Source organism: Haliotis cracherodii, unplaced genomic scaffold, assembly GCF_022045235.1.
Source record: "Haliotis cracherodii isolate W230 unplaced genomic scaffold, xgHalCrac1.p SCAF_13, whole genome shotgun sequence".
Taxonomy (NCBI): Eukaryota; Metazoa; Mollusca; class Gastropoda; order Lepetellida; family Haliotidae; genus Haliotis; species Haliotis cracherodii.
The window spans coordinates 34535816-34607904 of record NW_027266268.1 but is presented as its reverse complement, the minus strand read 5'-3'; the positions used below and the strand labels follow the sequence as shown (position 1 = coordinate 34607904).

Sequence of the window (72089 nt, the reverse complement as noted above, 5' to 3'; positions counted from 1 at the left end):
CAGAAACTGTTACCCTTGACACTGCTATTGAGCAGTTGGACTTAGTGTTTGGCAATGTGATGCCTGGCGAGATGCTTATGGAGCGTTTTTACACTGCCTGCCAGGAAAAGAATGAGTCTGTCGCTGCGTGAAGTTGCCGCCTCCGGGATTTGATCTCCAAGATAGAGGCTTCTGGCACTTTACCACACAATGCTGCGCCTAGCTTGCTTCGAAGCCGGTTCTGGATGGGTCTCACTCGTGAAGCAAGCGACTCGCCATCACTTTGATTCTGGTACAGACTATAACAAGCTGCTGCTTGCTGTCCGTAGGGTTGAGGAGGAGTTAGCCACCCCTGGGGATGCACAATTATGTCAACTGACTACCACTACAACTAGCAATAGACAACTGGATGATGTGCTATCCCGCCTAAAGGTGATTGATAAGAACCTTAGGTCTGTTGGGGATAGGGTTAACACCCTCGAGTATAAATCTCGTAGGCCCTCAAATACAGCCTAGAATCAAGCCAATAAGGCCCAATCTCAGGCTCAGAATCTACCCCCTAGGTCTACCACTACAAATGTAGTTACACAAGGTAGCACATCACGTACACCATATGCTTCTCAATCACAGTTAGCCTCGAAAACTGAGGTACACTGTTATGATTGCGGGAAGATAGGGGTTAGGCGGCGTCACCCACAGTGCCCTGCTTTAAACTCCTAGGAGTCAATGTTATGGGGCGAACATTGGACTCTGACATTAGCTCCAATTCTGGGTTGCCATCAAATTTGATTGGTCCCGCAAATGTCACATCTGTTAGTGTAGAAGGCCACTTATGTAATGTTCTTGTAGACACAGGGTCCCAGGTTACCACTATGTCCGAGACATTTTACACAAATAACCTCCCTCAACATACACTCCATAGTCTAGGTTCACTCTTGAAGTTAAAAGGAGCCGGGGAAGCTAAGCTACCCTACTTGGGGTATGTTGAAGCTATAATCCTTATCCCTAGTGACTTCTTAGGTCAGGAAGTTGAGGTAACTATACCGATACTTGTAGTGCCCAATACTGACTACCACTTCAAGGTGCCTTTACTATTAGGGACAAATGTCATGACTGCTGCTGAAAGCCTGCATGGTGCACCAATAGCGGCCACTGCATCACCTTGGAGTCAGGCTCAGCAATGGCTCATTAGGCGTCGGGAAGACCTTAACCGGACTGAGTGTGTGCGAACAACCAAGCCAATTGTTATCCCTGCTTCATGTAATCATATTATTGCAGGTATAAGCAGGGGTAAACCACCTTGGATTGGCATGCAGTTTTGTACTACAGCTGCCCCCACCCTACCTGGTTCACTTAACCTTGTTAATGGGGTTGTGAATTTTATACCAGGACAGTCTACAAATAGGATTAAGGTTGAGGTTGCCAATCCATCTACCAAGGCTGTTACTATTCCAGCCAAGACAGTACTTTGTTGTTTAGAGCAAGTAGATGTCTTAGATGGTCTCTCCTCTACGGATGAGCCGGCTTTCACATCTGGCCCCAAGCCTAAAAACATTTTCAATTTAGAAACCCTGGGTCAGACACATACTCCAGAGGAAATAGCAAAGCTTCGCGCTCTTCTTAGTGAGTTTGATGACATCTTCAGCAAGTCTGATATGGATATGGGCCACACAGACTTAGTCACTCACAGGATTGAGCTAACTGATGAACGTCCTTTTAGGGAAAGACATAGGCGCATTCCACCTTCATTGTATCAAGAGGTTAAGGACCATCTGAAGAACATGTTGGATGCTAAGGTTATTCGTCCTTCTTCTAGTCCTTATGCCTCTCCCGTGGTTCTTGTTCGCAAAAGGGACTCGTCTTTACGTTTCTGTATAGACTATCGCCAACTTAATAGTCGTACAGTTAGAGACTGTTATGCTTTACCACGGATTGAGGAGACCCTTGATGCACTTCATGGCGCCAAGTATTTCACTTGTCTTGACCTGAAGTCTGGCTATTGGCAGGTCGAAGTTGCTGGGGAACATAAAGCCCATACTGCTTTTACGGTTGGTCCATTAGGATTTTACGAGTGTAACTCGATGCCTTTTGGTCTCACAAATGCTCCCGCAACTTTTCAACGTCTTATGGAGAGATGTATGGGCGACATCCATCTCCTACAGTGTCTCATTTACCTAGATGACATCATTGTGTTTTCAAAGACCTTTGATGAGCATCTGGAGAGATTACGTGCAATCTTTCTTCGATTGCGCAAGAATGGCCTCAAACTTAAGCCTTCTAAGTGCCAGTTCTTGCAGACCTCTGTGAAATATCTGGGTCTCGTAATCTCTGAGGAGGGTATCACGACAGACCCTGAGAAGATTGAGGTACTGGAGACCTGGCCAGTTCCACAGAATGTGGATGACGTTCGTCATTTTCTTGGCTTCTCTGGATATTATCGTCGCTTTGTGCCAAATTATGCCAAAGTCGCAAAGCCTTTGACAAATTTACTTGTTGGACATTCCGGCAAGAAAAGGAAAAATAGCAAACCCGACCAGAACTGGATATGGGGGGAGGAGCAGCAGTCGGCTTTCAGTGAGCTTGTTGGTAAACTTATCAGCGCTCCCATTTTGGCTTTCGCAGACTTCACTCAACCATTCGAACTGCACATTGATGCAAGTGGCGATGGCTTAGGCGCGGTACTTTACCAAACCCAAAATACCCAGAAACGAGTGATAGCCTATGCGAGCCGAGGGCTTTCCAAATCAGAGCGCAACTACCCAGCTCACAAATTAGAGTTTCTAGCTCTGAAATGGGCTGTCACCAGGAAGTTCCATGACTACCTGTATGGCAACCCATTCACCGTTAAGACCGACAACGACCCCCTCACTTACGTTTTAACATCAGCGAAATTGGATGCAACTGGACATCGTTGGCTCGCTGACCTTGCTGCTTACGACTTTTCTGTAGAGTATGTACCAGGGGCAAGGAACAAGGATGCTGATGCGTTGTCCAGGTTGCCACGTGAGGTCATGGATATCCAATCTGTGTCTGCGGTTTGCAACAGTCAGCAGTCGTCTAGTGTTGTAGAGACGCTCTCACTTTGTCATGAGGTATTGAACTGTGTTTTAGCAGTTGATGATTTCGAGTCTACCAATGTTGGGACTGATCAGCAGATGCTTTCTTGTCAGCAGGCGGACCCCTCAATCTGCACGATTGTGGACCTTCTCCGTAAAGATCAGCGCCCTTCAAAGGAGTCTCTTAGGTCATTTGATCGTGACACAGCTTCAATCCTCAGGCAGTGGGATGCTCTCTCCATCACTAACAATCTCCTTTATAGGAAACAGAAGACTACAGAAGGTGATTATCCCTACTTTCAACTCATTGTCCCAGAGCTTCAACGAGAATCCGTCATTACTCATCTACATGACGGGATGGGGCATCTGGGTAGGGACAGGACTGTGGCTCTCCTACGGACGAGGTTTTATTGGCCAGGAATGATGGGAGATGTCGAGAACCACATTCGTAGCTGCCAGAGGTGCATTCTTCGGAAAGCTCCTTATCAGACTGAGCGCGGACCATTGGTCAACATTCAGACCACTCAACCCATGGAAATGGTGTGTGTTGACTATCTCAGTCTGGAACCTTCATCTGGTGGTTATGAAAATGTTCTGGTCATTACTGACCACTTCACCAAGTATGCTGTTGCGATTCCAACTCATAATCAAACAGCGCGAACAACAGCGAAGGCCTTGTTTGAGCACTTTATCGTACACTATGGTCTCCCTGAAAGGTTACATTCAGATCAGGGACGGAATTTCGAAAGTGATGTTATCAAACAAATGTGCAGCATACTTGGGATACAGAAAACAAGGACAACTCCCTATCACCCCATGGGGAACGGGTTATGTGAATGGTTTAACCGGACACTTCTTGAGATGCTCGGGACTCTGCAGGATCAGGAAAAGGCACGTTGGAAGGACCATATTGCTCATGTGGTCCATGCCTATAACTGTACCTTGCACGAGTCTTCTGGGTTCACACCCTACTTTCTCATGTTCGGCAGACATCCTAGACTGCCTGTTGATGTTGCCTTTGGCACGTCTCTCGCCAACACTTCATCACCATCTTATACGCAGTTTGCTGCTGATTTGAAGCACAAGTTGACAACTGCGTATGAGCTCGCTACTCAAAACATGGACAAGGCCCGGGCCAAACAGAGGAAGACTTATAATCTGAAGGCCCGTGGTGCTACTGTTAAGGTAGGTGATGTCGTGTTGGTCCGCAATGTCAACATTCGTGGGAAACAGCAGCTTGCCGACCGATGGGAGAAAGATTTCTATGTGGTGGAATCACAGCCGAATTCTAATGTTCCTGTGTTTAAAGTCCGCAAGGAAGGCACTAGGGAGCATCGTGTACTTCACCGCAATTTACTCCTTCCCATTGGTTCGGATGGCCGTCCCATTCCTAAACCTCGGAGCCCTCCGCCTTCTCTAGGAGCTTCCGCTGTACCTGGTGATACCTCCAACACCGCTTTGGAGATTTCTACAACCGACCTGGATGTGGAAATTCCTTTATCTCCAGTGCCTGGGGGTTCTCCATTTGGTCAGCCGGTTGAAACTCCTTCGTTTCCAAGGTCACCACCAGCTCAATTATCTGGTGTTCCCTCTTCAACGACGCCATCTATGGTGTTGCCGTCACTCGAGTTGCCTGGAGGAATTTCGACTTCCCCAGTGCCTTCCAGCCCTTCCACTTCTGTTGTTCCAGAATTATTTTCTGTCACCCCATCAGTGGTTACAAGACCTGGCAGGTCACGCCAGAAACCTAAATGATATTATATATATTATTCAATTTAATTCAGCACCCTAATATAGATATTAATTTCTGACAGAAGCAGATGAAAACAGATTGAAATATGGCCATTCCATACCTGAAGAAAAGAAAATTAAATTAAGTAAATGGAATATTGATATTATAAAACTTGCTTGTAAAATAATTAACCACATGGTCCATTTTGGCCCATGTGCTTTTCAAGTATCTTATCATGAACATACAACAGTAATTTAACATTAAAGTTAATTTTAGTATAGTTTATCAATGGCTTTTGTACTTTTATATTTAAGATAAATAATACCTGTAAACTTGCAAATATATGACTTCATGTGCTGCTGTTGAGGAGGAAGGACATTTTCTTTTCTTCAGGTAGTTCTTCAACAGCAGCCACCCCCTTGCAATAAATCCATTATCACCATCTGCCTGTGTCTGTGTTTCCCAACGGCCCGAGCCGGATAAATATCACTACCCCGGCTACATACTGATATATTATAAAGTGGTATATAGGTAGATATAACACTGATCTATAGAGGTAAACACATTTGATTATACTTCTATGTGTTTAAAGTTGATTTTGACAGCCCGGGCCAAGTCGGACCCAACACAAGCCAAACACTTTTGATAGAGACTATGTTGAGAATGTAGAGGGAAAAGGGCTTCACTTTGAGCACCTTGTTTTCTTTAAATACAGCGAACTGAGACACTATAAAGTTGTATATAGGTAGATATAATGCTAGTCTATAGATTTAAAGACATTTGATGATACATTTGTGTGTTTAAAGTGCATTTTGACAGCCCGGGCCAAGTCGGACCCAACACAAGCCAAACACTTCTGATAGAGACTATGTTGAGAATGTAGAGTGAAAAAGGCTTCACTTTGAGCTCTGTGTTTTCTTTAACTACTGAAATATGAGACAATAAAGTGGTATATAATTAGATATAATACTTATCTTTAGATATAAAGAATCTTAGGAACTTGAGAAGTGCTTGGACAGTTATTAACACGTGTCGTGTCAGTCCTTTGACATTCGCGAATATCCACTTCCAGAAAACATCCTGTGTTGGTTTAACACGAATTAGTAAAGGTTATTTAGGGATGCCCAACACGTTAATTAATGAAAGAAGAGTAGTCAAAACACTGTCGTTTCCTGCCCAGGACATCACACCCTACACGCCAAGGTCGGTGAGAAGCATTCTAATCAAAGAATACACACAGTCAATACACAGTCATCTCGGCTTGGACACTCGCCCCGCGCAGACGTGTCCTTCCAAGCTCGCTACCCACGCTCAACCTTGAGAGGCATCGCTCTGTCGCTACCAAGGGAACTAGTTGCCATCCTGGAGCCCTTGCTGGCTTTCAGGGTTGGGGACTACTCCCTCAGGACTTCCTACAAGTTCAACTCCTCCACCCTCTAGGAAATGTGTGCTCCAGCCCAGCGCAGAGCTCGCGACACACTGTATACTGATGTATACAGTATATTGCAGTTGATATACTGTATACTGCATGCGATACATATTTGCGGAAACTTTCAAGATTCAAGATTCAATTTGCATATATTTCATATACAACAGACCGCCGTCATATATCACTGGAATACTGCTGAGGACGGCGTTAAAACAAATTGTTTTCATAATGGAGCGCTGCAGTTATTTAAAATAGAACCGTATACATATGTACATGTAGTACCAACTCACTCTATTTGTTTCGAATATTCAGCAGAAAATATATTATTAACCAGGTCTTTGGGAAAAGATATCAGATTTTTATAAGCAGCCACATAGGGATGATAAAGGACCCCTCGCTGATTAGGTTCTTGTTTACTTAAGAGCAGAGTTGGCCATGTTAGATGATATAACCAAATTCCAGGCGCCCCGGCGGGGGGCAAGCTGGTCTTGTTAGTGTATGGTATGAGCTGTGACGTTGACCCAAGAGAATAATGTCAAACATGAGACCAACTCAAGTCTATAATGATTGGGAAAGTCTAGATTTCCACAGCTCTAGCCTGAAATTAAGAATTTTTCTATGCTCCATTTTAATTGTATTATTTTCATTTTGTAGACATGGATGGACCAACCAGGAAAGAAATTGATGGAATATTAATATCACATGTTACCACTGATCCAGTTAAATTCATCACACAATAATAAATTAGTATTTGACATTACGGCATTTGATTATTAGGGCATGATCATGTACATGTTCACTGTAGTAATGTACACACCAGTCAACTTGATTATAATTTTTATCAAAGTGTAGCGCAGCATCAACGATTACTTTATGATATCCTCACTTGTCATCGATGTATTGACATCGAACAATGGACGGCAATTCGAAATTCTTATGGATAGCTTCAATAGGGACAGCGCCGGTGTCAGTACAATTTTCCTAGTTAAAATAAGTATCTACAAAATATAATTTCTGAAGCAGACAAGAACAATATTTTTTTATTAATGCTTACTTTCATGGATAGAATTAAGGCAATCTAGGCTTGCCAAATCGTTCTAGACTTGAGCTGGATTCCTTTTAAATTTATTCTGTATGGTCTGGGAGACGAACGGGCGTCAGTATCGCATGGAGAACTGGGACAGCCTTAATCAGTGTAATCGGATATGTTGTGGAGTTTCGGTTTTGGGCTGTTTGCTGAATATATAGAATTGCGAGTTATGTATACTCTGTATTCTTTCGTCATGGTAGCATATATATTTTCTATGTTGCTTTTTGAATTATCCACAAATAATGAGAACTACAATGTAAACCTCTCTCTGGAGATATGCAATAATACTACTAAAGTGCATATCTGAAAAATGGGACTTCTCGACAAATATTTCTTTCTTAAATACTACCCGTTACAGGCATTCTGATCATTATATCATACTTTGTACAGTTTAAAAGTCAAATAATGGCAAATTGTGTATCTTTCTACATTTTGAATTAATTATATTTTCTGAAATAAAACCTTAGCATCAGATAGTGATATACACGAATATGATCTATACTATTATAAATGAGTTATCAATTTCGTATTATGAATTAGATAAACAGAAATATGATAGTAAAACAAATTATTTTAATCTATTCTTGTGAGTAGGTAACGAGAGATCTAGGCAACGCACTAACATAGCCATTTATGAAAAATGAAATATTAAAAGTTTAGGGGTTTGAACATGCACATTGAATGACAGGGAAGAAAGCAACGCAATAATTAAATTATGAATCAAATTATGTCATAAATATAACAGAATATTTAGAAAATATAAGTTTAATTTCTCATCGTTGGAAGGTGTTTAATAATTATATAGATTTTGTTTGATTGTTTGTTGTTTAACGCCGCACTCAGCAATATACCAGCTATATGACGGTGGTTCGTAAATAATCCAGTCTGGACAAAACAATTTAGTCATTATCATCAAGAGCACCGATCTACGCATTTGGGATACGATGACATGCATCAACCAGGTCAGCGAGCCAAGTCGCCTTCGTAGAAGCATGGTTTGTTGAATGCCTATTCTAACCCGGATCTTCACGGGTATTTTTTTAAATAATAAGGTACAATGAAATTCTGTATATGTCCATAATAAGTGTGTATAAGTAGATGGATAATATGTCCATACACGCCAAGTAAATGGTATATGCATTAATTTAAATGCAAATGATTCAATGATGAGTTCTTTCACAAGTCCATATTTCAAGGCATGTATTTGATATTCATAATAACTCCACAAAAGCTACACAATGGCAACAAAACGGTACCAGCATCACAGATACCAATAATACATGAGATACATATAATTACTTTAAAGTTAAAACATGTATCTAAATAGAAAATTAGAAGGATACACTTCCGACATTTTTCGTATTTTGTTTTCGTTTGGAGAGAGAAGTTGTGATTGGTATCTGATGGGTGCAAACAGGTATTCCCTTCCGCCCAGGCCTTGCGGCAATGCTATAGCCCAAAATGAAACAAGCCTTGTTCAACAGGTTCAGACTCAAATTTCTATCCCACTTGGGCTCCTTTTAAATTTAAATATAATTTCTCGTGTCGATATGTGTCAGAAGAAATGAAATATTACAGCACTGGTGAATAGGTTATATGCGCATGTCAGCGTCGATCCTATAATATCCTTTTATGCAAAATATATATACTGATGAATTAAGGTAGTAATACTACGCAAATATATGTCAAGATGCATACATCAGTATCATCTCGTGATCTTAATTCGTGCTTTGAGCCCTTTTTCTACCGGAGATTCTGGGGTGTTACATCACACCAGAAAGCCAAGTCCAAATTCCAGTCATAATTTCATGGTCCGTCTTGTATGTTGGAAACCAATATCGCAATATGGCTAAATATTGCTGAACGTGGTATTAACCCGATTACTCACATAATTATTCCATTTTCTACAGTCATCTACGAACACTATCTTTAAGGAGGTATATCTGTATCATCCAAATGTCCATACATATATGTCCACATTTATATGTATAAAGCAAGTCGTCCTGCACTCTTCCTTAAAAGATAAATGTTAAGCATTTCCTCTGTATGGATTTATATAATGTAATATCGTTTTAATGTAATGCTGATGCAGTAAACGTACCACAGACCTAATGCTAGAATAACATCTAATTTCTGAAATGAACATATTTTACAGAAAAAAAAAGTTGTTTAAACAATACTTATAAAATATAAGAACAAGGAGCCAAGAGCCAAATATTGGGCTGTGTTGGACATATTTGTTTCGGGGTCTTATGACAGACAAATCTGATGCCTTTAAGTATAAAGATAAGTAAGTATAGATGTTGTACATATTCAAATATGTTCGTGATTAACCCAACCTTGAAAAATATTGAAAGATGAGTGGTAACTATTTATGCAAATATTTCAAATTAGAATGAGAGCACATCAGGAAAGCATGGTACTTTAATATACGTATCTTGTTAACCCAATATTCTTTTTTAAGTAAGAGCAGCATGTATATCGAGAGTATAGGTTTGGTGCGTGACTTATCACACAGTACTTTCAGAAAGTGTGTATATTCTGTTTATCGGTAATAAATAACATAAGACGATTCATACGGCTAAATACGATTTACTTCAGAACTAGAATAGATTATTTAAGGTTAGGGGGAAATGTATGTAATTAACAGAACTTTGGCCGGGTTTGAAGGATTTGGGTCCTGGCTTGGGCTTTGTGTTGGACGTGTAGACGGCATTTCCAGGTTTGACGTATCAATGACAAAAATGATGTCAGATGCAATTTTCTGCCTTTTCGGGTGAACAATTGGCTTGCCTTTGGATGTGTTTGTGGCGGGTGCCACTAGTGGATCGGAATGAGCTCGCGTTTTTGCGAGCATCCAATGTCATCATTTATTATGATGAATCCTGAAACATGCTCCTGATGTTGTCGCAATGGTGCAGTTGGCGCTACTTTTGGCAAGGGTTTCTCATGATAATGGAAATGCTTATGTCGCTTTTGTTGACCGATAAACATGAAAAGATATAATGTTAGTGTATATGGTCATGTAATTAAGAAACAAACGACGAGTGGGAGTTGTTTATTGTACGATAAACAACGACCGAGACTCGTTTATTTCTATATGAGATATCAACATTACGTACAGCCTCTTTTAGGGTGTTAAATTAGGAAAAAATACACGCTTTACAATATTTACCCGTACTTAAATAATGATGATTCCTTGAATAGAATCCGACAGCGGCCATGCTAGATAAATCCATTTTAGGATTTGAGTTTGGTCCCGCATATTCTCACAATTTTCTCGTCAATCATCTGTACCTTTTCTCCCAATACCGATTGTCATATCACTCTAATTTTCGGATTCTCCAGCAACATTTATTGGGAACAACTCACTAGACACATATCTCTCAAAAATAAGGTCAAATTTACAAATTTTACTTTTCAAGTTGCGAGTGCATGTTCGAATCTCAATAAATGACGTCATGATAGAACAATGTTTTATCGTGAAATAAATATCGCTTCCTTCTTTGTTCTTTGTGATTTATCGCGTAGCTATCTTATATCATCAAATGCCAATTTCTAATTGCTTTATCATGACGTATCCGTGTCATGTAGCAATAACATACACAAATATCGTTGACTTCGACATGGAATAGTGTCATGAAATCTGATTATCCTCTTGTGTGCAATATTTCTGGTTGATAAATCTAACACATTCTTACTTTAAGAATAGCGACTATACATTATTATATATCCCTTATCAGGTCTCTGTAACATTTGCAAAATGATACAAATATAAAAATACAACTGAACCTAAATGTAATGTTTTAATATCCTTACGTTGCTGAGTGCAGCATTTAACAACAAACACACAAAACATAATATATTTAAGAATTATGTTAACAATTCCGATGCTAAAAATAACCTCACAATCTCCATACCTCTTCTCTCTCTCTTTTTCTCTTTTTTTTAATAATCTGAAGGAATAATAATGGCAATACTATCATAATTATCATCATTATTTATGTTACTTATCCTCAAGTGAAGTAGTCCTTCACACTATACATTCAGTGAAGAAGCCCATGAACATATGAACTATGTAACATACATTCATGGAAATTAGATGAACAGTTGAAGTAAGCAAATGATATTATTCGGTCGAACGTCTATCAGCCATCTATTCTATTCATGAAGAACATTTCACGTGGGACCAACAGAGGGAATTATGACTATCGACTTGCTAATTATTTTTTTATATTCATGCAAGCTCAAACGATCCATTGGCTTGATTTATTGTTATGGTATCCACAAAATAAGTAGGATCCGACTTTTTCCGTTTTTGTTGAAATAAAACTGAATAATATTTGCTGTTTACATATCAAAGTTTGCCAAATTGTTACAAAATGTTTGCCCACAGCGAGGCTACGTATCCCCAACATATTGTGCTAGGCACAGTATCACTGGACTGAGGGAGGGCGGTATTCCTCCTTGTGGGTCACCTGCTTGGCAATATGGGACGGGAAAACTGCAGGGGGTGAGGGCAGTTAAGTTGATGGTACAGACAGATATGAGAGATCATTTTACAAATGTGAAACCTCAGTCCACAAAGGAAGAGACGAAAGCTGAAACTTGCGAGGTTTACCGAACAAAGGCAGTTATTTCTAGTTTCTTACTGACTCTCGAAGATACATTTAATAAAACAATTAATGCGTGTGTGTCAACGGAGGAACACTGCGTTTCGGAATATATACTTTCTCCTTCATCAGGTGCATATTATTAAAGGCTATGAGGCAGAGAACATATATTTGTACCTGTAAGAACAACAAAAGTAAAAAGATAGCAAAGAAGGGAACGCAACAAGGGAAGCCAACAGATAACTGGCATGGCGCTGATTACCCCGCCTCCCGTTTGCCCATTGTCCATTTCCCATTACCAATCATTCATAAGTTAAGTTTTGGCTTTAATTTGTCCATTGATAATCAACCATCAACGTCTATTATCTCCACCCTAAAAATATGTAGTTTACTGAGAAAGTGGTATCCAAATATAATGTGTGTTACTGTTGACCACTTTCTTAAAGGCATTGTTGGTTCAAAGCTTTCGGTCATAGAAGCCGTGCACTTTTTCTCTTGTCAGAGGAGTAGACAAAGTATACGTCATCTGGACTAACATTTTTGGTTCGGTGGCTGGGTTAGATCGCCAACTTTGTGTTCTGGCGATTGGATGCCTCACTCACAGTGTGGGTTCAAATCCCGGACGGGACTCAACCCAAGAAAGTAAGAGAATCTGTACTTTACTCAGAAAGTGTTATCCCAATTATAACATTTGTTGTCAAGAAAACACAATAAATGTATATTCGGCTTTGGATGGGTAATGATATCACAGACATATACGGATATTGATGATGACTTGGAGGAGCTTCGTAACGCACGTCTTCTCAATTCAGGGATTGGTAAATCCAAAAAGTGCGCGGGCGTGAGTGCGTGCGTGCGTGCGTGCGTGCGTAAATGTGGGCCTGTTGGATGTTACATAAAACATTCATCTTGAGCGGGATGGTAGTTCGAGTTGGATTAGCATGTTAACTATATGATCTTCTTTAGGCAGAGAATGCCGCGCATGAATGTATTGATGAAATTCCTAGGCACATGGGGCCTTTTCGTCCCCAGGAATACCCACAGTGGAGACTTCAATGGGGATAGGGTGTACACAATGTGCTACCTGGTAGATTGTGTGTCATCAGACCGGACAACGTTGGTCTTTGACTGATTGTGGCGTAAAACACACTTATTCATTTACTTATATCGGAAATTGAATGTTCATCTTAATTGTTATTGTTGAACATGTAATATATTTTTAAAGAAATAAAACAGTGACATAAAAACTACAACTTTATGTGAGCGCGAGTAGCTTTTTTGGAATGAGATGAATAAGTCTTATAAAGTTGTAAGCTTCTTCACAACCGTGTAACTATGAATTGACTTTATTGGGTAATCAAAAAAGAGATAGGACCTAAAATAGCCAAATTTCATACGATTTCACTTGTCCGCCATCTTGGATGCAAAGGCGAAAACATTTCAGCGCGTTTGAAGCCACTGAGAATGCCCCCTGCAGAGTTGGACGAACATTCTGCGGTGGCGCGGCTGAGTTGACCAGAGGCTATCAGCAGTATTTCCTGTCGAGGTTATTTAGGTCAGTTGTTTGTGTGTGTGTGTGTGTGTGTGTGTGTGTGTGTGTGTGTGTGTGTGTGTGTGCGTGTTTGCGTGTGTGGGGGGTGGGGGCGGGGGGGGGGGGGGGGGGGTGAGATTGGGGGGATAGATGATAGATTTAGCAACATGTAAGGTCATCTTGAGTGGGAGGGTATTCGCAGATGTATTAGCATATGAACTATGATTCTCTTTAGGCAGAAAATGAGGATCCACGATGTTCGACCTGGTAGAAGTGTGTTATCAAACCTCACATCATTGGTTTTTTTACTTACTGTAGGGTCAAAACAAACTCATTCATTTACTTGAACTGAATGTTCATCTTAACTGTAATGGATAGTCACGGAGCCATGATCCAGAGAACAGGGTGTCATTAGATAGAAATAAACTGAGTAATAATAGGATTACCAGAAAAACGGGGTTTTACACACAAGCCAATCAACTTCGCTCATTAACACCAGAGTAAGTCAGTACAAGATTGAAAACTGCCCCATAATTATGTATGACATTCTTGTCGGGTATTGCTACATATATATGTGAAAACAAAGTTATTAAAATGAAGAGCAAAACTGATGAAAGTTAACAATAAACGTGTATACGTGTTATATCGTCACTGCAAAAATAATGATTGTTTGTCTTTAGTATTAACATTCAAATACGTTATATCTGTATTAGCGATATTGTCTTTGTTCCACCGTTGAGTCAGCGTTAGCCGTACTATCTCGTAGTATAATTGAATTTCTGAAGACATCACGATACAGTTTTTACGATGCATCACGTCTGCACTAGCGCTTGATAACAGCCTTGTGTTTGGGTGTGTCAGTGGTTTAAATCGCTGCTCTTGATATTGTTGATTAAACTTTGATACTATGAACAATATAATGTTATGTGAGAGGTTGACTTTAGAACGGTAACATACTAATAGTATATAGGATGACATAAACAGAACAATGAGAAGTTCGTCCAGATTAGTGTATAGGCAACATTTAATAATAAAAATAATTACATTCAACAACTCCCCTTTTAAGTCCATTTTCCTGACTTATAAGTAAATGCAAGAACAATCGGCCGGAATACAATGTATAGTTCTTGTCCACTTCCATATGACTATATAGCATACAATAAGCTATCGGGTCCCGTTTAGATCGGTTTGGGTGGCAGCCTAGATAGCCATAGAATAGTTTCATCTTGGAATCTCCCATATCACTGGGGATCCTCTTCAATTTAAATGGAGTTACTCGTTACGATTCCGAACCTTCACGTGACTGTGTTTATGAAACATTGTCAAATAGTGGTGACATTAAATCTAGGAAACAATACGCGAAATCGCGCATGCACAGAACGGAAAATTTGGTCAAGGCATTAAGTAATCCGCATGCGCAGAACGATTGATTTCAGTACTTCCGCTAAGCGCTTCGAGTGCAGCGTCAAACGCGGGCCTGTAATCTAACACGCGGGGACTGACCAATGAAATCTGAGAAGTAGAAACACCGGTAGACGCTGTTGCTTGATTGACAATGTCAATCAAGAAAGGGAGGAGCTTAACGCTATCGTTCTCTCCCAGTAAATTCCGATGTCAAATAACGACGTTATTTGGACGGAAAAACGATGGTTTGAAAACGTCCAAATAACGTCGTTTTTCCGTCCAATGACCATATACGGAAAAAACGATGTTTTCGAGTTTGCAGTGTAATATGACCTCATAGACAGGATGGAATATTTTCCCCTGAAAAGTGCTTGGTCATCGCCACGCGCATTGTATCGAAATCCCATCTCTTGGAGAGCAATAGTGCAGTCCGGGAAACATTAATTGAATCTTTAATTCCTCCCAAATACTACTACAAGTCAGGGTTACCTTCTGCTCATAAAGCTTGTACACTATACGCCTAATCACCCTGTATCAAGCTGTCTAATATCCTTGTACGTCCCAGTTTTGTTTTTGAGACCACCCCTGTTTTCTTATCATACCGTAGACTCGATGGTATGAATTTAAAACACCATAGCTTGGGCTGTTCGGTAATTCACCCTATCTAAATTAATAGTGGTTTCCCTCTTTCTCTCTAAAGTGTAAAGAACTTGTATGCATTTCCAAGTACAGACTCCATATCGTGTACCTTGGTTATGGCTATGCAAGTGTAAAGTAACATGCATCATGGGAGCAATGTTAACAAAAAAACCGCAGCGTCATTTTGTCATTTTAGAAGATGCACATCTAGGATTTTCTCAAAATGATTTGTGTGTGTGGAGTAGATGTTTTATGAAGACTGCATTATCATCATTGTAACGGAGTCACGTGCGCATATTTCTATAGTCCGTTTCAGACTGCCATCATTGGACATTGCCATAAATGTGAACTTCCTGTTTTCGTTCGAATTTGTCTCCTGTAAACTTGTCGATAGGACTCCTTGTGACTGAAATACTTCAAACCACATGTCGGGCGATCGGTAGTTATTCGATTTTTCAATAACACCAGTCTGTGAAATATTAATTATATCCCTTTTTAACAGGCAAAAAGCAGTTTTCTAGCATTTCCGACAGTACTTTACCCATACACTTGACATGCAACCCATTCCGGTTTTATAAATACAAAACAGGTCCCCCACAACTAATGAAACGCGTACGTTCTCCTACCCAACTTGTGGTAATACCAAATCAGCTGGCAGGCCTTGTGGTGTAAGAGACCTATCTCAATCCCCGGCTCAAAGAGACTTGAGCCTAGGCTTTGATCACTCTAGAGTGATCACACTTCATCGGGCAGTTATGGAAGACCTCGGGCTTCTCCAAATGATAATGCCCTGAAAAATAGCGTTACACTTATGTGTGAGTTTTCTCTGATCAAGGACCGCCTCCGTGGTCTTGTGGTAGAGCGTCCGCCCGGAGAGCGGAGGGTCCAGGGTTCGATCCCGGGCCGCGTCATACAAAAAGACGTTAAAAGATTGTACTTGTTGTTACCCTGTCTGGCGCTCGGCATTAAGGGGCTAAAACAAGGACTGGTCGGCTCGGAGTCAGTATACTGTGTCTGAGTGGGGTATTCATGTTAAACTGCGGCATGGTATCTCAGTGAGCTAGCACTATAAATCGGCATCAGTCCGGACTAGTACAAGCAGCCACACACACACATACACGTGCATGCACGTCGCTATATAAGTGCAATAATCTTGGACGCGACGTTAAACCCAATTTCACCTCACCTCTCTGATCAAGATTACAAAATTCAAGATTTCATTAAAGCTTTCAAAGAGTTTAATGGTAGACATTGTGGAGGTCATATCCAAATTTGACGCAAAATGATGTCTGACGCAATTCCCTATTTTGACTTGTACCACATGTTCTCGTTTTTTCAGGTGTTTACTTTGCCTGTATTTGTGACGGGTGCCACCGGTGGAGCGGGATATGTTCATCTTTTCGCGTACACCAGGTATCATCACTATTTGGTAGTGATTCATAAACACATGCTTATGATATAGTCGGAATTGTACAATCGACTCTGCTTTATGAGATTTCTATTGGATATGGTAAGTGAGTGAGTGAGTTAATATTTAACGTCACATCGGCAATATTTCAGCCATATCGTGACGAGAAGTACATTAATAATACATATATTTATACAATATAAAAAGCTGTCAACGAAGGACAGTACAATAACTAGAATATCACAGAATCTATTTAAAACTAGTTGAGAATATATAAAAGTCATAAATATCAGAGAACACAATATAAAAATGGGCTAGAGATCGCCAGCAACTGAAGATAGATCACCATGCTAGGGTCCATGGGGACTTACAGTACCTTTGCTTCCTGCATGGACCCCGGCAGGATTTATATCATCCCTTCAGTCACTGGCGACAGTGTACCAATTAAGCCAAACTAAAATGACGAATATTCTACGATTAAAAAGGATATGGTAAGGGTTATGTCGCTATATTTATTGACATGTATATTACAATTCAGCATGGGATAAGCTAATGTGGACAACTCACCATCTAAACCTACATCAATTGGTTATTCCGATGGGAGCCTACGGCGTTTACCTTTTGTTCCCGTCACAGTAGAGCCTATCTAGATTAGAATATTCATTTCTGGCATACATTAGCGCTGATATCGGTGACACCAAATACACATTAGTAGATGTGGCACCATGGGGATGTTATTAATCACAACTGAAATAGATAAAATTCCCAAGGCGTTGGTGATATTCACATTCGTTTCCCTTTCACAATACAAACTGAAAACAAGCACTAAGAAAAGCACTAAGATAAATTAAAAAACCGACACAGTCTCAAATGAGGACACTAATTAAAGGGTTGCATGATGTGCAAAGTGTGGCAGGTCTTTAGGTTAAAACGTGTAGGCCTCTTTGCGTGTTTGAATTATATATATTTGGTTGTATTCGATCAATGCTCCCTAGAATGTATCATTTCAAGTTGTTTAGTCAGATTTTATTCTAAGTGTCAAGGAATTATTTTCGCTAAATCACGCTGAGATATATGATATGGTAGATTCACGCCTTATAAGCGAAATGACGTAGCAGTGCAGATGCGTCCAAGTAAAGATGACGTCCGTCGTTGGTCATGTCGTTACATAGTTTTGCCGCGCTGTCGTACAAACAGAAAATTGACTTTGCTGACGAAGCGCACAATTTACTTCATTTTGTTTACATGAGAGCCTATGGAGAAACTATCCGTCCAAATTGAAATGAGGACAAAAGTTTAAAAGCGGAGTCAAAACTGATCATTCCAGCGATTAGACACAGAGGTATGACCTTTTGAAACCAAGGATAATATTCATCAATCCATACATATTTAATTGTTAATCACCACAGACAGGGAGGTAAGACTGGACTGTCTGTAACTAGTTGCAAGCTGGCCATTAGGCTGATGCAAGTCTCTCAAAGACATATGAGGATGAACCTCCTAAGTGTATCCCTTGTGATGAAAGGTTCACCGACAAGCATATATTGCTTGACTGTGTGGACTTTACAATCGCAAGGGATTCACATTATCAAGCGTAATTCTGAAAGATCTCTTTTCCCTTGTCAGCGGGCATCCCAGCATAAATTACTTGAAAGAAATTGGTCTGAAATTTTAAATATGTGCTTGTTTCTAACTTTGGTGTAATGCTATTATCAACTGACATTATTGAAGGTTCTGTCCAGGAGGTTAAAGTACCGTAACATTATTGTCCTCCTGTGCGACACGTAAGTCCTACCATAATCGATGTAACTATCATTAACCAGTGTTTTTACGCCAACTCATTGCTGGGTTGTTGTTTTTTTAATATTGGCTAGTAGTATGCACAACCACCAGTGGCTAAAGTGATGACGAAAATCCTGCTGGGGTATCATGCAGGAAGCCGATCGAGGTACTGTAAGTCCCCAGCGAGGTGGCCAAATTTTGGTTACTGGTGACTGGTGTTTTAAAACTTTATACATGATGTTGCTATGCTCAAATATGTTTTATAAATTGTTTTTTAAATATAACTTTACAAAAATGACTCAATTGTAAACATATTAACTTGCTCTCGTCGCTATATTGCTGAAATAATGTCGATGCGACGTTAGATTTTAACCCACTCACTCACACTGTCCAAGAATTAATAGCCAGACAATCAACATCACCCATATTGATAAGCAGCTGAGCCAGTATAAGGTAATCCCTAACGAAAGTCATATGAAACAGAGTGTGTCAATTTAATTTTATTCCTTATCGACCTTAAGTATTACAGCATTTCAGGGGCGGTCGGGTAGCCTAGTGGTTAAAGCGTTCGCTCGTCACGCTCAAGACCCGGGTTCTATTCCCGACATGGGTACAATGTGTGAAGCCCATTTCTGGTGTCCCCCGCCGTGATCTTGCTAGAATATTACTAAAAGCGGCGTAAAAACCATACTCACTCACTCACTACAGCTTTTCAGTACAATTGATTACATGTTTAAACAGTTGACACAGTTGATTGGAGATTACCTATGGAGAATATACAAGACTATAACTCGTTATTTCTTAGCTGACATGCTCTATAATGAAATTTGCCAAGACATCTGCTTTTCATTAGTAATAGAAAATAACTGTACAAGTTTAAATACAGAGGGGTTTTTTCCAATATATGCGTTACATACAGTTTCTTCTGGTTATCATACAATGGACATTTAAGAACAAAATGAAAGTCATCCTCTATTTCTGGAGGACATAACTAACATTCTTTCGGACAAATGTAAGCCTTGGTATCTTCCAGTTTCAATTGATAACATGTGGTCTGAAAGCTTTACCTTGGATATATATTTTCTGTAAATGACTGGAATTGATTTCCTCAGATACTGTTGTATGGCGTGGGTGTGTTTGCTGCTCAAGTTTTTGATGCCTGTTATTCTGCAGCCTCTGAGACCAAAACATCACCAAGCATCCATGAGCGGGAACATTTTAACAAGACACAATTAGGCAATAATATACTTGCTTTCATCAAACATACCTGTTTGCATTTATCAACAGTCAAACATCATATATCCTGACTTGAGTGCATGTAAGTACACAGAAATTGTAAAGTCCCAGTGAGCTATCTTGTACACAGTGCCCATTTTGTAGGTGCCGTTGAGGCGGTTTCTGTATTGTGCAGGGTCTGCATGATGATGGCTGTTGTCGGATCTCTGTGGGAGAGGCGTATATACTTCTTTGGTCTTGTGTAGTAACGTTTCTTCCCTCAGGAAAGTTGGCATGGGAGACATTCTTGTTTTCTTCAATCTTGTTTCTTTGCTCTTCGTGACTGATGATTGTTCTCCAGGATGGTAGGCATACAGGGAGGTCACTGGGTCGGGAGTACGCTCAAGAGTAACTACACCAGATGTCAACGCGCACATTGACGAGCTATTAGCTCTTGGGGGAATCAAGGACAAAATCGACATCACTGTCCCGGAACGTTTTATGCACACCATTTACACAATGAGCGGAATACCTGCTCTGACAAAACAAATACAACGATGGGTCAATGTTGAATTTTCAAATTAGCATGTTGAATTATCATGGAAAGTTTACGAACACGATATGGCCCTCAGGAGTTTCCGTATGTTACCGAGAAAAAAAACGTGCATTGTCATACTCGTCTCCGTTATGTGGGTCTTAAACAGTACCCTCGCAAACAACTTACACACTGTTTGACATTGACCAGACGTCATTTCTTGACATCGTGGTTATTATTACACATCATCCCGTGAAAGTGAATGATTCTACTTAAGCTGTTAAATACACGCACGCACGAACGCACGCACGAACACACACACACACACACACACACACACACACACACACATACACACACATGAGCAGATATAACACATGAAGATATCGCTACATCGCCATATCGCATGACATTATCGCATTATCGCCATTTAAACGTGTTATCATCATGCCGTGTCGTGTTATCACCTTGAAATGTGGTTTTATCCTCATTTCAATTTTGACAGCAATTCCGGGTTGCAAGTAGTTTCTCCATAGGCGCTAATGTAACCAAAATGAAGTAAATTGTACGCTTCGTCAGCTTTTTCTGTTTGTATGACAGCGTGGCAATATCATGTTACGACATGACCAACGACGGACGTCCTCTTTACTTAGACGCAATACTCCTCTGCTAAAACATGTCGTTAAAAAGACGTGAATCAACCAATATCATACATCTCAGCGTCATTTAGCGAAAATAACTTCTTCGATCTCCTCGAATTATATCTGAACAAACTATAGCTTGAAATTATAAATTCTGGGGACCACTGGTACAAAAGTGAGTGAGTGAGTTGGGTTTAACGCCGCTTTAAACAGTATTCCAATTATATCGCGGCGTATCAGCTTAATGTGGGAGGAAAGCCCGAAGTGATGCAGGTCTCAGACGTTTACCAACTGGTACAAAAGAACCATTTTATATATCATTCAAACCAGCAAAAAGACCCACATGTTTTAACCTAAAGACCTGCCCCACTTTGCACATTATGGAACCCTTTAATTAGTGTCCTCATTTGTGACTTTTTTTATTTATTTTTTTATATTTTTTTATATTTTGTATTGTGAGTGAGTGAGTGAGTGAGTCTGTCTGGTTTAACGCCGCTTTTAACAGTATTCCAGTCATATCACGGCGTGTCAGCTTAATGTGGGAGGAAAGCCCGAAGTGATACAGGTCTTAGACGTTTACCACTTCGGTGAAACCCACGAGCACGGGTATGGTGCTGACAAACCTAGAAACATAATCGGGGCGAACCGGGATTCGAACCCACAAACATAGGTTTCTGGCGTGCCTAACGTACGCAACTGTGCACAGCGAATCGCGGCGCCTTAGACGACTTGGCCACCCGTGCCCCCTTTTGTATTGTGAAAGGGAAACGAATGTGAATATCACCAAAGCCTTGGTAATTATGTGTATTTCAGTTGTGAGATCGCGTGATTAATAACATCCCCATGATGTCACAGCTACTAATGTGTATTTGGTATCACCGATATCAAACATTTAAAACGCGATTGAATCAACGCAAATGTATGCGAGAAATGAGGATGCTGATCTAGATAGGCTTTAGTGTGACAGGAACAAAAGGTACGCATCGTAGGAATAGCTGATTTGTAGGATACACATATATTACGTTACTCTTATAGGTGTAGATAGAGAGTTATTAGAGTGGTTCACATTCCTTTCAAAGTAGCCCCGTGGTGGAGGATAAAATACACCTTGAGAATCTTTTCAACAACAGGACTGATTAAAATATAAAATGCGTCAAAGAGGGTTTGGGTGATCCTGGCACAGTCAGGCTGGTTTGGCTCATCATCAGCTCAGGGCCTTCTGGATTACCTAGATTGTCAGAAGGGCTGTATTCCTGGTAGCAAACCAGGGTACTCTCCAATTGTCTGTCAACAAATTGGGAGGTACCAAACCTAAGGCACTGAGAACAATGGGGAGTCGGACAACTTGGTACTTGGGATGCAAGCGTGACATTTCGAAAGTGAGGTCCGCATATTTGCCATGTTTTTCCTCAATCTTGTCTATCACATTAGAGTCAAAAGGGACAGAAAATTCAATGATATAAATGATTTCATTGGATTTATCAAAAGGACAAGATCAGGTTTGTTGGCCTGGACACGCCTAAGGCTGTAAATGGGCCTATTCCAAAGAATTTTGTATTATTCATTTTCCATGACGCCCTCTACACATTCCGGGTCGTACCAGTGCAAAATCACAAGCATGACAATGACACAAGTCATTACATAATCTACACTTCATATTTACATTTTGATGCAAAATCAAATATTGACGGTTTCGAGTGGGAAGTGACTGGTCCTGAGCAGCAAACAGAAAGCCTTCAGTTTCACTTTTCAGGCCAGACGACTTCATCCAAGCGAAGGACTCTGCAGGATTGCTGATCTTCTCAACACACTGCACATAAACTCGATGCAGTGGTCGTTCAGAAAGCCTCTCCTTGAAAAACTGAGCCTGAGCCGACTTCGCTTGGTTGACACTCATTTCCGCACCGTCCAGCAGTACAGAACCATCAACAAAATCAACACCGACATTGCGATTATGTCCCACATCCTTGGCTCGTTTTAGAAGACTGTGGAATGCCTTGTTTTCATCATGAGTCTTGACATGCTTCACAAGAGGATCATCGGACAAGTAAATGTGTGCAAAAGAGCACAAACAATTATTATTATTATTATTGTTATTGTTGTTGTTTTTGTTATTGCAAAGAATATAATAATAATAAAATTAATAATAATAAAAGTAAATCCCTTATACTGCGCCAGATTCCATTCACCAAGTTAATGCTCATGGCGCTTCATAGTTTCAGCAAATAATGCTAATGAAAGGGGAGTAGAGTTGATAGTGTTTTCTGAAAAGGTGTGTTTTCAGATAAGCCTTAAAGGATGAAAGCGATGGCGACAGCTTAAGTTCAGATGGTAGTTTGTAGATGGTTTAAATCAATCTACCATGTAAAAAAATATACGTGTATTCACGGGTGTGTTTGACGGTAATTTCGTGTGCATATATACATCCCAATGGGATGAGTGTCACAATTAACTCAATCGGGACACATAAAACATTATTACTCATAGATTGTGAGTTTCTATAAATTTCTAATGAATCCGCATAACGCTTGGCATATTTTGTGCACCAATATCGGTAAACTACCTGTCTTTATTAGGCAGCTGTTGCCGGTAGCAACCTGGAGGTAAATTAGTGCTCCTACATCTGCCAGAAGCTATGTAAGCAGCTTATAGGAGACAGCTGGATGTTCTCCAGTGACAGCGTGGATTTGCTGGTGCCACTATAGAGTGTGCATGCAGAGGATACACGGAGTCAAGTCATAGGATATATACCAAACATGCAAGGTTTGACCGATTGTTCAAAGATATATACTGAACTAAAACACACTTGGATCATGAACATTTTGGGTGATGTTTTTTTGGGGTTTTTTTGTTCTGGATCATGAATATTTTGGGGGGTATTTTTATGAAATTGTAGTGTAAGACAGTACTATTTCATAAAAATACCCCCCAAAATATTCATGATAAGACACTACAATTTCATAAAAATACCCCCCAAAATATTCATGATCCAGAACTTTTTTCTTCAATATACATATTGCTGTTTTCACGTGTAGACAACGTATTTGTTTATGACCAGTCATGTTTTCATTTGTAAATACACAGTTGGTTTCATGTGTTTCATGCAGTCATTTATCAAGGATTAATCGAGTTATAGATTTATTGAAGACATTTATTTAAGTTTGCGACCGCCTCCGTGGTCTAGTGGTAGAGCGTCCGCCCGGAACGCGGAAGATTCGTGGCTCGATCCCCGGACGCGTCATACAAAAAGACGTTAAAAGATGGTACTTGTTGTAACCCTGTCTGGCGCTCGGCATTAAGGGGCTAAAACAAGGAGTGGTCGGCTCGGAGTCAGTATACTGTGTCTGAGTGGGGTATTCATGTTAAACTGCGGCATGGTATCTCAGTGTGCAAGCACTATAAATCGGCATCAGTCCGGACTAGTACAAGCAGCCACACACACACAGAGACACACGCCTGCATGCACGTCGCTGTATAAGTGCAATAATCTTTGACGCGACGTTAAACCCCATTTCACCTCACCTATTTAAGTTTGCTGAGTAAATATATTAAAACTAATGCAACCATTATATCACATGCCAATTATGATGTCGCCAGGTGATTTCACTGCTGTTTTAAGCTCTCTAACACCCGACTCTCTAACAAATGGGCCCCGTGAAGATCCGTGGTAGAATAAGCCTTCAGCAACCCATGCTTGCCGTATGCTTGTTGTTAACGGCGACTAACGAGATCGGGTGGTCAGGCTCGCTGACTTGGTTGATTCTTGTCACCGTATCCCAATTGCGTGGATCGATGCTCATGATGTCAATCACTGGACAGTCTGGTCCAGACTCGATTATTTACAGACCGCCGTCACATAGCTAGAATATTGCTGAGTGCGGCCTTAAACAAGGCGGAGGACGGTAAATGCATCCCTATCAAATATTTAAAATTAATCTACCTGTATTTCATATGCGTGTCTGCGCACGCTATGTTCTCTGTGGTAACAATGAGGGAATATGAAAGATATATTAGGAAGGATTGCCTCAATACCAATACTGGCTCATTTTAAAATTGGTATGAAATAGTTTGATATGTTCATAAGACTGACAGCTAACATATGCCATAATATCACAAGTTGTAACTAATACACTTTGACTGGTCAAGACTCGATTATTTACAGATCGCCGTCATAGAGCTGGAATATTGCTGAGTGCGGCGTTAAACAACAGTCAACCAAACAACTTGCATAAAAAAATAAGTATTTATGGCCTGAAGCCAAAAAGCAGTAATCCTGCCAGGCGAGAGCGGCCTGTAAACAAACCAGACAATCAAGTGATCGATGGACCAAAATAGAGCAAGACGCCCATCCATCGGGGAATAAGGTTTGATGACCCTCTGTGTGACATGTACTTAAAAATATGTATCTTACCGCCATCTTTATCATTTAACACAATTTGAAAACAAACGTTTCTTTGTCGCTATATTTCCAGACAACAATTTGTGCATCGCCTATGTGTGAGTGAGTGAGTTGGGTTTAACGCCGCTTTTAACAGTATTCCAGTTATAGCACGGCGTGTCAGATTAATGTGGGAGGAAAGCCCGAAGTGATGCAGGTGCCAGACGTTTACCACTTCGGTGAAACCCACGAGCACGGGTATGGTGCTGACAAACCTAACATAATCGGGGCGAACCGGGATTCGAACCCACAATCATAGGTTTCTGGCGTGCCAAAGGGACGCAACTCTGCACAGCGAATCGCGGCGCCTCAGACGACTGGGCCGCCTTTGTGTGAAGGCAATGTTAATATACATAATGCGACACCATTACGCTGTAAGTAGCTTGATTTGCAGAGATCGGACAGTGATTGCCAAAACGTTATGGGTTTATTTGCTGAAACAAGTGCGTTCACAGAGGAAATCGATGACGTTTTGCTGAGGTACCGTTCTGACCTGCACCCTTTTTTCCAGCTCTCCACTGCTACAGCAGGACATTATGGAAAAAGTCATTTACCAATACAATTCAAATATTTTACATCTAAGGTACTATTTATCATTTCAGGAATGAAGTACAGCATCACTCCCCGACGTTTTCTGATTGTGTTTGCCATAGGAATACTAACATTCATCCTCGTTTCGTACCACTGGGACAATGAAACAAGAACCAGCTCGGGTGTGTAAAATCTACATTACTTAGCACACGACTTTAAGTAATTAATTAAAACGGATAGCATTACTATTACATTACATTACATTACATTACTATTACATTACATTACATTACTATTACATTACTATTACATTACATTACATTACATTACATTACATTACTATTACATTACATTACATTACTATTACATTACATTACATTACATTACATTACATTACATTACTATTACATTACATTACTATTACATTACATTACATGACATTACATGACATGACATTACTATTACATTACATTACATTACATTACTATTTCATTACTATTACATTACATTACATTAAATTAAATTAAATTAAATTAAATTAAATTAAATTACATTACTATTACATTACATTACATTACATTACATTACATTACATTACACTACATTACATTACATTACATTACTATTACATTACATTACATTACATTAAATTAAATTAAATTAAATTAAATTAAATTAAATTAAATTACATTACATTACATTACATTACATTACATTACATTACATTACATTACATTACATTACATAACTAATGAAACAATGTACCATTGTGAACAGTCCACCATTCTTGATGTAACATGTTCATAACATTATAATGAACATCTTGGGATTCCCGGCGGAAAGCAGACCTTATCACTTCCTACATAAACAAAAAAACTGAGGTAGAGTAAGCTTGTAGTTTGGTAATAAGCTGAGATGACATAATTTCGAATTTTGTAACTAGATTCCTACAATGCCATCTATTATGATTGCCTTATGTTTTGGTAAACTATTGTACCGATAAATTTAGTTCAATACCTCTAAACGTTTATGTATAGAAATAGGCACCTCACATTCAAATTTCATGTTTTTATTTTTCACATATTAAACAATTTAACAAGGACGGCGTGTGGGTTTGTGTTGGGGCCGAATTGGCAGAGGATGTTTCAACTCATTCACGTTTACTCTGGATGGAGGAATAAACAACTCATTTTCCACAAACAATGTTATAGGAAAACGTATCTTCCCCCTTTTGAATATGTTTTTTTATATATAAATGGGGATAAACGTAGTCTTCACGTATTCCAAAAATTATAGATTAATTACATCTCAATCCCAGTTTACACATATTTTTCAAATTATTGATTATCAGTATAAGATACATAACTGGGCCTCATAACCAATTCATACTGTCAACATCAGACAAAAGTCATTCTCTATCACCTGCCGAAACAGATTCCATTGGCCCTAAAGGCAAAACATGGATGAAACTTATATGAAAGGATAAAGACAATAAAGTGAATGGATAACTGAAAATCAGTGATGTTGGAAAAGGGACATGGTTTGTCCTGCTCACACGATTTGCATGAAAAACGTATGTGTTCGTTTGTTGCCCAAAGCCTGACGTATACAACGTAACTCCTGTTCCAAGAGACCCGTGAAGATCCGGGGTAGAATAGGTCTTCAGCAACCCATAAAAGGCGACTATGTTTGTCGACCAACGGGATCGGATGGTCAGGCTCGCTGACTTGGTTGATACATGTCATCGTAACCCAATTGCGTGGATTGATGCTCATGATATCAATCACTGGATTGCCTGCCCAGACTCGATTATTTACAGACCGCCGTCATATACTTAGAATATTTCTGAGTGCGGCGTTAAACAACAAAACAACCAGACAAACAAACCTGTTCCAAGACTGATGAAACATGATTTCTATAAGAGGACTAAGTCTATCACTTTGATGGAAGACTGTTTGGAGACTTTGCTTCTTTAGCCAGTGAATCTATATAAGTCATCAGTACCACCAGTCTCTGCCACAGTTTAGCCATGGCAAATCTATCAACTGTCTACTTTTGCCAGTGTTAAGTGGCTTAAATCCTCCTTCACAGAGACGAAAGGTCCTTCAGTGCTACCGGCAAAGCGGATTTGAGATTTTACTGCTGCCTTTGGCCTTGTCAGTAAGCAATACAACTAGCTAGTATGATGAATAAGGCAATCATCCTGGATTGGATTTTAGTGCGATTCTCTACGCCAATCCCTTAACCTTAGATCAGTGAAGATCCGGGGTAGAATAGGTCTTCAGCAACCCGTAAGCTTGCCGTAAAAGGCGAATATGCTTGTCGTAAGAGGCGACTAACGGGATCGGGTGGTCGGACTTGGTTGATGCATGTCATCGTATCCCAACTGCGTGGATCAATGCTCATGATGTCAACCACTGGATTGTCTGGTCCAGACTCGATAATTTACAGAACGTAAGAGTGAGTGAGTTAAGTTTTATGCCGCTTTTAACAGTATTCCAGTTATATCGTGTCAACTTAATGTGGGAGGAAAGCCCGAAGTGATGCAGGTCTCCGACGTTTACCACTTCGGTGAAACCCACGACCACGGGTATATGGTGCTGACAAACCTAGAAACATAATCGGGGCTAACCGGGATTAGAACCCACAATCATAGGTTTCTGGCGTGCCCAAGGGACGCAACTCTGCACAGCGAATCGCGGCGACTTAGACGACTGGGCCACCCGTGCCCTCCAGACCGTAAGAGGCGACTAACGGGATCGGGTGGTCTGACTTAGTTGATGCATGTCATCGTATCCCAATTACGTGGATCGATGCTCATGATGTCAACCACTGGATTGTCTGGTCCAGGCTCGATTATTTACAGACCACCGTCATATAGCTGGAATATTGCTGATTGCGGCGTTAAACAACAAACAAACATGAAAACACACGAGGGTAGTACTCCTTCAATGTCATTCTTAAACGGTTCCATTTCTATTTGCCTACAGTGCATTTTGCTTGCAATGTCGATCGCCCACAGTGATAGCATCATCTGTTATTTCTCGGCGTGTTATTGTCATGTGACGCAGTCTTACATGTACTTGATGATCTTTACCTTATATTTCATTTTCCTCTTTTCTCATGCCTCTATGTTTCTCTGTTAGTTTCACGATTTGTGGGAGGACGACATACACTCCAGAACCGACCCAATCACACGGAAACAGGGACTGCGAGAAATGAGCAAACGGAGATATCGGGTACTTCAGAAAGGATGACGTCACAGTGCACAACGCAACAGCAGCAACAACAGGTTGGTTGGTTTGTTGTTTTACGTCGCACTCAGCAGTATTCCAGCTATATGACGGCGGTCTGTAAATAATTGAGTCTTGACCAGACAATCCAGTGATTGACATCATGAGCATCGATCCACGCAATTGGGATACACTTGGGCTTATTTCGGGATACGATGACATGTATCAACCAAGTCAGCGAGCCTGACCGCCCGATCCCGTTAATCTCCTCTTACGACATGCACAGTCGCCTTTTACGACAAGCATGGGTTGCTGAAGACCTGCTCTAACCCGGGTCTTCACAACAACAGGTATTGACATTTCACTTACATTGAAGATTCAAGATTTTTGTTTAAAACCGACTGACGGAGCGTTTTGCTTGTTTCAAGACAGCTTGAAATTTGGCGCTTTTCCACAGTCGACTATGACGTCACGTGCTCTGGTTCACGTGTTCTGCTAACGACGTAGTTGTGCTACACACGTTCTATGCCTGCCATATATGCGAGTAAAGCATACTGGTGTTATGCAAATAATGTTCAAGCAAGTTTGTTTGTTTGTTTGTTGTTTAACGCCGCACTCAGCAAAAATATTCCAGTTATATGACGGCGGTCTGTAAATAATCGAGTCTGGACCAGACCATGCTTCAACCAAGTCAGCGAGCCTGACCACCCGATCCCGTTAGTCGCCTCTTACGACAAGCATAGTCGCCTTTTACGGCAAGCATGGCTTGCTGAAGACCTATTCTACCCCGGGCCTTCACGGGTCGTTCAAGCACCACTTGTATAAATCTGCAAGTGACCAAGATCTAAATAACAAACATTATGTTTATCTCCTGATGATGACAATTGCATGGAACCTAACTAATTGTACGGATAATAATTTCGAGGAAATGTGCATACCGATGGGTCAGTAGGAGATGTCTAACCGACCTTGACGCACGATCAGGCCATCGTATCCCTGCAGGACCTTTCTTACAACCTCAAGTGAACATGTTCAAATACTGACCTTTGAAACTCGGTCCAGATAAAAGAAACCCATGAAGATACGGGGTAGAATAGATCTTCACAAATCAAGTAGAGACTATGCTTGTCGTAACAGGCGACTAACGAGATCGGGTGGTCAGGCTCGCTGACTTGGTTGATGCATGTCATCGTTCCCAATTGCGTGGATCGATGCTCATTATATGTATCACTGGATTGTCTGGTCCAGACTCGATTATTTACAGACCGCCGTCATATCGCTGGAATATTGCTGAGAGCGTCGTTAAACAACAAACCAACCAACCAACCAACCTGTATCCAGCTCCACCTTAATCCATACCTCCATTCCAGCCTCACCTTAGTCCAGAAGTGTATTCCAGTACTACCTGATGCTTTAGCAATACCTGTATTCAAGGCACTCAATAAACCATACATGAATTCAACACCACCTATCCATACTCGTGTTCCAGAACTCTACCTGATGTTTAGTCCATACATATTTTCCATCACTACCTTAATCCACACCCAGTCATTCATTAATCAATTCCTGTAGTCTAGCACTACGGCATTAACACCTGTATTCCATCCTGATAGCCCATACCTGCATTCAAGCACCACCAGAAAACTTGATCCATATTGTACACTGCTGCCAGCTTGATCCCTTATTTCAATGCGTACCGTTATACATATTATTTCAGGAGACAGACACAGTAGAAGAAGACTTCATCAAGAGACAGAGGCGATACATGAATGCTTGCTCCTCATCAATTTCTGGTTCAGTTAAAGACATTTTTGTACATGAGCCGAGTGGGCTAGCTGTCTGTCACACCCAGAAAGTCGGATGCACATTTTGGAAAAGAATCATGAGCTACCTGCTTCAGGAAACAGGGAAGCCGGTTAAAAGCCCATACGAAATTGACAGGTATTATGTTCATCACGGTAATAAGCCAAACCGATTTCAACATAGATTCAGCGACCCACGACTAAAGACCATGTTACCAAATTTAAAACGTGTTGCATTTACACGTGACCCTTATACCCGACTGTGGTCGGCGTTTGTTGACAAAATAATATTACCAGACTCCTGGAGCGATCATGGACAAGGTATCTACAAACACCGAAATCGTAGTAACGTCGAATGTCCCTTAAACATAACATTTGAAGACTTTCTACACTATGCAATCTTCAAAAAACGCGATGCGCACTGGGACCCACTCCACACCGTTTGTAACCCTTGTATAATGTTTCCCCAATATGTTGGAAAAATGGAAACATTTTCACGCGATACGAAATACCTTCTGAATAAAGTTGGTCTTGGACATTTGGTGTCAAACAAAAGTCACCAGGACCACGCGGAAGACGAAATGAGGATGCTTATTTCCTATCACTTTGAACTGCAATCACGAAGAAACATTAACAAGAAATGTCTCACGACGACTGCTCTTACTGGGAGGCTATGGAGGGCATTCCAGTTAAACGGCTACATCTCATTTGAAGAAGTATTTCCAGAGCCGAGAGTCAGGGCGTTATTAGATGGATTAAGTATTCCACAAGCCAGGGATGAAATCACGAGATTGCTTGTCGACTATCACCAAGATGGTTCTACTTCCTGGAAAAAGCAAAGAAAATCTGTTCTCGTAAATGCATTTAAACAAATTCCTCTTGATCTTCGTGAGGAAATCAGCCATAGATATAAACATGATTTTGATCTATATGGCTACGAACCATATCCAGCTGAAATATTCCCAGAGAGGTACCACTGATGGATCTGGGTTAACTGTACTTATGTTGGGGGTGGGGGTCTTCCAAATGTTGGGCAAGCGGAATATCATTAAATAGTGTGTGCATGTATGTGTGTCCTCTTAGGTTTGGGATGGGGAATATCATTAAGTCGAGTGTGTGTGTGTGTGTTGTTCCATGGAGGAAGGGGGATATCAGTAAGTAGTGTGTGTCATCCCAGTATGGAGGAAGGGGGAATATCAGTAAGTAGTGTGTGTCCTCCCAGTATGGAGGAAGGGGATATCAGTTAGTAGTGTGTGTCCTCCCAGTATGGAGGAAGGGGGATATCAGTAAGTAGTGTGTGTCCTCCCAGTATTGAGGAAGGGGGATATCAGTTAGTAGTGTGTGTATTCCCAGTATGGAGGAAGGGGGATATCAGTAAGTAGTGTGTGTCTTCCCAGTATGGAGGAAGGGGGATATCAGTAAGTAGTGTGTGTCCTCACTGTATGGAGGAAGGGGGATATCAGTAAGTAGTGTGTGTCTTCCCAGTATGGAGGAAGAGGGATATCAGTAAGTAGTGTGTGTCCTCCCAGTATGGAGGAAGGGGGATATCAGTAAGTAGTGTGTGTCCTCCCAGTATGGAGGAAGGGGGATATCAGTAAGTAGTGTGTGTCTTCCCAGTATGGAGGAAGGGGGATATCAGTAAGTAGTGTGTGTCCTCCCAGTATTGAGGAAGGGGGATATCAGTAAGTAGTGTGTGTCCTCCGAGTATCAGTTAAGGAGTACATCATTGACAAGAGTGTGTTTTCTCCCACTGACACCGGAATAAGAGTGATTTTACGTGCGCATCACTTCCAAATGAATGAGGGGCCGAATTCCGATTTATGATCAAGAAAGTTTAGCTACTTTCCACGAATGTTCTAAATACTACCAGAGACTAAATACCAGTATAGAGACAACATAAGCGAAATGTTTCAGTCGGAATTGTTTGGGTTTGAGTCAATCAGAAAGAATCGTCATCATAACATTGCGATGAAAAACGAGTTAATCGAGGTTACAGAGAAACATATCAAGGTCATCTATCAACTGTGATCGGGTACCAAGGTACCCTGGCATTGAAATATCCATTTTGCGTCCTGTTCATTGTCATTAATCGTGAAAATGTTGGGGGGAACAGGTACTTATGTTTGGAATGGATTATGGGTGTCGATTTAAAGCTGAAAATAGTAGTAAAGAGGAATTGTAGTACTGTGGGATTCCAATGCCGGGGATGGACTAAATGATCTTTTGTTACAGTCTGTTTACCCATAACTGATCTGTATTTACCGAACATACTAACTCTGACTAACTAACATAGAGGGGATATAAACCCATGTCACAGGTGGACAGTGCATTTGTCTTACCGCACACCGAAGTACATTGCAGGTCTGCGTTACGCATGCATTGGTACAAATCGAATACAATCTAGAATACCCCGAGATCTTGTTCATTTGGAAAATATCGTAAATATCCGTAGAATAACGTCTTATACCAGATACCTTACATGGTAGCATGGCACATTCAGTAACCAATCAGCAACGAGTATCTTAATGCGAGGTACGATAAATGTTGATGTCTATGCAACAGTTACTGAAAAGATAGTGGCACTTTCACAACATATGGCGATGTAAACAGAAACAGCCAATGTGCTTCAAGTATTGTATTCTCAATATTGTACGAGTGTGGATTTATCAGTTCTGAGCCTTACATAAATGAAACTGCGTCATAGTCAAAGCTTTAGTTGTGGACATTAAATGACACCATTCACAAATACGTGAATCAGTTGAGCACATTGTTTTGCTTTGACAAGTCTCTAAAATAAGCAGGGGTCTGTGACGTTTGAAACATGGACAAGCTTATGGAAGGTGCAGCTGTAAGTATTGGCTGAAACAAGGGATGGTAGTTTATCTTCCAATCGTGGATTGTAGCAATGACAACAACTGATTGGTGCATTGCCCTTGAAGATTCCGGGGTAGAATAGGTCTTCAGCAACTCATGCTTGCTGTAAAAGGTGACTACGCTTGTCTCAAAAGGCGACTAACGGGATCGGGTGGTCAGGCTCGCTGACTTGGTTGATGCATGTCATCGATCCCAATTGCGTTGATCGATGCTCATGATAATAATCACTGGATTGTCTGGTCCAGACTCGATATAGCTGGAATATTGCTGAGTGCGGCGTTAAACAACAAACCAAACCAATCCTGATGTACACACCTTTCATACGCTTCCCACGTCTCTCGGTCATAATTTCATAATGTCATTGAAGTGAACCCACCTTATTCTCCTGATCTGGCTCCATCAGCCTTCTGACCCGTGAAGATCTGGAGTAGAATAGGTCTTCAGCAACCCATGCTTGCCGTAAAAGACGACTATGCTTGTCGTAAAAGGCAATTGCGTGGATCGATGTTCATGATATCAATCACTGGATTGTCTGGTCCAGACTCAATTATTTACGGACCGCCGTCATATAGCTGGAATATTGCTGAGTGGGGCGTAAAACAACAAACAAACAAACAAACCGTCAGCCTTCCATCTGTTCCCAAGCATTAAGAAAGCTCAAACCTGTACCCATTTCGACCTCATAACAGTTTGTAGAACTTCTTGAACAGCCAGGAGAAGGACTTCTTCAAAACTCCCCCCAACATCGCTGGCAAAATTGTATCAATGAGAGGGGATATGTTGAAAAATAAATCATTTTGATGCTCCCAGGTCAAACCTTTCCAGTTGAGGCTCAGGACTAATGAAACAACCTTTGTAGTTTTCATGATTCATTTACTTGTGCTCGCAATATATATAGATACAAAAATTGACTTTTGATAAAATAAATCACCATTGCAGAGGAGCCACACTCTCTAAAAGGTTTTTTTTTCTCCGTGATCTTCTGCATTTGCAGTCCAGGCCTAAATTGTGTTATGTGCGATGTTGTTACATGCGAAAGGATAACAAGTGATCAGCTGAGATATTTACATTTCATGCATTTATTTTTTACATGTTTTTGACAAATATAGGCAATACCTATGGAAGGAATTGGGTTCATTTTTGCTTTAATACAACATAGACCTTGATCATATGGTCTCATAAGCTACACTTAAACTCACCTTAAGAAATGTAACTTAGCATTATATAGTTCATTGTTAAAAGCGCTTCAGAGCATTATCTCCATATTCCTCGTACGCAGCTTTAGAGAGGAACTCATTTTTAACAAATCCGTCATGAGCAGCTAGCATAGACCCGCCTTTCCACGCTGCGTATTTCCATTCAGGGGCGGTAACTTTGATTTCTTGGCTTGGACCTGACGTCTTCAGTTCTTGCTCCAGCCTTGCCTTCATGCCTGGGAACTCTGCTGTGCCTCCTGCCAGGATTATGTTCGAGTAGAGAAGTGGTCGCAAATCTTCATCACACTTGTCTACGGCATTATGAACCAGCTTCTGGAGTGGATGACCATTTGAGCCAAACATGGAGGGAACAAACATGGCTTCTGGGCAGAAGAATCTTTCCTTCTGGAGAACAATCTCAGTGCCGTCTGTCATTCTGAAAGTCTTCTTGACGACGTTTGGTTCAATCGATAATTTCTTTAGCTCTTCAATTGCATCAAGACTGACGTAGCATAACGTTTCTTTCATTTGATCTACTTGATACTTTTGAGCCCAAGAAGGAAAGGAGTAGTACCTCTTCTTCAGAAGGTGCTCCAGATAGCTGGACAGACCTTTACCGGCAAGTTCCAGAACACCAATTGCCTCATGCACCATCGTTCCATTGTTAATTGGTATGACGCTGGTGGAATCATATCCCGAATCCACGACTAAGCCTGTTTTCAGGTCGTATGCATGCAGGGCCAAAAGAGGGTTGAACCCCCAATACAAGGCAGGTACTTCCATAGACTCAAACAATATCTGACTCAGTCGCTGTCGAGTTTTAAAGGGACACCCTAAAGCTTCAGTTAGCAGAAGAGGATGGTCTTCTAGGGTGGCTCCTAATTGACTGTAGGCGTATCTCCACACCAGCTCAATGTCATGGTCATCCGTCACGAGGCCTTCCTGGATAACGCAGCGTACGTCTTCCAGATGATCTCTGTCGGCAGCGACCTCGTTGCCAACTAACACATGACCTGTACCGCTGGACCCCTGTAAAATAACATAACTCTGTTAGTCCAGACCCCTTCAGTCCAATAAGTCCCGCTTCTGGAATACTCCTGTTATGAAAGTCTACATATATACAATTGATATTACCCAATGCCCATTTGGTATTAATCCGTAAAACTGTTAATCCGAGAGATTCAACTGGGAACGATCGCATCCGTATTATTAGGGTTTCAATATTTATATTATTGGCAATGGCCATATATAGCCGATAGTGTTTGAAACGGTTCCATGCAACCACCCTATTCCCATTGACATAGAGATAGGAGAAAACTATAATTGCAGTCCCAAGGTCAATAGACATGACTATGAAGCATAGGTTAGGAAATTCGATAATGTGAAATGTTTGATGAGAAGGAAATGAGGGTTCTCAACCTATGAGAGTCACTTGATAACAATAGTCCAGTAAAGTGCTGCTACAAATAACTCGCCTGCTGTAGGCGAGAATAATGACCACAGATGGTTGGTTGTTGACCAGTTGAAAGAATATTTGTTGTGGCAACCCTATTTATTTGCTTCTGTTTGTGAATGACAATCTTTCAGTTTCAGGGTCAGTCTATGGTTTAGTTCCCTTAATGTTTGTAGACAGAATATTCATAGACAAATAAAAAAGGATCAACGTTGCTCGGATAAATCCTGAATTGGGCAAACACGCTGACTGGAAGTGAATTCACGTGTGAGCTGAATTATGGCAAACAGTTTTTGTGACAAATTTGTGCTGAGAAGTAAGGAAACACAGCTCTGATATCCGTGATAGCCTCAGCCAGATGATACAAAATAAACACAATAAACACAATACAACTATTTAAAATTTTTAAATAACCCATCCATTTGACAAATACTTCTTTGTTTCATCTTCTTCAGTATTTTCTCCACACGCCAAATGCTACCCTTGTCTTTATAAGCTCAACTCAATTCATTACAATAGAATGAACCTTGAACTTGGTCTTACAAGGAATATTTCTCCAGTCCATGTTTCGCAATTGTCTCTTTGAAACGTAAGCCTCAAGTGAGATATTCTTACTTGATCCTTCCCTTTGCACTTGTGGCGTCTTGGCTACTGGTTTCGATTTCACTTCAGTCTTGGTACTTTAGTTAGATTATTTGCATGTTGTTCCTTCCATACTATGGCGGCACGGGTGGCCCAGTCGTCTGAGGCGCCGCGATTCACTGTGCAGAGTTGCATCCCTTTGGCATGCCAGACACCTATGATTGTGGGTTCGAATCCCGGTTCGACCCGATTATGTTTCTAGGTTTGTCAGCACCATACCCGTGCTCGTGGGTTTTACCGAAGTGGTAAAAGCCTAAGACCTACATCACTTCGGGGTTTCCTCCCACATTAAGCTGACACGCCGCGATATAACGTTATGTTAAGTAATGTTAAAAGCGGCGTTAAACCTCACTCCCTCACTCACCTTCCATACTCTGGCTTCATTCTTGTCAATAAGTTCTGATGGTGACCTCTGGTTTACAAACCTATGAGGTGTATGATCGTAATCTGTCACCAGATTTTGTAAATAAAACGTCCATAAAAGACAATAATCAGTCTGGTTGTCCTTTTGATAATGGAATCCATTTGGCATAAAGGGCAAAAATAGTGGCAACAATTTATATGAATGGACCACTGAATATCAGCGACGACATCAGGTGCTTGAGAAAAAGGATAAGCATGTACGGCCTTACCAGTTAGCATCCTCTATTGGCATAACTGGCATAAAAAGTTCGTAAGTAACAAATCCATGTAATGATAGTTCTTCTTGAGCGTGAATATCTGTAAATAGTGGGTTTGAGTACGAATCTTCGCTTCAACACGGGACACTTTGCTTTGATTCTGGGCTACATACTATGCTCTGGTATTATTTTCATATCCTTTAACTTGTGTCTGGTTGTGTATATAATTTCTAGTCTGGAGTCTTGTTTCTCATGGGTTCCACCATCTGTAAATGGTGGCTTTGGGTACGAATCTTCGCTTCAACACGGGACACTTTGGATTGATTCTGGGCTACATGCTATGCGATGGTATTATTTTCATATCCTTTAACTTGTGTGTTGTTGATTTTATGGCCTTTGTCTTGATATGGCAAGGGAGTAGCTGTACATATTTTCGAGTCTGGAGTCTTGTTTCTCATGGGTTCTACCATCTGTAAATGGTGGTTTTGAGTACGAATCTTCGCTTCAACACGGGACACTTTGGTTTGATTCTGGGCCACATACTATGCGCTGGTATTATTTTCATATCCTTGTGTTTTGTTGATTTTGTGGCCTTAAAAATATTTGCTAGTCTAGAAAGATATCTTGTAAACTCATTGATAGCAATAAAAGGTACTTATCACAATCATTGTCCGAATTTGTTGTTGTTTTCGGTTTGTTTGTTTTTTATTAACGCCGCACTCAGCAATATTCCAGCTATATGACGGTGGTCTGTAAATAATCGAGTCTGGACCAGACAATCCAGTGTTTGACATCAAGAGCATCGATCTACGCAATTGGGATACGGTGACATGAATCAACCAAGTCAGCGAGCCTGACCTCCTGATCCCGTTAGTCGCCTCTTACGACAAGCATAGTCGCCTTTTACGGCAAGCATGAGTTGCTGAAGACCTATTCTACCCCGGATCTTCACGGGGCCCAAAGTAATATTGGCTAAATATGCTTCGTCCATATTCACAACGAAGGAAAATTTATGGTAATGCAAATGTGTGGGCTATAGACAAGATTTGAAGTTGGCCAGTTAGATTACAGTTGCCAGACGGTTTGATAAATCTAAGATTGTGATATCTCGATCTCGGTTGTATTAGGATTAGAGAGGGCAGAGGAAGGTCCAAAAGGATTCTCCCAGGCAGGATCGATATGTCCGCAACATTGTGTTGAGGAGCAGATTAATGTCTGCATCAGAACAGAGGGACAACGTCACGGCTGGCACAGGAATTTGTCTTTCGACGTCAACGATACGGGTTGTAAAGTGCGGATCTGAAATGAAGACGTCCTTTCAGAGAAATGTGTGGCACTACACAGAGGCCTCAGACAACTGTGGGCACAACAGTTTGGAGGTCATCAACAGCGACATTGAAGATCCACCATTTTATCTAATGAATCAGGTTCTGTTTTCGCTGAACTCATAACGTGTTTGGAGAGTGTAGATACTATCCAACAGCATTTCACGAGCATGTTAAGAAAGGTGGTGGCAGTATCATGGTCTGGGCTTGCTTCACATACGACAACAGGACGATTCTGATCATCGTACAAGGGAACATGACAGGTCAACGTAATGTGGACCAAAGTATGCGTCCAATGATCACCCAATTTGACCGGAGTGTAGGTCAAAACTATCAGTTCCGGTAAGACAACGCACGTCCTGACAGAGCTTGTGTTGACTGTCTGAGGCATCAAGGTGTCACAATATTACCCTGGGCAACCATATCTCCAGACATGTCACCGATTAAACACCTTTGGGATGTTCCGACCTCAGCGTTTCCAGAACTTTCAACAGCTTTGGCAGGCCTTACAAGAATGGTGAAGAATAACACGTGTAGACGATCCGGCGTTGATATCCAGCATGCCCAGAAGATGTATCTGCATATCACAGGGCACGGAACAGAAATCTGAAGAAATTTGAGTGTTCCCTTAAATATTCTTCCACGTTACTATTGTTATCACGTGACTCGTAGGTTGGGGTGATGCAGAACTTCTATGTCCCCATCATCAATTGTTCTGATACATACGTTGCAAAAACACACATTCTCTTATTGAGGAAATAGTGAATCACTGGCATAAGTGATTGCGGAAGTATTGTTGTCTTTTATTTCTAAGGATCTGAATATCGTTGGTTCAAACCCTAGTTTCGAATAAAGGAAATTAAGGTGAGGTGAGGTGAAATGGGGTTTAACGTCGCGTCCAAGATTATTGAGCTTATATAGCGACGTGCATGTACATGTGTGTGTTTGCGTGGCTGCTTGTACTTGTCCGGACTGATGCTGATTTATAGTGCTAGCTCACTGAGATACCATGCCGCAGTTTAACATGAATACCCTACTCAGACACAGTATACTGACTCCGAGCCGACCAGTCCTTGTTTTAGCCCCTTAATGCCGAGCGCCAGACAGGGTAACAACAAGTACCATCTTTTAACGTCTTTTGGTATGACGCGGTCAGGGATCGAACACCGGACCTTCCGCTCTCCGGGCGGACGCTCTACCACTAGACCACGGAGGCGGTCAAAGGACATTAAGAGTGTGAAAGAGCGTGTTTGGTGGGGATAAACCCTGGATTTCAGTAATTAATGTAAGAAAGACACACGGCGTTTATGTATCAGCGGATCCTAGCAGGTATAAGGGACACAACTAAAACATTATATCAGTAGGTATCGGGAATATATGACTACTGCGTCACAGTGCCTTTGAAGGACATTAAGGATGAAGGAGAATGCATAATGTTATTTAAACTCACCAGGGAACCGGCTATGAGAGTCTTGAAGACGACTGATGGATTGTCATTTCCCGCAAATCCTCCTTTTATTTCGTACGATCCGTTATACAAAACCACAGGAGAGGCAGCCATTGTCTAAACATCAACGTCCGACGAGGCCCAGGTAGATTGTGCCTGACAGACAGACAGGGTTTATAATCTTCATTGCATATTCAGGACGCCTGTGTGGCAGATGACATCCATGCGGATAAGCCACCAACTATGAATTCACAATTAATGCCATAGTTGTGTTTTAAATATACAATAAACCTGACTGGAATAAGGTTTAATTAAATGCAAATATAACCATCCCCTGTGTGCATGGATGCGACATTTGGTTCTCAATCTGTATTTCGTGTATAATCACAAAACTATTTAAGACCAGTCCAAAAGACTTCACGACATTCTGTTGGAGCATCAGTACTTGTTGCAGCGGCCTTTGGTTAAAGCTTGTCCCTTGTTACGGCGAAGGCCCGCGTCCTTTACTTTCGTTCGATCCGTGATAGTGAGTGGGTGAGTATGGTTTTGCGCCGTTTTTAGCAATATTCCAGCAATATCACGACGGAGGATACCAGAAATGGGCTTCACACATTGTACCCATGTCGAGAATCGAACCCGGGTCTTCGGCGAGACGAGCTACCCGACCGCCCCCGGCAAGCATGCGTTTGAGCCAATGGGAGTAGTTGACTCCATGTATGGTACTCAAAGTGTGAACCTAGTGACATGTGATGTGGCAAACTTACGCGAACGCTTTAAACACTAGGCTACCTGACCACCCCCATCCGCGATAGAGAACAACAGTCGGGTCGTGCCTACCCTTACAGACAGGACTTACATTGCATATTCATGACATGGTGATGATATACACGCCAATAAAGCAGTATGACTCCACACTCAATGTCATAGCGGTATTTTGAATATAGATATAAACCTGACTGGAATAAAGTGTAATTAATGCAAATATGTTCGTGGATGCTCCATTTGTTTCTGAATCGCTATTTCGTGTATAGACACAAAACATTATTTTAGACCCGTCCGAAAGACCTTAAGACATTCTGTCGAAACATCACTTCTTGGTGCAGTAGCCTAGTGGTCAGTGCCTGTCGCTCGTCACGCCGCAGGTCCGGGTTTGATTCCCGACATAGGTACTAAATGTGAAACCATTTCTAGAGATGTAGCTCGAATATTCCTAAAAGCGCCGTAGAACCATACTCAGTCACTCACATTCCTTGGGGACACGTTAAGCTCGAGGGTAGAACAGGTCTTCAGCAACCCATGCTTGCTTTAAAAGGCGACTTTGCTTGTCGTAAGAGGCGACTAACGGGATTGGGTGGTCAGGCTCGCTGACTTGGTTGATGCATGTCATCGATCCCAATTGCGTGGATCGATGCTCATGATGTGAATCACTGGATTGTCGGGTCCAGACTCGATTATTTACAGACCGCCGTCATATGGCTGGAATATTGCTGAGTGCGGCGTTAAACAACAAACCAACCAACCAACCAACATCCCATATATTTGTTTGTTTGTTCGTGTTTACAAATGAGCAATATTCAAGTGATACGGCGGCCTGTAAATAATGAAATCCGAACCGGAGAAATCAGTGATTGATATGTGCAACATTCCACGCCGTCCTCAAGCCATCAACTAATGGACATACGATCCATTTGGTCGCCTAACTTCTACATTTTAACCACATATACACACGAGGGAATGGTAAAGGTACCTATTGACATTGACCGCATCCGTGGTCTTGTGGTAGAGCGTCCGCCCGTAGAGCGGAAGGTCAGGGGTTCGATCCCCGGCAGCGTCATACCAAAATAAGTTAAAAGATGGTACTTGTTGTTACCCTTGGTAACACGGGATTCAACAGGTCTGGGTAATACGGGATTCAACAAGCCTGGGTAACACGGGATTCAACATGTCTGGGTAACCCGAGATTCAACAGGTCTAGGTAACACGGGATTCAACATGTCTGGGTAACCCGAGATTCAACAGGTCTAGGTAACACGGGATTCAACAGGCCTGGGTAACACGGGATTCAACGGGTCTGGGTAACACGGGATTCAACAGGCCTGGGTAACACGGGATTCAACGGGTCTGGGTAACATGGGATTCAACAGGTCTGGGTAACACGGGATTCAACAGGCCTGGGTAACACGGGAGTCAACGGGTCTCGGTAACACGGGATTCAACAGGCCTTGGTAACACGGGATTCAAAAGGCCTGGGTAACACGGGATTCAACGGGTCTGGGTAACACGGGATTCAACAGGCCTGGGTAACACGGGAGTCAACGGGTCTGGGTAACACAGGATTCAACAGGCCTGGGTAACACGGGATTCAACAGGCCTGGGTAACCCGAGATTCAACAGGTCTAGGTAACACGGGATTCAACAGGCCTGGGTAACACGGGATTCAACAGGCCTGGGTAACACGGTATTCAACAGGCCTGGGTAACACGGGATTCAACAGGTCTGGGTAACACGTCATTCAACAGGTCTTAGTAACACGTCATTCAACAGATTTGGTTAAAACATGAATAAAAAGAGATTGTTACAAAAATGTGTTGTTTTGTTTGTGGTTTAACATTATTCCCTCTGTATGACGGCGACCTGTAAATAATCGAGTCTTGATCAAGACAATCCAGTGATTGATATTGCACAACGATGTACGCGATAAACCAGCCTGACCACCCGATCCCGTTAGTCGCCTCCTACGACAAGCACAGTCGCCTTTTACGGCAAAAATTGGTTGCTGAAGACCTATTCTACCCCGGATCTCCACGGGTCGCGAGGCTTTTTATCTATAGCGTTAATTAATTTTCCAATGTGTCTGTCATCACATTCATAAGTCCAATGTCCAGGGTGACGCCATTGTCTCTTTGTCTGTCCTTTGTTGTCCAATAGTGTATATACATGTTCACATCTTTACTATTAGTCAGTCTGGTATTCCGACAGCACCTGTATGTACAGCCGCTAGTAGGATACGCATGCTTGCTGGACTTCACTAGTGGGAGTTGAGTTGGAATCTCCGCTCGACATACTACTATTAGTAATTGTACTTGTTTGTTTTCTTGCCGACTAAAGAAGTGTGGACTCAAGGTATTGTTCGTCTTCAATCTGAGCTAATGTCCCCGTCAACATGCGCGTTGACAATACTGTGAAATTCTGGCATGCTCCGTGAGCATCTATGCGGAAATATCTTCTTGGCATACGGAAGTCACTCGGGAACTATACATAATCACTTGAGTAATACCTGATTCACTAGGAGAATATACATAAAGCATTTTGCTTGTATTTCTCCTTTACTATTTATGTACAGAAAACAACAATTTATTATATGCCCTTACAAACCCACGTGACTAATGTTGAGTGATGGGCATGAAGAGTGAGTGAGTGAGTGAGTGAGTGAGTGAGTGAGTGAGTGTTCTTATTCAGCTACCATTAAAGGCCTACGCATGAATGTAGAAACAGATATCTGCCGTAGAAGTTTAATAAGAATAAATTATATTGCAGACAGATATCCTTCTATATGAATTGTCCGTATCATATCTAATATACTATGCCAACACGTAGGAGCCAGGGGACTCATCAGGACATATCTTCTGATCTACATGGTATATGGTATTGGCGAATGGAAATGACATGATCATATCTGCTGGGGAGTAGGCGATCAGATCTAATTGGTTTTAATGGTTGGCGTGATGAGGGCGCACCAGGTCGTTAACGAGGTCGGGGGTCAAATTCGAAATTTGCATTTTACTAATATCGGGTAAAATAGCCATTGTTGGCCAGTCATGCACGAATTCGTCGAGCCATTCTTCTGATGAGTCGACCAATGTCACCTTAACTCATGTTGTTTTAACACCGAATTCACGGAGCGTGGATCTCGCGCTGTTACCGTAGTAACGACTCGTCGGAAAATAATAACCGTGGACGCACGTGTGTTAAATATATATAGTTGAATAAAGGTAGGCTGTTCAGCAGAATTTGTCAAACAAGGTTAGTGATTCAATAAGGTCCTCGATGATTGTGTGCCACGTACAACATGGATCGTATAAATGCCATCAACCCATGTACTGTCTTGGTCAGGTTATATGCAAGCCGGGCGTGTACCGGACACTGATTAGTCCGGATCTCTCTCAATAGCATACGACCCCTGAAGATCCGGGGTAGAATAGGTCTTCAGCAACCCATGCTTGCCGTAAAAGGTGACTATGCTTGTCGTAAAAGGCGACTAACGGGATCGGTGGTCAGGCTCGCTGACTTGGTTGATGCATGTCATCGTATCCCAATTGCGTGGATCGATGCTCATGATATTAATCACTGGAGTGTCTGGTCCAGACTCGATTATTAACAGACCGCCGTCATATAGCTGGAATGTTGCTGAGTGCGGCGTAAGACAGCAGACAAACACACGAACAAATAAACATCGTACCAAATTTAGGGTCCTCATGTCAGCACGTTTGGTTATTATGTAGTTAAATCTGTCTTATCTGAATTCCGGACAAAAATTGTGTCACAAAAGACCAATTTAACATGTAATTGAAGCAATTCAATCCAGAGTAACTTCATGTTTTCGATGTTCTCAATTTAATATTTTTCTTAAAACATACTTTTGGACATAAAATACATAAACTTGGATTACGGGTTTCAAATATGTGCAACGAAACTACTTGACTCATGCGTGACGTCTTCAAATAGTTGATACCCTGCAACAATCTCGCCAATTCGCAGCCTGTCTCAGCTTGACTAAAGTTTCGGCCCGGTGGGATTCCACTGTTAGTGAGGCACAGGACAAGAAACTAATACTCAAGACAAACAACCTCGCAAGCAGAGCAGGGAAGGAATGCAACAGAACATTGTAAATATATTGTATTCTGTTTCTAACCGTACCTTTTCAACATTAAACGTATGGGCAAAACTGGTACACCCCCTTCATCGATAACGCTTACGTTATAAAGAAATACCAGCCTATCAATTAAAACTTGTTCAATAAAGTGACGGGAGACAGACAGGACTGTTCTCCACTCTTGTCTCCTACAGCAGACATATTGAAAGGGAATATTCATGGTTTTACTCAGCCATTGTTGTTCAAAATGTAATGAAATTTGGTGTTTGTGTAGAGAAAAGTGGGACTCAATACGGATGTGTGCGTGCGTGCGTGTGCTTACGTGTGTACGTGTGCGTGTGCGCGCGTGTGAGATGGTGGTAGCTGAGCAGTCGGCACGTCGTGAGTGGTGATGATGTACCGGATTGCTGGTACCACTGCCTCTTCCCTTCAGATGGAGATTTCGCCCGCCCGCCATAATGAAATCTACCAACCCCACAACTGACCCCCTGCCATAATGATCATGACTGATGCTGATGACACTTTTCATCACGTCGCCAGCCGCCCCCCAACCACCCACCCCACCCCCTCTCACCCCCACCCCCCGCCCGACCATCACTGAAGTACAATATAAATAGTTGTATACAATCATACAACTGAATGCATTTGAGTGCAGCTGCCAAATTTGAATGATTCTGTTGCTTGACTGAATATTGGTCACGTTCAACATTCCCTACGTTTTGTGAGTAGTATACTAGCATCAAGAACATGTCAGTCGTCTCGGGGTTTAGAAGTGCATGTCATGTCGTTTTGTGGCTAGCAACATTCTGATTAGTCTTCTTACTCTCGTCCAGATCTACAACACTGGCGCGGTCGAGCTGGTGTCGACACGCTTTGCCTCTCTACCGCCAGTAACACCTTACTGGACCCAGAAATGGACAAGAACGAGTACCGAGCAGTCATCAAGTTTTTAACTTTAGAGAAAAGTACCCTCCAAGAAATTCATGACCGCATGTCACAAGTGTATGGGTTTAGTGCCCCAGCTATTCCTCACAACATGTAAACAGTGAGTGTTCCATACAAATACTCGACAGATTGAAATAAAATAGTCACAGTGTCACACCCTAAAGGGGTCAGTAGAGTAGACAATAGACGTGGCTAAGGCAAAGAAGTGTCACAAAAACACAACCCATAACTCTCTCCAAACGCAGGAGATATATTTGTTGATATGAAATGAACTAACATTGAAGGCCTTTGTATTTCGTCGAGACTGTAGATGTCACGTGACGTCCACCAGGAAGCAAGACCGGGTAGTGTTGTCTCGAGGTGTTACACATACAGGTAAAGAAATCTGACGTACATTTACATCAACGATTGTGTGTTAATGAAGTGTTTGATGAACATTTACATACTTATGTTCACCTAGTTGAAGCTCATTATGTCCACAGGGCACTTAAGCCAGGTAGAACTGATGAACGCTGGTGTTTATAAATCGAAACTTGAAGTGGTTACCTCCCTTGGTGTTCGCCTCACAGCAACAACGGAGCTCTCTTTTGATTACACACAACCATGTGTTTTCCCATGTGTTTCCATAGTAACGTTATATATTGTTTTAAAAATAACTAAGCATTCAACAACTATTACATGTACAGGTGTGCACAGTCTGGCCTAATGGCAGCAATAAAAGCACAGGAACTGACTAGCTCAGCCAGCTCCTTTTCCGAGTACAGGAAGCTAAACACACCATCCCCAGTTCCGCACCAAATATCACTTGCTTGAAAATATTTGTGGTCACACTCAGCATAAGTCATCATGTAGGCGAAGTCCTCAACCTTTTCAAAATTCATTATGGTATGGCATTCCCATATTTGGTGGGTGACACCTAAGTGTGTTTGGAGTGATTCACATCTTAGTGTGGGTGGAGTGAGTGAGTGACACCTTAGTTTTGATGGAGTGAGTGAGTGACACCTTAGTGTGGATGGAGTGAGTGAGTGAAATCTTAGTGAGGGTGTAGTGAGTGACATGTTAGTGTGGGTGGAGTGAGTGAGTGACATCTTAGTGTGGATGGGGTGAATGGATGACACCTTAGTGTTGGATGGCGTGAGTGACATCTTCGTGTGGAGTGAGTGAGTGACACCTTAGTGTGTGTGGAGTGATTGAGTGACATCTAAGTGTTGGTGCAGTGAGTGCGTGGCATCTTAGTGTTGGCGGAGTGAGTGATATCTTACTATTGGTGGAGTGAGTGAGTGACATCTTAGTGTGGATGGGCTCAGTGGATGACACTTTCGTGTTGGTGGAGTGAGTGAGTGATATCTCAGTGTGGATGGAGTGAGTGAGTGACACCTTAGTGTGGGTGGAGTGAGTGAGTAACATCTTACTGATGGTGGAGTGAGTTAAAGACATCTTAGTGTTGGTGGAGTGAGTGACATCTTACTGTTGGTGGGGTGAGTGTGTGACATCTGAGACTGGGTGGGGTGAGTGAGTGACATGTTAGTGTGGGTGGATTGAGTGAGTGACATCTATGTGTGGGTGGGGTGAGTGAGTGACATCTTAGTGTTAGTGGAGTGAGTGAGTGACATCTTAGTGTTGGTGGGGTGAGTGCGTGAAATGTTAGTGTGGGTGGATTGAGTGAGTGACATCTTGGTGTGGAGTGAGTGAGTGACATCTTAGTGTGGATGGAGTGAGTGCGTGACATCTTAGTGTGGATGGAGTGAGTGCGTGACATCTTAGTGTGAGTAGAGTGAGTGACATCTTAGTGTTGGTGGACTGAGTGACATGTTAGTGTTGGTGAAGTGAGTGAGTGACATGTTAGTGAGGGTGTAGTGAATGAGTGACATCTTAGTGTGGTAGGAACGAGTGAGTGACACCTTAGTGTTGGTGGAGTGAGTGACATCTTATTGTGGGTGGAGTGAGTGAATGACATGTTAGTGTGGGTGGAGTGACTGAGTGATATGTTAGTGTGGGTGGAGTGAGTGCATGACATCTTAGTGTGGATGGAGTGAGTGACATCTTAGTGTGAATGGAGTCAGTGACTGACATTTTAGTGTGGGTTGACTTAGTGAGTGACTGCTTAGTGTGGATGGAGTGATTGAGTGACACCTTAGTGTGGGTGGAGTGAGTGAGTGACATCTTAGTGTGAATGGAGTGAGTGAGTTACACCTTAGTGTGTGTGGAGTGAGTGAGTGACATCTTAGTGAGGGTGGTGTGAATGATGACATCTTTGTGTGAGTGGATGAGCGAGTGACACCTTAGTGAGGGTGGAGTGAGTGAGTGACATCTTAGTGTGGATGGAGTGAGTGAGTGACATCTTAGTGTGGATGGAGTGAGTGACATCTTAGTGTGAGTGGAGGGAGTGACATCTTAGTGTTTTTGAGTGAGTGATATCTTACTGTTGGTGGAGTGAATGAGTGACATCTTAGTGGCAGTTGAGGGAGTGACACCTTAGTGTTGTGGAGTGAGTGAGTGACATCTTAGTGTTGGTGGAGTGAGTGAGTGACATCTTAGTGTGAGTGGAAGGAGTGACATCTTAGTGTTTTTGAGTGAGTGATATCTTATAGTTGGTGGAGTGAATGAGTGACATCTTAGTGTGAGTGGAGGGAGTGACACCTTAGTGTTGTGGAGTGAGTGAGTGACATCTTAGTGTTGGTGGAGTGAGTGAGTGACATCTTAGTGTTGGTGGATTGAGTGAGTGACATCTTAGTGTTGGTGGATTGAGTGAGTGACATCTTAGTGTTGGTGGATGGAGTGAGTGACATCTTAATGTGGATGGAGTGAGTCAGTGACATCTTCGTGTGGGTGGAGTGAGTGACATCTTAGTGTTGGTGGATTGTGTGAGTGAGACCTTATTGTGGGTGGAGTGAGTGCTTGACACCTTAGTGTGAGTGGAGTGAGTTCGTGACATCTTAGTGTGATTTGAGTGAGTGAGTGACACCTTAGTGTTGTGGAGTTAGTGAGTGACACCTTAGTGTGGGTGGAGTGAGTGACATCTTAGTGAGTGTGGAGTGAGTGACATCTTAGCGTGAGTGAAGTGAGTGGCATCTTAGTGTGAGTGGAGTGTGTGACATCTTAGTGTGAGTGGAGTGAGTGATATCTTTCTGTTGATGGAGTGAATGAGTGACATCTTAGTGTGGATGGAGTGAGTGGGTGACATCTAAGTGTGATTGGAGTGAGTGAGTGACATTTTAGTGTGGGTTGAGTGAGTGAGTGACTGATTAGTGTGGATGGAGTGATTGAGTGACACCTTAGTGTTGTGGAGTGAGTGAGTGACATCTTAGTGTGGATGTAGTGAGTGACATCTTAGTGTGAGTAGAGTGAGTGACATCTTAGTGATGGTGGAGTGAGTGACATCTTAGTGTTGGTGAAGTGAGTGAGTGACATGTTAGTGAGGGTGTAGTGAATGAGTGACATCTTAGTGTGGGTGGAGTGAGTGTGTGACACCTTAGTGTGTGTGGAGTGAGTGAGTGACATCTTAGTGTGGATGGATCGAGTGAGTGACATCGTAGTGTTGGTGGAGTGAGTGAGTGACATCTTAGTGTGAGTGGAGTGAGTGACATCTTAATGAGGGTGGAGTGAGTGACATTTTAGTGTTGGTGGAGTGAGTGACATCTTAGTGTTTTTGGAGTGAGTGATATGTTACTGTTGGTGGAGTGAATGAGTGACATCTTACTGTGGATGGAGTGAGTGGGTGACCTCTTAGTGTGATTGGAGTGAGTGACATCTTAGTGTTGGTGGATTGAGTGAGTGAGACTTTATTGTGGATGGAGTGAGTGCGTGACACCTTAGTGTGGGTGGAGTGAGTGACACATTAGTGTTGTGGAGTGAGTGAGTGACATCTTCGTGTGGGTGGAGTGAGTGACATCTTAGTGTTGGTGGATTGAGTGAGTGAAACTTTATTGTGGATGGAGTGAGTGCGTGACACCTTAGTGTGGGTGGAGTGAGTTCGTGAAATCTTTGTGTGGGTGGATTGAGTGAGTGACACCTTAGTGTTGTGGAGTTAGTGAGTGACACCTTAGTGTGGGTGGAATTCGTGACATCTTAGTGAGGGTGGAGTGAGTGACATCTTAGCGTGAGTGGAGTGAGTGGCATCTTAGTATGAAGTGGAGTGAGTGACATCTTAGTGTGAGTGGAGTGAGTGACATCTTAGTGTGAATGGAGTGAGTTAGTGACACCTTAGTGTTGTGGAGTGAGTGAGTGACATCTTCGTGTGGGTGGAGTGAGTTTGTGACATCTTAGTGTGAATTGAGTGATTGAGTGACACCTTAGTGTTGTGGAGTTAGTGAGTGACACCTTAGTGTGGATGGAGTTCGTGACATCTTAGTGAGGGTGGAGTGAGTGACATCTTAGCGTGAGTGGAGTGAGTGACATCTTAGTGTGAATGGAGTGAGTGAGTGACACCTTAGTGTTGTGGAGTTAGTGAGTGACACCTAAGTGTGGGTGGAGTGAATGAGTGACATCTTAGTGTGAATGGAGTGAGTGAGTGAGACCTTAGTGTTGTGGATTGAGTGAGTGACACCTTAGTGTGGGTGGAATGAGTGAGTGAGTGACATCTTAGTGTTGGTGGAGTGAGTGCGTGACATCATAGTGTGGATGGAGTGCGTGAGTGACACCTTAGTGTGGATGGAGTGAGTGAGTGACATCTTAGTGTTGGTCTAGTGAGTACGTGACATCTTCGTGTTGGTGGAGTGAGTGCGTGACATCTTATTGTGGGATTAGGAGCCCGATGTGGAGTGGTTTCCGTGTTGGTGAAATCTAAGTGTATGGTGCTGTCAAACCAAGGATCGTGATCAAGACGTATCCGGGATCAGAGCCCGCTATCACCACGTCCTGGTCCATATTTCGACTCCAGTATCTATTTTTGAAGAAAACGAAAACGTTTTTAGTTAAAATTATAAAAAATTAAGTCTTCCTCAGAGGGAATACAGAGTGTTTTCATTTTGTTTGTTCAGACACATCATGGCTACTGATATTGACAATTAGCAAAGTGGAAAGTCCTTGGCGGAAACCAACCTGCACATGTTGGACAGTTTGTTGTTGGCTGATGTGACCTTTCTCGTTGGAGATCAAAGGGAGACAATCCAGGCTCACAAATTCATTTTAGTCAGCCGAAGTTGCGTGTTTCACGCGATGTTCTGTGGATCGATCCCCGAGACGGGCCAAGTACTGATTCCTGATATTCAGGCAGACAACTTCAAGACCTTTCTAAGGTTAGTTGAGATGTTTTATTTGTATATTTCGAACTATCTGGCAGAAGGATAACAGAAGATAACAGAAGGTACAAAGAGAACAAGGTGCTAATCTCGAGAACCCACAATATGACATAACAGCATATTACCATATCTTGGGCTGTTTTGTAAGCAACTAAAACAAATGTATCACCCAAAACTGATTTCCATGAGAGATATCTGTATGTGAGATCAATGAAATTGTAACAATGCTTTGCGGCCAGTGTGGTGTCATCGGTTACCATGACATCACAATCAAATGACATCACTAATCCCACTGCCACTGAAACTGTGGCTGCACTAGTTACATCCAAGACACTTGGTGTTACTATTCAGAAAGTTAAGCTAAATAATTATTTTTGATGATTAATAGAATCCCACCTTTGTGTCCTAGCAAGCCTGAGTTGATACATTTGATATCCAAACACACCCGGGTGAGACTATATAACATTAACATTTCATCACCAGGTACCTCTACACGGGGGAAGTCGCGTTAACTCCTAACACTGTCCTTGGTCTGATGTACGCTGCTAGAAAATACAATATCACAAGACTGGACAAGCAGTGTGAGAGGTTCTGCTTACAATTGTTGTCGCCTAGCAACGCATGTTTATTCCTACAACAAGCAAACCTGTTTGATAAAGAAGACCTGAAAGAAAAAGCTCTTGAAGTCATTAACTCCAATGCCGAGGTGATTGTTACTAGCGAGGGATTCTGTGAGCTAAGCAAGGATTGTCTAAAGCTGATCCTGAAGGCAGATGACATGAGAGTTGACGAGATTTGCATCTTCCGATCTGTGATGTCTTGGGCGGAAGCTGAATGTCGACGTCAGGGAAGGGAGGTAACTCCAGAAGAGAAAAGAGAAGTTCTGGGAGAATGTTTGTTTCTCATTCGTTTTCCATCTATTTCAATGGCGCAATTTGCCACAACTGTCTGCAATGAAGGTATTTTAAGTGATGCCCATGTCATAATGTTCTTACGAAAATACTCTATCAGCCATCTGGATATACAGCCGTTCTGTGACAGATCTCGGAAATCTCCTGTCTATGTCTTGTCTCGCTTACCTCCTCACCAAAAGTACCACGAGACTAATAACTTTGATAAATGTCGAAGTGATGCGTTGTATATATCCTGTGATGCCAGTGTTCGCCTGACCGGGCTGAGCATGTATGCTGGGAAGCTGGCGGACAAGGTGTCTGTAGACATAGTTGTTACTGACAGCGATATTAGAACCCTGCTGCAGCACCACAAGGACCTGGATGTGAAAGAGGGACAGCTCTCAGATGTGGTGATGTTTCCTTCACCTCTGACTGTTGACAAAGGAAAGAAGATAAAAATCAAAGTCACCAGGCGCAGTTCAATTTATGTTTATACATGTAAAATGAACAATCAGCAAGTAATGAGGCATGGCGCATCTGGTGTTGTGTGGACACTGGGGCACTGTGGGAAAAGTAATTCTAAAAACAGCCTAGCCTATGGATTCCTTACTGGAATTTTCTACGAAATGTAGTGTGTTTACCTTTTACCCTGACCCGTATTAACAAATTCAGATGACCCAGGGACAACTCTCCTTCCAACTCCTCCATCTCTGTACGACAGTGGGGCGGTGGGGAAGCCAAGTGGTTAATGCGTTCGCTCGTCACGCCGAAGACCTGGGTCCGATTCCCCACATGGGCACAATGTGTGAAGCCATGGTAAATTCTGATGTGCCCCTCCGCTACATTGCTAAAAACGGAGTAAAACGATACTCACTCACTGTACGACAGTAATGTATTCAGGAAATACCGCATTTGAAGAATAGACATATATGATATTTGATGATTAGTTCTTTTTAACATGTGGTACCTTGACGACTATTATAAGAAGTTCCGAGGCTACATTATGACCGTACCAACTGGAAGAAACACCACGTTGCTAAGATCTTTACATTATGTGTATAAAGTCTTATCATTTTTACGTTGATGACCGTGTTGTCCCAAGGATATATTTTGCAACCAACCTTCTATCAATGCAGAAAATTAATCAACAAAGACAGTGTGATTTGAGACCTAAGATTTCCTTGAATTTTGGAACTTTTTGACAGCCAACTGTGACGTCATAGTTTCTGCGTCAAAGTGAGTGGTGGGCTTGATGATGTTTTTATGGGTGCCCACGTCACGTTTTCTTCTTAAGTTGCTGAAGTTCAATGCTTCATTTCATTTCAATTCATTTCGGCTCCAAATTTTAAAAGAACGCTAGTATCGGTGTTTTCACAATTCAGATCGGCAATCCATTTCAAACCATTGTACCAAAACCATGGCGCTTCACCAAAGTCGAAAGTTCTATATCCAACGACAGATGAATCAAGTCAGTACTTAGTGAGCCTTTAATAATAGTTTCAAAACTATATCATCCACAACATTACATATATATTGTCACGGTGCTTAGTAAACGATTAGGTCGCCTACGATAGAGCAACCGCTGACCCACAGAGGGGCCGACTCGAATCTGTCAAAAACGGCCAAGAATACAGGCTTGATATCCAGATGCATTTCAGCGTATCCCACTTGCGTGGATCGATGCTCATGATGTCAATCACTGGATTGTCTGGTCCAGACTGGTTTATTTACAGACCGCCGTCATATAGCTGGAATATTGATGAGTGCAGCGTTATGCAACATATACATGATTGCATTTTGGGGCATCTGTCTGGGAAAGTTCCAAAGAAAGAAGAAAGAAAGAATCTTTAAGAAGTTGGTTGAGAATTTATTTAGCATTCATTGTTCATAATCCTTGACTGACTACCATCGTACAACATTTGCAAAGGACCATGCGAATTGATCAGATTACACCACCGATGATTATTTCATTCATAGTGTGTCTAAATCTAGGATAAGTTATTGTACGACAAAATGCTGTTTTAGGTTAGACGTGAATGTGGAGTACAGCTTTAGAGAAATTGTAATGTAGCAGGTATTTTTAGTGTGATATTGTAAGATTTACTTCATGTATTTGTTGTTAAACAATTGTCTGTGTTTATTTCATTTTTCATTTGTGTCTCTTCCTAACATATGGTGCTCCATGTTATAATGATAGATGGCGTTTGGACAAGACTAGAGTCCTGCATGTAGTAAGCTAAATGACAGCCACTAATATCCCTCTATTGATCAACAAAATACATATTATTAAAACTGTTTAAACGGCAGTATTAACTGCTCCAGCCATATCTAAGCAATACGCAATACATGACATTCATTTGTATAGAAAACAAATTTAGTTTCAGCGATATGCTAATTGCTTGGTATAAAGACCTGAGAACTGTGATGGTACTGAAGCCTCCCCACACCATGATGCTTCTTCCTCCCCACGGGATGACGTGGACATGGAGCCGTTGCAGCTGTCTCTGTTGCTCTTGGTCGTCGGTCACGCAGATGTGTCACCCGGATGTAACGGTCCTGCTCAGGGCGCCGTTCCACAAAGCGATCTTAGTGCAACGTTGATCGTAAGCCTATGATAAAGTATAGGAGTTACGACCAACTTAGCACTAAGATCGCTTTGTGGAACGGGGACTGGAGTGGCTGCAGCTGTCTGTGTTGCCCGTGGCTGTCTTTCACGCAGATGTGTCACCCGGATGTAAAGGTCCTGTCCTGGAGTTGTGACCCTTGGCTGTCCAGATCGAGGCTAGCTATGGACACTGCCTGTCTGTTGATGCCTTGCGATCAATCTGGTGAGGGTATATGCATTGCATCCAAAGTGCCTCGACATCGCATATGACGTTGATCCGGCCTGTGGCATCCCAATGGCAACGACTCTCTGGAGTTAGTTAATCCAACGGGCGGTCGGGTAGCCTAGTGGTTAAAGCGCCGAAAACCCGGGTTCGATTCCCGACATGGGTACAATGTGTGAAGCCCATTTCTGGTGTTCCCCGCCGTGATATTACTGGAATATTGCTAAAAGCGGCGTAAAATTATACTCACTCACTCACTCACTCACTCACTCGTTAATCGAACTATGTATCCTGTACTTTTTCAAAGTCGAGTGTGAAATGCTTAGTGCTTTTTTATATAGTGGCTTATAAAGGATGGACAAGGGGGAAAATGCATGGTATATCTGCATGTGATTTGCGCTGCATGTGTAAAAAAACAATCTATTACATACATTTCAATTCGGCTTTCACAAAAAAACCTTAACTTGTGTTTCTTTTGCAGTTATGTATATATTGCCTTTGTTTTGCCTTTTATGAACTTAATCATGTGTGTGTTCGATGTAATTTGATTGTTCATTGGTGTTGCGTGGATATTTCCTGATTTCTTTTGTTTCTGTACAAACTGTTTCTGGATTAACCTTCGCGTTTCAACTTGGGAATCAAAACGTAACAGTGTAGATATTATAATAAACTACTTTTACCTTTTTCTATGTGTTTCATTAATCTTTGAAAAGAAGTACAATCCACCATTGCCAAATATAATGTCTTACATCTTGTGCAATACGGGGCGGTCGGGTAGCCTAGTGGTTAAAGCGTTAGCTCGTCACGCCGAAGACCCGGGTTCGATTCCCGACATGGGTACAATGTGTGAAGCCCATTTCTGGTGTTCCCCGCCGTGATATTGCTGGAATATTGCTAAAAGCGGCGTAAAACCATAGTCACTCACTCTTGTGCAATACATATATACATACGCACGCACGCTCGTGCCAACACACACACGCGCACACAGATTATCAAAGTTGTTTGCTTTGGCAGCTATAAAGCCCAGGATGGTCATCTATGATGTTTGATATCTAAATTTCAACATAAACTAGCCACGCTCCATGAACACATGCTGTATTAATTCTCTGGAGAACTTTTGTTTACAAGGTATACTTATAAAAAATACATAAAACGAACTTGATAATCTTTTGTAACTGCTCCATTGCAATGATAATTACCCTTTCAGATCCATCCTCTGAATCTTTCCATCGTATGATCTGTCTCAGTCCGTGCGACCATCAAGAGAAACATCAGTTGTTCTTGTACGTCCTCTTCGTCTGTTCAGCGATATCAAAGAAATTATTCGTTTTCTGCTCAGATCGACAGTTGAAACAAGGAAATTTGACCAAGTTCAGATGTATTGATGAGCTGATATAGTTCAAAAACGATCAAGAAGCCAATTCCCTTCCAAATATTTAGCCACCTCATCTAGGTGACCAGTGAGACCGCCTTGTCTGTTCCATATTTAGATCCGGGCATAAAGATTCAGAGTGACAAAAAACTGTCCACAAGATTGGAGGCGAGGCGAGGTGAGGTGAGGTCAAATTGGGTTTAATGTCGAGTCCAAGATTATTGCACATATATAGTGACGTGCATGCACGTGTGTGTGTGTGCATGTGTGTGTGTGTGTGTGTCTGTTTGTATTATTGCCAATATTAATAATGCCAATATTATGGTGTTATCCCACTGAGATACCATGCTTTATCCCACTGAGATTTAGCATTAATACACCACTCTGGCACAGCAAACTGACTCAAAGCCGACCACTCCTTATTTTAGCCCCGTAATGCTGAGCACCATGCAGGGTAACAACAAGTACCATATTTTACCTTTGGTATGAGGTCCCCAGGAGTGAACATCCCCGATCTTCCTCTCTCCAGGCAGACGTTCTTCTACTAGCCCACAGAGGCGGTCCAACAAGACTGTATGACAAGGGGGTTGACTTCAACTTTCCAATAGTCAACCTTAACCTTTATGTTGAGCAATATTGCAGGAGCAGCATTTCGTATCCATATTTCACAGCTTTTGATGTACAATCGAGCTTGCTCTTTCTATCAGGATTACAAAAGGTTTTATGTCAGAGACATTTCCAAATTTGATTCATGTGTCCAATGCAATTCCCAATTTTCAATTGTACTATATGTTCCCATGTTTTTTTAGGTGAACAATTGACTTGCCTATGCATGTGTTTGTGACAGGAGCCACTGGTGAGGCAGGATACGCTCACCTCTTCGCAAACACCTGGTATCATCACTATTTGATAGGGCACGGGTGGCCCAGTCGTCTAAGGCGCCGCGATTCGCTGTGCAGAGTTGCGTCCCTTGGGCACGCCAGAAACCTATGATTGTGGGTTCGAATCCCGGTTCGCCCCGATTATGTTTCTAGGTTTGTCAGCACCGTACCCGTGCTCGTGGGTTTCACCGAAGTGGTAAACGTCTGAGACCTGCATCACTTCGGGCTTTCCTCCCATATTAAGCTGACACGCCGCGATATAACTGGAATACTGTTAAAAGCGGCGTTAAACCCAACTCACTCACTCACTCACTCACTATTTGATAGGGATTCATAAACACATGCTCATGATATAACTGAAATCGTACAATCGACTTCTTATGAATATGGAAAGGGTTTTGTTGCTTTGATTTACTATCATGCTACCCCAAGCACCCTTTATCATGGAAAATTGGGCATCCTGGAAACCTGAGATCCTGCATCATCGAGGCAAAGGTGGTAGCTGACTGTAACATTCCAGTTTCCACCCTTGCCGATGTTGGCTGGAATTTCCAGGTTCGATCGCAGGTCCATCAGTGGCTATTACGATTTATGTCCCTTCTATATCCCTCCTTCTGACCAATCAGATTCAATGTCTCATTTCACTTTCCTTTGTTTCAAACAAAATGATGGCGCCCAGTCGGGACGATCTGATGGATAATCAACATTTCTATTGTAATAACAGGGTGTTTGCATGCGATGTGCGTCAGATCACTTGAGCACCTTGATTAAAACATGAAAAGATGTGTAAAATATCTGTCGACGCAGAGTAGACGGTACACATGCTTTGCAAATCCTGCAGTCGACCAAAACCTGCACCTTGAAATCCTTGTTGTTTATGAACCTGTTCTCTAGTTCGTAACATGATTTTGATTGGACTTTGCATTGACTCGTTAGTCCAGCCAAAATGTAACACCAGAATTCCAGCCTAGTTTGGCAAGAGTGGAAACTGGACTTCCATAGTCAGTTACCTCCATTGCCTGGGGAAGATGGAGATCCAGGTACACTGCATATTGTGGCACCGTCACACGATGGACAGGCTTGTAAACTTTGGTGCAAAAACAATTTTTTTTTATCAATAACATTACAGAAAATAAATTGTTTGATTGTTTTAAACTTGTATTCAAAACTTATATCTGTACAATATGATATTCATATAAATTTGTACAAAAGGGATGTAAAATGGACTATCCTTCAAGAAGGAAACATTGAAGCATGTAGAAACACAATACAGGACAACGATATGTACATAAGATATTTTCGCTTTCTCCACACGTATCAATGACAAGGATATGTACATAATGATATGTCATTTTCCTCCACGCGTATCAATGACAATGATATTCACACATGATTATACACTAGCTCAGCACGACAACACTGATATATTTACAACAGTTGCCAATAACAACAAGATTATTCACACAGATAAAACATAGCCTAGGGTTGATCTTGGAAATTTATTATTTAGTACTTAAGTTTAAGCTGACAAGCGGGCATCGATATATATGTCTCCAGATGCTGCAACATTCGTAAACACAAAATAAGAACACCGTCACTGATGATTATCATTTCCTGAAGTCAGATCAACATTTCTAACATTTAATATCATAAACAGCAAATACAGATTTTGTGACATCAGGTTAAGAATACATACTAGTGTGGTGAGTAGGAATATGTTGGATAGTTGGTTTCTTGTTTAAAGAGAAAAGTAATCACAATAAGCATCATTTTAGAATTTGATGAAACACTTCATCCTGTGTATTTATGTTTATCGCCTAACACCCTACCCACCACTAACACCCTTTCCAACTAACACCCTCCCCAACCAACACCCCTTCCTAACACCCTCCCCACCACTAACACTCTTTCCAGCTAACACCCTCCCCTACCAACACCCCTTCCTAACACCCTCCCCACCACTAACACCCTTTCCAACTAACACCCCTCCCCACCAACACCCTTTCCAACTAACACCCTTCCCCACCAACACCCTTTCCTGCTAACACACGCCCCTCCCCTAACACCCTTTCAAGCTAACACCCTCCCTCCACTAACACCCTCCTCTACAAACACCCTCCCCCACTTACACTCTCCCTCATTACATAACCTGAATATTAAATAAATAATGATCAATTTCCAACATTTCAGAGATTTGAATTGAACTCTGAACAGGTATGTCCTACAAATATCAATTCCAGCAATCATGTTGTTGATCATCTTAACTTATAAAATGTGAGTCTGTTCCATACTTGGTCCCCATTAAACATATCTACAAGATCTTGCTGACATACGCATACAGCAATCACTGCACTCCAAGGCATGGACATCATACAATGATTGTCAACCTTAAACAACATTCATTTCAATGTGTGACACACATGTCTCCAGGCCACTGAACATATATTACACATGTTCTACCAATATCACAGGAAGGAAATATAACTCGTATTGACTCAACATTATTATTATTGTTTATACTGTAAGAATCTAGTATCCAATAAAACATCCATCTTAGGAAATTTAACACAGTATGCATTAACAAGTAAAACAACTTCATTAAGACAAGCAAATTATTGCCTCCTTGGGGAAATGTTGGCAAGTATTTCAAGAAGTCCTCAGATTTTATGGCCAAGTGAGTATACTCTGGGATGAGTGAGTGAGTGAGTGTTACATTTATTGCTGCTTTGAACAGTTTTCAGTTATATCGAGTCGTGTCAGGAAGTGATGCAGGTACATCAGGGATGGAAATTACAAGAACATCTACAAGCCCGATTTAATATTAATAAAACTAGTCCCGGCCAGCGGGCTACTGCTAACTGCCATCCCCGTACAGTGGACTGAATAAATGACATTGCGTAGTCCACAATCAACAAAGTATATTCTCTATCACAGTCAACCATCTTTAATTGGCCTTGAGTTTGACCCAGGAAGAGAGGTGTGAGTGATTGCGAAGAGCCAGCATCCCTGTACACGACAGCAGTCAGTGCCACGACGGAGCACGTGTAGAGGGGCCTTGTGATGATGACTGAAGCCTCCCCACACCATGACGCTGCCTCCTCCCCACGGGTTGACGTGGACCTTGAGTGGCTGTAGCTGTCTCTGTTGCTCTTGGCTGTCGGTCACGCAAATGTGTCACCCGGATGTAACGGTCCTGCACTGGAGAAGTGACCCTTGGCCGTCCAGATTGAGGCCGGTCTTGGACACTGCCTGCTTTTCAGTTCTTTTCACAAATTATTTTGTTCATATCACAAACAAAGAAACCTGACGTGCGTTTCATTGGTGGTGAAGTATATACTGAAGCTGCCAAATATTTGACTCATTGTGCCTTTTACGATTGTAAACTTAATCAGATTAGTTTCGATGTAATTTAATTGTTCATTGATCTTTAGCAGTTATTTCCTGATTTCACAATTTTTGTACAAATCGATTTCTGGGTTTACTATTTTCTATGACTAGCTTGCAACTAAGGGCCATAACAATGTGGACTAGTCAATGTAGTACATTGTTTGAGTAGGTCATTGCAAGTGTATTTAGTCTGTTGAGGCCGTTTGTACATTAGTGACAACCAGTTGAACGTGATAGGGGTCGAAATGAACACAGACATGGACAAGAACGAGTACCGAGCAGTCATCAAGTTTTTAACTTTAGAGAAAAAGTACCCTCCAAGAAATTCATGACCGCGTGTCACAAGTGTATGGGTTTTGTGCCCCAGCTATTCCTCACAACATGCAAACAGTGAGTGTTCCATACAAATACTCGACAGATTGAAATAAAATAGTCACAGTGTCACACCCTAAAGGTAGTAGAGTAGACAGTAGACGTGGCTAAGGCAAAGAAGTGTCCTATAAACACGACCCACAACTCCTCCCAAACACGGGAGAGACTGCGTCAGTGTTGACATGAAAGGAAATAACATTGAAGGCGTTGTTGTTGTTGTTGTTGTTGTTGTTGTTGTTGTTGTTGTTGTTGTTGTTGCATAAAGGGTTTAAGAGGTCGCCTTCTGCCTAGGCAATTTCGGCTGACCTGTCCCTCTGTGTGTGAGAAGGGTTCACATATCTATTGTGAGTTCGGTGTTCACATAATTTCTGTTTTTGCATTGATATGATTTCTATTTTATCCTTGGCTGCTCTGTTTATATACGTTCGAGCAGTTGTCCATCTCTCACAAATAAAGTTAGCTTGGCCTTCGCTATTGCATCTCTTGGCTTTAGGAGATCTATGACAGATAGCGGATCTAACTGCAATTCTTGTTTTAACCTAGCCCGGGCTGGGGCATGGTCTTGACATTCCAGTAACACGTCGTCAATGGTTTCAGCCTGATTGCAAGATGAACAAACCTTGTCATAGTGCATTTTGTGACCAAGTCTGAGGCGTGAGATAGCAATTTCAATTTTCCTTTCATTTGAGTATGAGTTTGGCTTTTGTTGGACCTTCGGTTGAATTTTGTATAGCCATCTGCCGATCTTACTTGCGCCCCATTGTGCTTGCCATCTTTCTGCTATGGAGGCTTTGATTTTGCTTTTTATCACTAGTTTACTTAAGGGAATAGGCTGTATATCCGCTTTGTCTAGAGCTAGCTTCGACAGTGAGTCTGCTTTTTCATTGCCATGAATATCTATGTGACAGGGGATCCAACACAGCTCCACCTGTTGCCCTTGGAGAGACTGCTTTAGTGTTGACATGAAAGGAACTAACATTGAAGGCGTGGGCTCGACAGCCTTTGTATTTCGGTGAGACTGTAGATGTCACGTGACGTCCACCAGGAAGCAAGACCGGGTTGTGTTGTCTCGAGTGTTACACACACAGGTAAAGAAATCTGACGTACATTTACATCAACGATTGTATATTAATTAAGTGTTTGAGGGACATTTACATAATTATGTTCACCTAGTTGCAGCTCATTTAATCCACAGGGCACTTAAGCCAGGTGGAACTGATGAACGCTGGTGTTTATAAATCGAAACTTGAAGTCCTAATGCCTGTCCATGGTTACCTACCTTGGTGTTCGTCTCACAGCAACAACGGAGCTCTCTTTTGATTACACAGAACCATGTGTTTTCCCATGTGTTTCCATAGTAACGTTATATGTTGTTTTAAAAATAACTAAGCATTCAACAACTATTACATGTACAGGTTTGCACAGTCTGGCCTAAGGGCTGAGTGAGTGACATCTTAGTGTTGGTGGAGTGAGTGAGTATGTGACATCTTCGTGTGGGTGGATTGAGTGAGTGACACCTTAGTGTGGGTGGAGTGAGTGAGTGACACCTTAGAGTTGGTGGAGTGAGTGAGTGACACCTTAGTGTGGATGGAGTAAGTGAATGATATCTCAGTGTGGGTGGAGTGAGTGAGTGACATTTTAGTGTGGGTGGAGTGAGTGAGTGACACCTTAGTGTGGATGGCCTGAGTGAGTGCGTGACATCTTAATGTGCGTGGAGTGAGTGAGTGACATTTTAGTGTTGGTAGAGTAAGTGAGTGACACCTTAATGTGGGTGGACTGAGTGATATCTTACTGTTGGTGGAGTACATTAGTGACATCTTAGTGTTGGTGGAGTGAGTGGGTGACATCTTAGTGTGGGTGGAGTGAGTGAGTGACACCTTAGTGTGGATAGAGTGAGTGGGTGACATCTTAGTGTGGGTGGAGTGAGTGGGTGACATCTTAGTGTGGGTGGAGTGAGTGACATCTTAGTGTGGGTGCAGTGAGTGACATCTTAGTGTTGGAGGAGTGAGTGACATCTTAGTGTTGGAGGAGTGAGTGACATCTTAGTGTGGGTGGAGTGAGTGGGTGACATCTTACTGTGGGTGGAGTGAGTGACATCTTCGAGTGGGTGAGTGCCATCTTAGTGTTGGTGGAGTGAGTGACATCTTCGAGTGACTGAGTGACACCTTAGTGTTGTTGGAGTGAGTGAGTGACACTTAGGTGCGAGTGGAGTGAGTGACATCTTAGTGTGGGTGGAGTGAGTGACACCTTTGTTTGTGTGGAGTGAGTGAGTGACACCTTAGTGTTGTTGGAATGAGTGAGTTAGTGACATCTTAGTGTGGGTGGAGAGAGTGAGTGACCCCTTAGAGTGGGTGGAGTGAGTGACACCTTAGTGTGGATGGAGTGAGTGAATGACATCTTAGTGTGGGTGGAGTGAGTGAATGACATTTTAGTGTGGGTGGAGTGAGTGAGTGACACCTTAGAGTGGGTGGAGTGAGTGAGTGACATTTTAGTGTGGGTGGAGTGAGTGAGTGACACCTTAGAGTGGGTGGAGTGAGTGAGTGACACCTTAGAGTGGGTGGAGTGAGTGAGTGACACCTTAGTGTGGGTGGAGTGAGTGAGTGACACCTAAGTGTGGATGGAGTGAATGAGTGACATCTTAGTTTTGGTGGAGTGATTGGGTGACACCTTAGTGTGGATGGAGTTAGTGAATGACACCTTAGTGTGGATGGAGTGAGTGAGTGACATCTTAGTGTTGGTGGAGTGATTGGGTGACACCTTAGTGTGCATGGCCTGAGTGAGTGAGTGACATATTAGCGTGGGTTGAGTTAGTGATTGAAATCTTAGTGTTGGTGGAGTGAGTGAGTGACATTTTAGTGTTGATGGAGTGAGTGAGTGACATTTTAGTGTTGGTGGAGTGAGTGAGTGACACCTAAGTGTGGATGGAGTGAATGAGTGACATCTTAGAGTGGGTGGAGTGAGTGAGTGACATCTTAGTGTGGATGGAGTGAGTGAGTGACATCTTAGTGTGGATGGAGTGAGTGAGTGACACCTTAGTGTGGGTAGAGTGAGTGAGTGACACCTTAATGTTGGTGGAGTAAGTGAGTGACATCTTAGTGTGGATGGAGTGAGTGAGTGACACCTTAGTGTGGGTAGAGTGAGTGAGTGACACCTTAATGTTGGTGGAGTGAGTGAGTGACATCTTTGTGTTGGTGGAGTGAGTGGGTGACATCTTACTGTTGGTTGAGTGAGTAAGTAACACCGTAGTGTGGGTGGAGTGAGTGACACCTTAGTGTGGATAGAGTGAGTGGGTGACATCTTAGTGTGGGTGGAGTGAGTGGGTGACATCTTAGTGTGGGTGGAGTGAGTGACATCTTCGAGTGGGTTGAGTGAGTGATTGACATCTTAGTGTGGGTGGAGTGAGTGACATCTTCGAGTGGGTGAGTGCCATCTTAGTGTTGGTGGAGTGAGTGACATCTTCGAGTGACTGAGTGACACCTTAGTGTTGTTGGAGTGAGTGAGTGACACGTAAGTGCGAGTGGAGTGAGTGAGTGACATCTTAGTGTGGGTGAAGTGAGTGACACCTTTGTTTGTGTGGAGTGAGTGTGTGACACCTTAGTGTTGTTCGAATGAGTGAGTGAGTGATATCTTAGTGTGGGTGGAGTGAGTGAATGACATCTTAGTGTGGGTGGAGTGAGTGAGTGAAATTTTAGTGTGGGTGGAGTGAGTGACACCTTAGTGTGGGTGGAGTGAGTGGGTGACATTTTAGTGTGGGTGGAGTGAGTGGGTGACTTCTGAGTATGGGTGGAGTGAGTGACATCTTAGTGTGGGGGCAGTGAGTGACATCTTAGTGTGGGTGGAGTGAGTGACATCTTAGTGTGGGTGGAGTGAGTGGGTGACATCTTAGTGTGGGTGGAGTGAGTGGGTGACATCTTACTGTGGGTGGAGTGAGTGACATCTTCGAGTGGGTGAGTGCCATCTTAGTGTTGGTGGAGTGAGTGACATCTTCGAGTGACTGAGTGACACCTTAGTGTTGTTGGAGTGAGTGAGTGACATTTTAGTGTAGGTGGAGTGAGTGAGTGACACCTTAGAGTGGGTAGAGTGAGTGACACCTTAGTGTGGGTGGAGTGAGTGAGTGACATTTTAGTGTCGGTGGAGTGAGTGAGTAACACCTTAATGTGGATGGAGTGAGTGACATCTTAGTGTTGGTGGAGTGATTGGGTGACACCTTAGTGTGGATGGAGTTAGTGAATGACACCTTAGTGTGGATGGAGTGAGTGAGTGACATCTTAGTATTGGTGGAGTGATTGGGTGACACCTTAGTGTGCATGGCCTGAGTGAGTGAGTGACATCTTAGCGTGGGTTGAGTTAGTGATTGAAATCTTAGTGTTGGTGGAGTGAGTGAGTGACATCTTAATGTTGGTGGAGTAAGTGAGTGACACTGAGAGTGGGTGGAGTGAGTGAGTGACACTGAGAGTGGGTGGAGTGAGTGACACCTTAGTGTTGGTGGAGTGAGTGAGTGATATCTTAGTGTTGGTGGAGTGAGTGAGTGACACCTTAGCGTGGGTGGAGTGAGTGAGTGACACCTTAATGTTGGTGGAGTAAGTGAGTGACATCTTAGTGTTGGTGGAGTGAGTGAGTGACACCTTAGCGTGGGTGGAGTGAGTGAGTGACACCTTAATGTTGGTGGAGTAAGTGAGTGACACCTTAGTATGGATGGAGGGAGTGAGTGACACCTTAGTGTGGGTAGAGTGAGTGAGTGACACCTTAGTGTGGGTGGAGTGAGTGATATCTTACTGTTGGTGGAGTGAGTGAGTGACATCTTAGTGTGGGTGGAGTGAGTGAGTGACTCTTTAGTGTTGGTGGAGTAAGTTAGTGACATCTTAGTGGGAATGGAGTGAGTGAGTGACATATTTGTGTTGGTGGAGTGAGTGGGTGACATCTTACCTTTGGTGGAGTGAGTGAGTGACACCTTTGTGTGGATAGAGTGAGTGGGTGACATCTTAGTGTGGGTGGAGTGAGTGAGTGACACCGTAGTGTGGGTTGAGTGAGTGAGTGACATCTTAGTGTGGGTGGAGTGAGTGACATCTTCGAGTGGGTAAGTGACATCTTAGTGTTGGTGGAGTGAGTGGCATCTTCCAGTGACTGAGTGACACCTTAGTGTTGTTGGAGTGAGTTAGTGACACCTAAGTGCGAGTGGAGTGAGTGAGTGACATCTTAGTGTGGGTGGAGTGAGTGAGTGACACCTTTGTTTGTGTGGAGTGAGTGAGTGACATCCTAGTGTTGGTGAAGTTAGTGACATCTTAGTGTGGGTGGAGTGAGTGAGTGACACCTTAGTGTGGATGGAGTGAGTGAATGACATCTTAGTGTTGGTGGAGTGAGTGAGTGACATTTTAGTGTGGGTGGAGTGAGTGAGTGAAACCTTAGTGTGGATGGAGTGAGTGAGTGACACTTTAGTGTTGTTGGAGTGATTGGGTGACACCTTAGTGTGGATGGCCTGAGTGAGTGAGTGACATCTTAGCGTGGGTTGAGTTAGTGATTGACATCTTAGTGTTGGTGGTGTGAGTGACATGTTAGTGTTGGTGGAGTGAGTGTGTGACATCTTATTGTGGAATTAGAAGCCCAATGTGGAGCAGGTTTCTGTGTTGGTGAAATCTAAGTGTATGGTTTTGTCAAACCAAGGATCGTGATCAAGACGAACTCGGCATCAGAGCCTGCGATCACCACATCCTGGTCCATATTGCGACTCCAATATCAAGGTTTCAAGAACACGAAAATGTTTTAAGTTAAATTCATAAAAAAAGATCAAGTCTTCCTTAGAGGGAATACAGTGTGTTTTCATTTTGTTTGTTCAGACACATCATGGCAACTGTTGTTGCCAATTGGCAAAGTGGAAAGTCCTTGGCGGAAACCAACCTGCACATGTTGGACAGTTCGTTGTTGGCTGATGTGGCCTTCCTCGTTGGAGATCAAAGGGAGAAAATCCAGGCTCACAAATTCATTTTAGTCAGCCGAAGTTGCGTGTTTCACGCGATGTTCTGTGGATCGATCCCCGAGACGGGCCAAGTACTGATTCCTGATATTCAGACAGACAACTTCAAGACCTTTCTAAGGTTAGTTGAGATGTTTTATTGGTATATTTCGAACTATCTGGCAGAAGGATAACAGAAGATAACAGAAGGTACAAAGGGAACAAGTTGCTGACATGGCATAATCTCGAGAACCCACAATATGACATAACAGCATATCACCATATCTTGAGCTGTTTTGTAAGCAATTAAAAGATACGTTTCACCCAAAACTCATTTCCATGAGAGATATCTGTATGTGAGATCAATGAAATTGTAACAATGCTTTGCGGCCATGACATCACAATCAAATGACATCCCTAATCCCACTGCCACTGAAACTGTGGCTGTATTAGTTACATCCAAGACACTTGGTGTTACTATTCAGAGACTTAAGCTAAATAATTATTTTTGATGATTAATAGAATCCCACCCTTGTGTCTCAGCATGCCTGAGTTGATACATTTGATATCCAAACACACCCGGGTGAGACTATATATAACATTAACATTTCATCACCAGGTTTCTCTACACGGGGGAGATCGCGTTAACTCCTAACACTGTCCTTGGTCTGATGTACGCTGCTAGGAAATACAATGTCCCAGGACTGGAAAAGCAATGTGAGGAGTTCTGCTTACAATCTTTGTCGCCTAGCAACGCATGTGTATTCCTACAACAAGCAGTCCTGTTTGATAAAGAAGACCTCAAGGACAGAGCTCTTCTGGTAATTAAATCCAGAGCGGAGGTGAGTGTTGCTAGCGAGGGATTCTGTGAACTAAGCAAGGAATGTCTAAAGCTGATCCTGAAGGCAGATGACATGAGAGTTGACGAGATTTGCATCTTCCGATCTGTGATGTCGTGGGCGGAAGCTGAATGTAGACGTCAGGGAAGGGAGGTAACTCCAGATGAGAAAAGAGAAGTGTTGGGAGAGTGTTTGTTTCTCATTCGTTTTCCATTTATTTCAATGATGGAATTTTCCACAACTGTCTGCAATGAGGGTATTTTAAGTGATGCCCATGCCTTGATGTTATTAAGAAAATACGCCATAAGCGACCTGGATATACGCCCGTTCTGTGACATATCTCGGAAGTCTCCTGTCTTTTACTTGTCTCGCCTACCTCCTGACCAAAACGACCTCGAGACAAAGTATTCTTTCCACAATGCATTTGATGCGTTGTATATATCCTGTGATGCCAGTGTTCACCTGACCGGGCTGAGCGTGTATGCTGGGAAGGCGGCGGACAAGGTGTCTGTAGACATAGTTGTTACTGACAGTGATGACACAACCCTGCTGAAGCACCACCAGGTCCTGGATGTGAAAGAGGGACAACTCTCAGGTGTGGTGATGTTTACTTTACCTCTGTCTGTTAGCAAAGGAAAGAAGATAAAAATCAAAGTCACCAGGCGCAGTTCAATTTATGTTTATACATGTAAAATGAACAATCAGCGAGTAATAAGGCATGAAGCATCTGGTGTTGTGTGGACACTCGCGCACTGTCGGGAAAGTGATTCTGACAACAGCCTAGAATATGGATTACTTACTGGGATTTTCTACGAATTGTAGTGTGTTTACCTTTTACCCTGATCCGTATTAACAAATTCAGATGACCCAGGGACAACTCTCCTTCCAACTCCTCCATCTCTGTACGACAGTGGGGCGGTGGGGTAGCCAAGTGGTTAATGCGTTCGCTCGTCACGCCGAAGACCTGGGTCCGATTCCCCACATGGCCACAATGTGTGAAGTCCTGGTAAATTCTGATGTGCCCCTCCGCTACATTGCTAAAAACGGAGTAAAACGATACTCACTCACTGTACGACAGTAATGTATTCAGGAAATACCGCATTTGAAAAATAGACATATATGATATTTGATGATTAGTTCTTTTTAACATGTGGCACCTTGACGACTATTATAAGAAGTTCCGAGGCTAAATTACGACCGTACCAACTAGAAGAAGCACCACGTTGCTAAGATCTTTACATTATGTGTATAAAGTCTTATCATTTTTACGTTGATGACCGTGTTGTTCCAAGGATATATTTTGCAACCAACTTTCTATCAATGCAGAAAATTAATCAACAAAGACAGTGTCGTTTGAGACCTAAGATTTCCTTGAATTTTGGAACTTTTTGACAGCCAACTGTGACGTCATAGTTTCTGCGTCAAAGTGAGTGGTGGGCTTGATGATGTTTTTATGGGTGCCCACGTCACGTTTTCTTCTTAAGTTGCTGAAGTTCAATGCTTCATTTCATTTCAATTCATTTCGGCTCCAAATTTTAAAAGAACGCTAGTATCGGTGTTTTCACAATTCAGATCGGCAATCCATTTCAAACCATTGTACCCAAACCATGGCGCTTCACCAAAGTCGAAAGTTCTATATCCAACGACAGATGAATCAATTCAGTACTTAATGAGCCTTTAATAATAGTTTCAAAACTATATCATCCACAACATTACATATATATTGTCACGGTGCTTAGTAAACGATTAGGTCGCCTACGAAAGAGCAACCGCTGACCCACAGAGGGGCCGACTCGAATCTGTCAAAAACGGCCAAGAATACAGGCTTGATTTCCAGATGCATTTCAGCGTATCCCACTTGCGTGGATCGATGCTCATGATGTCAATCACTGGATTGTCTGGTCCAGACTGGTTTATTTACAGACCGCCGTCATATAGCTGGAATATTGATGAGTGCAGCGTTATGCAACATATACATGATTGCATTTTGGGGCATCTGTCTGGGAATGTTCCAAAGAAAGAAGAAAGAAAGAATCTTTAAGAAGTTGGTTGAGAATTTATTTGGCATTCATTGTTCATAATCCTTGACTGACTACCATCGTCCAACATTTGCAAAGGACCATGCGAATTGATCAGATTACACCACCGATGATTATTTCATTCATAGTCTGTGTCTAAATCTAGGATAAGTTATTGTACGACAAAATGCTGTTTTAGGTTAGACGTGAATGTGGAGTAGAGCTTTAGAGAAATTGTAATGTAACAGGTATTTTTAGAGTGATATTGTAAGATTTACTTCATGTATTTGTTGTTAAACAATTGTCTGTGTTTATTTCATTTTTCATTTGTGTCTCTTCCTAACATATGGTGCTCCATGTTATAATGATAGATGGCGTTTGGACAAGACTAGAGTCCTGTATGTAGTAAGCTAAATGACAGCCACTAATATCCCTCTATTGATCAACAAAATGCATATAATTAAAACTGTTTAAACGGCAGTATTAACTGCTCCAGCCATATCTAAGCAATACGCAATACATGACATTCATTTGTATAGAAAACAAATTTAGTTTCAGCGATATGCTAATTGTTTGGTATAAAGACCTGAGAACTGTGATGGTAACTGAAGCCTCCCCACACCATGATGCTTCCTCCTCCCCGCGGGATGACGTGGACATGGAGTGGTTGCAGCTGTCTCTGTTGCTCTTGGTCGTCGGTCACGCAGATGTGTCACCCGGATTTAACGGTCCTACTCAGGGCGCCGTTCCACAAAGCGATCTTAGTGCAACGTTGATCGTAAGCCTATGATACAGTATAGGAGTTACGACCAACTTAGCACTAAGATCGCTTTGTGGAACGGGGACTGGAGTGGCTGCAGCTGTCTGTGTTGCCCGTGGCTGTCTTTAACGCAGATGTGTCACCCGGATGTAACGGTCCTGCCCTGGAGTTGTGACCCTTGGCTGTCCAGATCGAGGCCAGCTATGGACACTGCCTGTCTGTTGATGCCTTGCGATCAATCTGGTGATGGTAGACACATGACATCCAAAGTGCCTCGGCATCGCATATGGCGTTGATCCGGCCTGTGGCATCTCCATGGCATCGACTCTCTGGAGTTAGTTAATCCAACAGGCGGTCGGGGAGCCTAGTGGTTAAAGCGTTCGCACGCCACGCCGAAGACCCGAGTTCGATTCCCGACATGGGTACAATGTGTGAAGCCCATTTCTGGTGTCCCCCGCCGTGATATTGCTGGAATACTGCTAAAAGCGGCGTAAATTATACTCACTCACTCACTAGTTAATCGAACTATGTATCCTGTACTTTGTCAAAGTCGAGTGTGAAATGCTTAGTGCTTTTTTATATAGTGGCTTATAAAGGATGGACAAGGGGTAAAATGCACGGTATATCTGCATGTGATTTGCGCTGCATGTGTAAAAAAACAATCTATTACATACATTTCAATTCGGCTTTCACAAAAAAACCTTAACTTGTGTTTCTTTTGCAGTTATGTATATATTGCCTTTGTTTTGCCTTTTATCAACTTAATCATGTGTGTGTTCGATGTAATTTGATTGTTCATTGGTGTTGCGTGGATATTTCCTGATTTCTTTTGTTTCTGTACAAACTGATTTCTGGATTAACCTTCGCGCTTCAACATGGGAATCAAAACGTAACGGTGTAGATATAATAATAAACTACTTTTACTATTTACCATGTGTTTCATTAATCTTTGAAAAGAAGTACAATCCACCATTGCCAAATATAATGTCTTACATCTTGTGCAATACGGGGCGGTCGGGTAGCCTAGTGGTTAAAGCGTTAGCTCGTCACGCCGAAGACCCGGGTTCGATTCCCGACATGGGTACAATGTGTGAAGCCCATTTCTGGTGTTCCCCG

The 72089-nt window shown here is 42.2% G+C and overlaps 2 protein-coding genes and 2 pseudogenes across 2 annotated transcripts; 3 read left to right on the top strand and 1 right to left on the bottom strand.

Moving 5' to 3' along the window:
- Positions 1–26096: 26096 nt before the first annotated feature.
- LOC139459230 (carbohydrate sulfotransferase 10-like) lies at positions 26097–32038 on the top strand. Its single transcript, XM_071240682.1, has 3 exons — positions 26097–26205; positions 29170–29315; positions 30974–32038. The coding sequence occupies exons 1-3, from the start codon at positions 26097–26099 to the stop codon at positions 32036–32038; spliced, it is 1320 nt and encodes a 439-aa protein (XP_071096783.1).
- Positions 32039–35167: 3129 nt separating this feature from the next.
- LOC139459229 (uncharacterized) lies at positions 35168–40729 on the bottom strand. Its single transcript, XM_071240681.1, has 2 exons — positions 40619–40729; positions 35168–36157 (listed from the first exon to the last, which is right to left on the bottom strand). Exons 1-2 carry the CDS (start codon positions 40727–40729, stop codon positions 35168–35170), a joined length of 1101 nt encoding a protein of 366 aa, XP_071096782.1.
- A 6014-nt stretch (positions 40730–46743) lies between these two features.
- Positions 46744–53198, top strand: LOC139459228 (BTB/POZ domain-containing protein 6-like; annotated as a pseudogene).
- A 9232-nt stretch (positions 53199–62430) lies between these two features.
- On the top strand, positions 62431–70430 carry LOC139459227 (BTB/POZ domain-containing protein 6-like; annotated as a pseudogene).
- Positions 70431–72089: the final 1659 nt, after the last annotated feature.

Coding starts and splice junctions, on each gene's coding strand:
- LOC139459229 (XM_071240681.1), bottom strand. CDS start 40,729: ATGGCTGCCTCTCCTGTGGTTTTGTATAACGGATCGTACGAAATAAAA. Junction 36,158..40,618: donor CTCTCATAGCCGGTTCCCTG/GTGAGTTTAAAT, acceptor GTTATTTTACAG/GGGTCCAGCGGTACAGGTCA.
- LOC139459230 (XM_071240682.1), top strand. CDS start 26,097: ATGAAGTACAGCATCACTCCCCGACGTTTTCTGATTGTGTTTGCCATA. Junction 26,206..29,169: donor TGAAACAAGAACCAGCTCGG/GTGTGTAAAATC, acceptor TTTCTCTGTTAG/TTTCACGATTTGTGGGAGGA. Junction 29,316..30,973: donor CGCAACAGCAGCAACAACAG/GTTGGTTGGTTT, acceptor ATATTATTTCAG/GAGACAGACACAGTAGAAGA.